This window comes from Arachis stenosperma, chromosome 5, assembly GCF_014773155.1.
Source record: "Arachis stenosperma cultivar V10309 chromosome 5, arast.V10309.gnm1.PFL2, whole genome shotgun sequence".
NCBI lineage: Eukaryota > Viridiplantae > Streptophyta > Magnoliopsida > Fabales > Fabaceae > Arachis > Arachis stenosperma.
Window position 1 is genome coordinate 7,426,797 of NC_080381.1, and position 72,089 is coordinate 7,498,885.

The window sequence follows — 72,089 nt, forward strand, 5'->3', positions numbered from 1 at the left end:
TTGGGGTCCTTGGTGTCGTGTTTTGATTTGAATTTTTTCGATGAAGACAAGTGAAAGAGAGATATAGAGTGGAAATATTTGGACAGCGTAAGCATAGCATAGAGATACCTTGTAGGCATTTTATATAACATCGATTCTTCACTCATACTTGAATGATAGGTCAGCGAGAATTCGGGACATTGGCTTCATCATACGATAATAGAGCCTTTTTTTTTTTTTTTTGGATTTTTCTAAAGATATTATTGCAAGTTGAGGAGCAAGTTGGCCAACCCATGGGTCTACCTAATAAAGATATAGTTCGTTTACTTCTCATATTCCATTTGATATGTTGTTGTATATATAACACTTGGCTTCCCGGTTGCCAGGCCAGTAATAATACTTCTGTTTTTCCAATTAATTAATTAAGTATTTAATTAATATATGTATTTTAAAAATATATGTTATTAAGATTATTAAAAATATGTCATTAATTAGTCATTTATCAATTTCCATGTTGATGTTACTTATTGCAACTTTTCTTGAGTGGCAACGTATCTAAATCCACTCGTTTTTTTGTTGGTTTAATTATTATTTTAATTTTTATAATTTTATCAAATTTATAATTAGGTCTTAATATACATTCAATAGAGTAATTAATTTTTTTTTTCAAATTGCAATATCAGATTATATAGGTGTGTTTTTTTTCACTAATTAATTTGAATATGGAAGCAAAGAAGGTGTTAGACTCGTGTATAGGAATGAGGGGTGCTTCACCTCGTTGTGGGATTAGAGGAAGCAGAACTCGGACCTTACGAGTTGTGAATTACTCAGAACAAGAAAAACGGAGGGTCCGATTTTCACGTTTCAGATTTCAAATTCCATCAGCTGCAAATCGGACCATGCGATTTGTGAAGCAAAATTTCATGACCAAAGAACTCGCATGGTCCGAGTTGTGTACTCTGAGTTTTTTTAATTTTTTTAACACAAATCGGATCCTCCGATTTGTGTACTCTGAATTTGTTTCAACTTTTAAACACAAATCGGAGGGTCCGACTTGTGTACTCCCACAATTTTAAAAAACACCAACAATTACCATGTTAAAGTATATCACTTATTTTGCTTCCATATTAAAATTTTTTAGCCATTTTTTTTGTTGTGTTTATTAGTCCGACAGATTAAGAATTAATTTGTTACAAATTTAAATTTCATTTAAAAATTTGTCATTTATTAATGCATAAAATAAAATTTGAACACTTACTTAAATAGACGAATGAGTACGGTGCACAACTCAAATTAGTGAAGTTGGTTTGTATGGGGGATGTTTTTCCTATTGTTATTAGTTTTCTGGCCTCTCCCATTGTTCCACAAACAAAAGTGGCCCTTCAAATGATTTTAAGGTTACCTCCTTCCAATCAAAGTTCCGAATCCAGCTGTTGGGTCAAAGTCACCATCCTAACTAGTTCCAATTTCCATTACCGTTGGGTTCTCTCAATCTCGCAACAAAAATACGAATTTCCATAGTTCTTTCTTGTACATCAAGTAGTAGTAATATCGTTATATATCTTTCCACTGTTAGATAAGAAGTGTGATTATTTATTTCATGTCAGTTACATATTCAATCTAATAATAAATAGTAAAAAAATATAGAATAATATTATATGGCTAACAAAATTTAGTATTATACGCTAACACTTGGCCAATAAACATATTTTTATACTAATATTTAAAAAATATGATATTGACTAAATTTTAAATTTTAAATTTTAAATACTAAATTTTAAATTTTAATGATATAAAAATAAGATATTAGTCTAAAATATTGACTAATATTAATAAAAAAAATATTAGTCCTTTAATATTTCTCTAAAATAGTAAAATATATGTATGGTACAAAAATAAGTATAAATAATATATTTTTTAAGGCTATAATAGATGATAAGACTGAAAAATAAATTTTACATATGCACATCGCTCAAAAATATACTTGTAAAATGAACAAATTATGAACCCCCAAAGACGTAGGTTCATAATTGATACATGCTGAAGTTTTTTTATTATTTTAATTTAATTTATTTTAAATTTATAGTTAGAAATTCAAGTAGAATTATTTTTTAAGGCCGTTAGTGATATCGTGTTAATATTTTATTTAACTTAATATTCATAATTTTATGGATATAATATTTATAATTATATATTTATTTTGTTTAATATTATTTAATTATTCTAATAGTAATTAAGAAATACAAAATAAAGTAAGTAATAATTAAGAAATATAAAATAAAAAAATTAAATTATTTGAAAAATTATGGTTTTTTAAATATTTTTGTAGTATCAATCGTTTACTTGTTCCTAGAATATAATGATGTGGCACGTTTAGGTTTTGAAGAGGCTTCAAATATCTGAATTGAAGATCTCCTTGTGGACATGCATTCAGCATTCATTCATTTGGACCTTGTTCTTCAATAAATAAGGGGTAATCATGTAGAAAAATAATCCTGCAATGCATGTAATATTGAGTCGTTACTTATATTATTAACTTCATTATGTCATAGAAAAATCCTAACTCATATTCCTAACACTAACAGTATAGCATAATAACTGTTAGAAATAAGAGACTAAACTAAAAAGAATTTGTGTATTATCGAGTGTATTTAAGTTGTGTATTCAAGTTGTCTAGAATGATACAATATAAAGGGTATTTATAGGTACTAAGAGAATCGTAATAATAAAGACGTAATCTCCTATAATAAATATTCTGATATACTAAAAAATACTAATTGATCCTAATTATATTCTAACATCCCCCCTCAAACTCAAATGACAACTTGAGTTTGAAACTTATTTAAAACAACGAAATAAAAAGAAAAAAACTGCATAAACTGATAAAACGGGTGCATACGAAACTGCCGGAAGGAAGCGCAGACGGAACTGCCGCTTGTTTGAAGGAAGCGCAGACGGAACTGCCACGAGTCTGAAAGAAGCGCAGACGGAACTGCCGCTTGTCTGAAGGAAGCGCAGATAGAACTGCCGCTTGTCTGAAGGAAGCGCAGATGGAACTGCCTCAATCGAAAGAAATTGCAGACGGAACTGCCAGAAAAAAAACGCAGACGGAACTGCCGCAAACAAAACTATCACGAGAAAACGCAGACAGAACTGCCACGAGAGAACATAAACGAAACTGCTGCAAGTGAACGCACACGAAACTGTTGCGAGAGAACGCACACGGAACTGCCACGAGAGAACGCAGACGGAACTGCCACGAGAGAACGCAGACGGAACTGCCGGAAAGAGAGCAAAAACTATATGATTTCTTCATGAGAATAGAAAAACAGCGGATGGCATTGGTGTTTGATCATTCGACTCGAAAAGACACAAGACGGGGAGAATAGGCTAGTTAGAGAGGTGAGAAAGTATCAAAGGAGTGACAAAAGGAAAAGAAGAATGACATAGAAAAAAAAATACAAAAACTACGATGATTTCATCGCAAGGAAAACAAACTATTCTCTTCAAGGAGGATACCATGGCTCTGATACCATGTTAGAAATAAGAGACTAAACTAAAAAAAGAATTTGTGTATTATCGAGTGTATTCAAGTTGTGTATTCAAGTTGTCTAGAATGATACAATATAAAGGGTATTTATAGGTACTAAGAGAATCGTAATAATAAAGACGTAATCTCCTATAATAAATATTCTGATATACTAAAAAATACTAATTGATCCTAATTATATTCTAACAATAACATTGTTAGATCTTTTTGGTGTGTTTGGATATCTTATGTTGGTATGCTGTAGACTTATTTAGAAACGGTCAAGGAGCATTATCAGAGTTGGACAGAGATATCATATAGAAAGGAGAAGTGCAAGAGATGGATGGTGTGCTTTTGTGCCATTGTGTAAAACATATAGTTGGAGCGAAACAAGAGAATTTTTCAGAATAAAGAAAAGGGAGTAGAAGAGATTATCAACATGTCCTTTCAGAACTACATTGAGTGACTAAATGCAAATTCCTTTTGTTATTAACGACAATGCCAGAAATGACAGAGAGGTATTATGACTTTACAGATGCTTCAGTTTTTTTTTATTTTGTATCTGTTTGTCTTTTTGTTGTTATTCCTCTTGCTCCACTGCTTGTGTTGAGCTCCTCTTTCAAAAAAAAAGTGATATTAGATCGATTGTTATGTTTGTAGATGATAATTGTAATTCTTTTTGGAGAAATTCTTATTTATTCTATAGAGTAAATGGCTTTTCTTTTTCACATAATTTATCCATTCTTAATTCTTATCTCTTTTTTTTCCCTTACTTTTTCACAATAAAAGTCACATGCAAATGGAAAGAATATATAGAAATCATGAAATACCATATTGGACTCGGGTAGCATTCTTGATATGTTTTGGGCCTCTTGGTCCGCTTTATATTGGGATTATCTTTTGCCCAAGGTATTGAGCATCTTCTACTCAGTTGTATACAAGTTGGTTCGCTTCATATATATATATATATATATATATATATATATATATATATATATATATATATATATATATATGATGCTGTCTATGAGGGTAAAAAGGTCAGATAACTATGGTGACTAGGAATAAATGTCCAATTAAATTGAGAAATGTGTTAAGATTTGATTTGTTTTACTAAATTTGACCTACGATTAACAGTAGGGGTGAAAATTATCGAACCGGACCGAAAATTACCTCAGAACCGAACCGAATTTTACAACAATTGATCAAAAAATCGAAAAAATCGGTTTTTTTGGTTTTTTCGAAGTAAACCGATCGGTTCGGTTCGGTTTTCGGTTGACTCGGAAGAAACCGAACCGAACCGGATCGAACCGAAAAATGAGGGTTCAATGGTGTGTTTTTACTAAGTTGCCCTTTAACCTAGGTATAAAAGGGCAACTTCACACACAACCCTAGCCTTCTTCCTCTCTTTTACGCGAAATTACAATCCGGAGTCCTAGCTTTCTTCCTCTGTTGCTGTTCTTCTCTTCCACGGTTCCACACTTCCACCTTCGATTCCACCATGCTCGAGAGAAGGAGACCCTGAAGGAGAACCCTAGCTTCTCTTCTCTCTCTCTTCTCTCTCAGTCATCGCCGTCGCAGGGTCGCCGTCGCTCGGTCGCCGTCACTGCCTCGCTGGGTCGCCGTCGCCGAGGAGCAATCCATTCACCGAGAAGCAGTCCTGTCACCGAGCAGCAGTCCAGTCGCCAAAAAAGACTCCAGTGGCCGTCGCAGTCCAACTCGAGCGCCGAGCAGCACTCCTGTCACCAAGCCATCTCCTGCAGAAAGCAACTCCACAATGTCTTCTTCGGAGGTTAGAAATTCTGAACAATTATTTTTAGAGATTCTGTTTAGTGATATTGTGCTTGATTTAACCTGAACAATTGTTTTTAAATTCTGTTTGTGGTTATGATTTTTAGAAATTCTGTTTGTGCCTTTGTGGTTATGTTTTTTTAGAAATTCTGAATTTTGCTTCCTCTTTTTTGCTTCTTAGCTTTTAGCTGATAATGAATTTGTTGTTGCTTCTGCTATAAGTGAATCTTTGCAGTGCATTATTGAATTGTAGCTGCTATAAGTGTTGTTGTTGCTTCTAATTTAGCTATTTATTGTTGTTGCTGCTGCTGATAATTTTATTTATACCAATTCCTATGAATCTGAACTTGTTCTAAAGGTTAAACTATGTATGCTTGTTAAAGAAAATTGGATTATGCATTGATAATAGAGCCAAGAAGTAGTATATTTGGAACATTAGGCAAGAAAAGAAACAAAAAATCATTGGATTATTTTGCACTAGCTAGTGTCAGCATAAGTTTTTGTATTGTATGATTATCGTTGAAGCACGTTTTCTGGTGTAAAGCCAAAAAGTTGTACAAAATTTTGATTCATTCTATAGATGGTGTTATGGCAATTGAGTATGATCAAGTTTTGCTGTTAGATTGCTTAATTAGAACTAATACTACATACCAGAATATCTTTAACTTGCAGTGTGCAATTTGATATTTATTTCTTCTTGCCATGTTTGATGTCTAGTGTCTAGTCCAGTTTTTGGAAGCTTGGTTTCCTAACCAGCTACTCTTAATACCTGGTGATTTGTGTGTGTCTCTCTCTGCCACAGTTTTTGTTGTTGGAACAAAACAGAGTTTTGTTGTTTGTGTTGCTCAATATTAATCTTCAATATTACCTACCTATCTAGTTATTTTGAAAACTGACGAATCATTTAGCTTGAAAAACATATTTTCTATTTTAAAAACAGAGAAATAAAAATATAATGCTATTGACCCTAAAAAAGAAATTTGTAGTTCCTTTCATGGTTTATGTTTATAATCTATAATCTATATTATATTTATAATCTATATTGATTTTCTTGTTTTATTTTTGTAGAAATTGCACCAATCGGAGAAGATGAGGATGAGTCTGGTGTGGATTCAGATTAAGCATGCTGGTTGATTGGCTGTTTGGTTTTTATTTGTTTTAAAGTGACTGTTGTGGTTTAAAGTGTGTTTATTTTTGTTGTTTTACTGGACATTTTTAATTGCCTTTGTTTTATATTTAATTAAGTTGAATTTGTACTGGATTTGGATGTGATATACTCTTGTTATTCTGGTTTATTGAAGGTTTTAAATTTTATTTTATGATATTTTAAATTCTGTTTATTAGGTATAAAAAAACCGAAAAAACCGACTGAACCAAACCGCTGTTGGTTCGGTTCGGTTGTCCAGAGAATAACCAACCAAATGGTTGATATCAGCATTCAACCGATCAGGTTGGTTCGGTTTGTTTTCGGTCCAAAACCGAACCAAACTGAACCGATTACACCCCTAATTAACAGTACGTAAAATGTTTAAAAAGCAAAACTTTGGTTAAGTAATTAGACATGTAAAATAAAATAACATCACCAAATAAAAAAAGGCCCAACCACACAGCACAAAAAAGTCGACAAAAGTTTTGCCTAAAATCTGAACACTTTCTAAAATACAAAAAACAAAAAAGTAAAACCCTGGCCCATGAAAACCCACAAACACTCATCTTCTCAAAAGGGAAGAGGAGCTGGGTCGAGTCCTTCAAGTTTTTGGCGCGAAGAAGGTTCATGGCAACGTAAATAAAACACCATTGCTGACTGGGAATTCAATCAGATCAATACGTCTTCTACATCCAACAAGAAGACATGAACATAATCAACCGCACAACCTCAAAGAGCTTCCACCACCATGTCGGGAAACAAAATATCGTCTTCAGGCCAACTCCACTGAACCAGGGCCGCTGGAAAACTACCTGATCACATCGCCTGCCGCCGACAAATCACTCTCCACACTTGACCGCGACGTTTTGCACCTCCACTATTTAATTAATTTTACGAAAATATTTTGTAATAAAAAAAATTAACTAAAAATAATTAAAATTTATTTTATTTAACGTTTATTAATTATGATTAGAATTAATAAATGCTAAATAAATTAACTTTTGTCTCTTAGCATTACTGTTAATTTTATATTCTTTGGTTTAGAAATTGCCAATACAACCTTGGGTTAAAAACTCATAAATTATGGCTTTGCATTCAAAATATGGTTTACTTTAATAGTAGTATTAGAGAACTAATATATTTTGTGATTTATAGTTATTAATTAATTATTATTAATATTTTTAATAATATAAAATTATATTTAATAATATTTTTTTTATTATTAAATACCGACTAAATTTTAATAAAAATATTTAGTGTAAAACTTTTTCATCCTTTAAATGGAAGACTTAATTAAACCATTGTCCTTATCATTTGTCACATTTATTCAAAGTGTTTTGGTCAATACATAATCTCGTAGTCACTAGCCACCACTTTTATAGACAATATATATATGTGTGTGTATATAAACACATTGAAATTGATGATTAAATAAGTTTTTGATTCATTCAAAATTATTGATCCAGGGCTTTGGTTCCAAATTTTTCAGCAGTGAGTGAAATTGGTTTCTACTTCCATCCTAATATATATCGATTTGGAAATAAATACTTGTACTTTGAATCATGCTAAATCAATTTCTACTACCATTCCACACTATTAGTCTTAGCTTTTTAACTTTTATTATTTCTGTTTAGAGGTCAATGATAATACAACAACAACAAAAAATTGTCCCACTAAATTTAGAGGTCAACCACAATATTTATAAATATTAAAGAAACACTATCAAATATTTTTTTTAACATAAAACAATTTCTAATCTTTTTTAGGTTAATTAATTATTATCTAGAGAATAGAAGTCCATATGCTTGAACATTATTTAAATAAAAAATAATTGTCTTCGTGTTAAAATATATAATAACTAAAAATTATAAATAATTTTACATATTTAACTAAGGAGAGTGTTAGATAAATAATGACTATCTTAAATAACATGAACAACTACCAATTAAATAAAAATATATTACATCATAATTTAATGCTACTAATTTAAATTTATTCTTTTAATCCTATTAATTCATATTATTCACACATTATTCAAAAATGTTGTTGGTCTACTTTTCCTTTAACTAAACTATTCGATATAATGCGTGTTATATCTTAGCTACTACCTTTACATTATGATATTTTCATACACCTAAACAAATATTTTGCTCAAATAATAAGAGCAAGGGAGCTTATTCAACCATAATTAATTGAAATGATTCTGCATATTAATTTAAGACATTAGTAAGAAAAAAGAATAAAGTGGTCTCTAATGATTGGTGCGACATTTTTAGATTAATTGAATCACATGCAGTGCTCGATCTAGTTAGCCCAAATATCGAAGCTGATGATGTCGTTATACCTTTGGCTTGGTTATGTCTGAGGGAAGTTCGTTTCCTAAAAATTAACAAATTTCTGACGCAGCGTGCACATTAACCTTATTATATTTATTATTATTATCTATAATAACTATTAATAGCAAATCAAAAATGAAAGAACAATTGCTATCAACGTGGGATATCCAAAAGCACATGGGTTATTCTTTATCAGTTTGGTGCTTGAATTTTCTGTTTTTAGCGTTGTTTTTAATTTGATCAAGGAACAAGGAAGAAACATTTAACTCTCTGGATGCATGCCGAGAGAATTCTCATCTGACAACATTTCAAGCCAACTTGCTTTTATCCTCTTCTACCTACACTTTAGGAATACTCAAAATTCCCATGCACAATTAATTATAATTATTTAATTAAGCATCCTTAACATTTTCTGATTCTCCTTATGTGCTTTTCATAGATTCTAGCTAGTCTCATTCCATATATACGTTCAACTAATTAATAAACAATTAAGGCAGAAAGTTAGTCAGCTTTTTGGTATAAGATTCCGTTAGTTATATTATTCTCTGCAGTGCATGCCTGACATAACATAGCAAAATGAATTAGCAAACAAAAGCAATGGTAAAAACTGTAAAAGAAACCAACGTGTCTATACTCTCTATACGATGATTATTCGGGAAAGCAACTTTTGAATCTACTCCCATGGACCAAAATCATCTACGCTAAGCTCATGGACGTATATGTATGTATGTATGTGACCTGCGGGGTCCATTCACAATTTTGAGATCATCACAAGAGCACTGCTTCAGTTTCAGGATCTTTGAAGCTGCAATTGATAAGATTTGGAGAATTTGTGAATGATGTTATACCTATACATATACATTATTATACCATTGAAGACACCCCAAATTTAAAGTGAACATTTTTCTTTCCATTAAAATTAAGGTAGAGTCCATGTGTTATAATAGCTATATCACTTTAGCAATAATTAAGAAGAGGGTTTATCTATCTTGTACCCTAAGGGTACATATTAAAAATTATAAATTAAGAAAGTTTTTATTAAAAAAATAAAAAATTTAAATTTTTAAGATATTTATTTTGTATATATTAAATGAAAAAAATTTAAAATCTTCTACTGATGGTAAATTTATCATGTGTCTTTAAGGCACATGTTAGCTAAACCCTTAATAGTAAAAAAAATCAGTCTTTTGCCATACTTTTAAAATGTGCCAAAAAATGCAAAAAAGTATAACGATGACTTTTCGTCACGTTTTTTAAACTATCGACACATTTTTGAAAAGATCACATCTGCAAGCGTGCCAGTTGCTCTATTACTGCGCTTTTGTCAATCTATATTTTTTGCCACACTTTCATCATTGGCATGTTTAAAAGCGTGAGTGTTTGTATAACCTATAGCTACACTTTTAAAGCATGCAAAAAAGTAGACAAATAGCCACACTTTTAAAAACGTGTTCATTGGATTGGTTTTGGCTATGCTTCAAAAAGCGTGCCGATGAAAAAAGATATAACTACATTTTTTAAGCGTGATAATAGAAAAAGATATAACTACGCTTAATAAATATGGTCGTTAATGACTACAAGATGATATGGCTATGATTGAAAAACGTGCCAATAAAGTACAATGAATTCTATACAAATTATGTTGTATTATTGACTTACACAATATTTATATATTATATTTTTAAAATATTTGAGCTAAAAAACCTTATAATAATATTTAAGTAATAATCTAATAATAATTTCTTAAAATTAAACTCAATATCTTGACACCTCAGCACTATCTTTGTTCTTTACAAAAGTTAATTATGTATTTTTAGTGTAGGGGATTAAATTGACTTTTTTGGAGTAAAAAGATATTCGCTCTTCAGTATGGGCACAAATGAACAAAGAAAACATGTTAACTTTAATTAAAAAATGAGATTACATCACTAAATGCCTAATTGATGAGCCTGGGCTAGCTCATAAATTACTTAGTCTCAATGAGATAAAATTCAGCAAATAGCTACCTTTCAAACTTAGTAAGCTGAAATTATTCATACAGGAATATAACAACAATAATACAAATAATAAGCATAATAAGATAAGAGTAATAAAATGTGCATTAGTCGTTCCTATGATGGACAAGTAATTTTGCAGTCAACATTGGCTATGAGACGTCTAACAAGTTCACCGGTATATTCAATCACAGGACAGCTTTATTACTATCAAATAGAATGATTCGGAGGATTAAAGGGATGGGAGGCCTAACAAGTTTACTAGTGTACTTAATCACAGGACAGCTTTATAGTTATCGAATAGAATGCTTCAGATGATTAAAGGGGGTGTATCAAATAGAATGATTCACCAGTGATTGAGGTAAACTTCCTCACTGCAGGCCAGATGAACTTCTCATCACGAAAAGATGAAGAATCTTCAACTACTTTTCCTGAAAAAGGATGAATTTTAAATTACAGTGAGTACAATGCTCTTTGATAACTTGCATCTCATATATGTAGCGCTCTCTATTGACATATAATTACATAATATGCATGCAGTATATCTACACAGAGGTATCGTTTAATTAACCATTATATTTATTTTTAGGGAAAAAAATCGAGTTCTGTTGAAAATGCCATAGACTTGAGCTATATTGATTTATGTATTCAAAGCTATTAAAGAATTTATCTTTAATCCTTATAAAATTTGATGCAATTAGATATCAATAGGCAAGGAAGTGCATATTATAACCTTTGTTCCTTGTAAAAATAAAAGATATTAATGGTTAATTGATCATGCTTGTAAAAATATTCTAAAAAATAACCAAAATTACAGTTATTAAAATCAAATCGAATCGGTCAGTTTATCGAATTTTTGGTCGAATTAATAGTCTAACTAATTTCGTTGAAAATCGACCATTCACACTTAGAATCGTTGTTGACGGATGCATTGTAGATCCGCATGCCCCTGAACTACCAGAGGAACTCCACATGCCCACTTCAAGAGTAGGAGATGCAACAGGCATGCAACGCCCCTCCCTTGCCAATATGTCAACATGTTTCTTATTATTACATACGACAAAAAAAATAATTATCCAGACTCAATTTTATTTTTATTTTTATTTTTTTAAATATGCATTCACATGGATATTAAAATTTGATATATTGACTGTGTTATGCTTTTTTTCTCTTGTTCATTTAAATTGAAAAAATATTTTGTACTATTGATAAATTTATTATCTCTTTTACATCATAAATTATATCTAAAATTTAATACTTGATTGTTATTAATATATTTATAAAATATGTATTTTAAATTTTAACTTTTAGTTTTAATTTTTTATAATTTTATATTTTTATTTAATTATGACCGAGTCGTATGACCGAATTAATTACCGATTCAATTGTAATAACTATGACCAAAATGATTATTTATCAAGTTTAATACAATTACTTGTGGGAGCTACATAAAAAAAATATAACTGCTGATATTGACAACTTACCAAGGCTTATAATTTGTAGGTAAGGGAAATGTAATGTTTTCATGCTTTTGAAGGTTTTTTGTTACTCAAAGACTCTTCTCCTAAACATGTACTCTTCTCATCCTCTCCGATTATATTTTTACCGTCATCAGCTACATATGCATCCTTTCTGCAACTCTAGCATCTTTGAGAAAAGTTTTTATTCATTTAAATACATGTTAAGTCAAATTAAAAACCATAAGTTTGAGCTACCATATGAACATTATTCAGTTTTAAATACCAAAGCAGAGTACGCAAGGAACTAAGAACCAAAGATAACTGTGGAATTAAAAACTGCGGAAAAAATGCTAAGTGGTCATAACTTTGACCAAAGATAAATAGCATCTATTCCCACTTTTTGATATTATAATCGCCAAAAGTGAAACCTGATGAACATAAAAGGGAAAAAATGGTTACATTATTTTTTTGCGGATCAGTATCATTCTCATAGTACTACATATTAAATTTATAAATAGACTAAAAAAAAAGTTGAAAATCGTAATGTTGGAATAATTAAAAATAAAATAAAAAATTAAAATCATAACAATAAATTATGATAAAACAAACAGAATTTAAAAATATAATTAAAAAAAATAAGAAGCTCTAAGGGTTAAAAATTTAATAACAGAACGACGGAGCATCACGATGTTGATAATGGTGGAAAAATAATTGAGAACGATGGAGAATAACGTTACTGGGAAGGACGAGGCTGTTGAAATGGAAGACGTGGAGAATAACGACACTGAGAGGCGAACTGCTGGACGACATAAAAATATTATTAAAATAAGATCAATTTTTTTGATATTTTTTAATTTTTTTTACTTATATTTTTAAATTAAAAAAATTAACTATTAAAAATATTATTTTAATTTTATTAATATTTTAAAATCTCATCTAAAGCGTATAACTATTATAATTACTATAATAATAGTCACCATAAAGTGTAGTTAAAAATAATTAATTTAATAAAATATTATTCAATTATAATAGTTGTTTATTTGAATAGTTGAAAGAGCTAACATTGTTGTAATTTTATTAGTAATTCTTCCGATCATGAGATAGAAGACATAGATATACAGATGTACGAGCTGACATACACTTGTAATAGCAGTTTGTCATTGCATGTAAGATGCTATTCTTTGTAGCATTCAAAATTGCTCAGCTGGTCCTACTGGATAAGACCACACAGTATAATGACAGAAACAATACTATTTAAATATTTCTATTTGTCTGCTTGTGAGTGACTAAGTGAAAAGGAGAATGATTGAAGAATGTTTAAAGAATAATTGTAGTATTCCCCAGAGAGAATAGTAAATTAGGAATACATATATGTGCTACATAAAACTGTAAGGACTAGACGTTCTCATCTGGATTTTCATGTTAATAAAAGTAACTGGGACCAATCACAAGTGGAAAACGACGATTTATATATACCAAACAACATCGACCACAGATTCTCATATATTCGTCTTAGTATAATTCTTTTAACATAGTCTTTAGTACTTATTAGACAACCAAATCAACATATACAGAGATAACTTTATACAATGGAATGAAACTTTTAGTATAATAGTTAATATCGATTTTAATGTCTAAAACAGATCCATGTGTGTATTTGCTCTTCTTTCGGTTTATAAATTATTATTAAAAGAGGCAACAAGTTAAGGATCATTTTGTTGTTCTTATGTACAAAAGTTTCTCCGAGTCTTATTGCAATATTGATGGTCCAGTATTTGAGGAGATATGATGTTTGACCATTTATGGTGTATATCAGTATCATGTGGTGATGATTGATGCACAACCGCACGGAAAAGAGATGCATATATGGTTACAATTTTTCGTTGGACAGCTTATTACAATATTCCTTTTGATAAGTGTTGTGAAACTTCGAGATGTGTTCAAATGTGTGAATTTTTTTTATTTTTTTATTAAGACAGTTAAATATAGCAAATACAAAAACTCAAGAAAATATTCGTAATGTTGTTATATAGTTCCTAATTTTTTTAATATATATATATATATATATATATATATATATATATATATATATATCAGATTTTTTATCAAGACAGTTAAACAAAACAATTACAAAAACAAGAAAATATTCGTACTTCGTAGTGTTGTTATACAGTTCCTAATTTTTTTAACACTATATATATAAACCTAACCCTAATTTAGAATCAAATTTGTGTTAAGACTTAAATTATAAAAAAAAAAAACATGATATGCTATTTTGTTTTCACCTTTGTGGGTTGAATTTTAATTACTTTATGTTCTAGATAAGTTTTACTTGAATATCTTACGAGTGATTTTTAAATTTTTTTCACAAAAGTTTCATCATTAAAAATTTCCGTATAAATGCGGAAAACAGAAATCTCGTGAGAAGTTTGAAAAGGTAGAAAATATAGGTGAAATACAATATTATCTACTAATAAAAAAATACAATATTATCCATGACAAGAATGGAAGTAAGACAAAGAGGAATTTTTAATTTGAGAACGGATGTAAGGAGGCACCCCACTTCATTTTGCCCTGTTGATATCCTAAACTTAATGTTTGTTATTTTGGAATTTTACAGAGTCTAATTTCTCTATTTTTTTGGATGTTTTTAAAAAGAAATTATGAGTAACTAATATTTTTTACTTTACTTTCTAACCAACATTAATAATTTTTTTATCTTTTACCGTAAAAGTATTAACCCTCTAACAATCCTTTTTATAAAAGAAAATTTTTAAGTGACAAATACCTTTTCTTTTTTATTTTTGTTTTACTTTTAAGTATTATATTAGTTTTTTGTGTAAATGAATAAAAGTATTAATGGATAATTTAGATATATATATAAATATCATATCAATAATATTTTTATAATTAAATACAATACTCTTTGAGTACTTTCGTATATATTATTAAAATAAAAATTATGTATTTTAATTTATATATTGTTGATATGATATTTTTATATATATTTAAATTATTCATTAACAAGAAGCCACCAAACTAATTGCTCTAGCTTTATATTTATATATAACATACAAATTAAACTCATCATTTCCTCCCAAACATTCTTAATTCAATTTATCATTCCCGATTCATACTGCTGATATATGTGCATGTCATTAGTGGTTAATATATAGACATGCCTATGTAACTTCATGTCCTATTATGCTATATATTTTATATTATCAGATAGACTATAGACATTGTTGAAGAAACGGAATCTTATTTTATTGTGTAAATTGTTAATAAAAAATATATATAATTAAAAAATAAAAAATCAATAAATATCAAATCAGACTTTGGATTCATTATTAATTAAAAAAGTTGGTTTAGTAAAACAACAAATGTACTTTTAAAAATAATTAATTTCCCGAGAGATTCATTATGTTGATCTCAAATTGACATTTATAAAGATATATAAAGGAACAAATAAAAAAATGTTTGGATCATTCCTGTTCTCATAGATTAGTTTTTAGCCGCCATTAACAATCACAATTAATAGCTACTAGGTTGATACTTGATACAATAATGAATAATTATAACTCTTCCGAGGGTTTTCTTATCCATTTTAAGAGCATAAAATTAAGGTTTTTAATAGAAAAATATTGATATATATTCCAATATATTAATAATAACTTAGAAAACCGTCTCAGTTAGAAGTTTAGAAATGTTTAGCAGTTAATACTACTCTTTCCTTGCATTTGGGTTATATTTGAACCAATGTTGATCAAATTTTTATATTTTTTTATTAAACATATTGGACTTCAGATAATCTTTTATGTTTTTCTTAAAATATGTTAAGTAGTGCTTAGCTTTTAAGAGATATTATTAAGCAACCAAATTCATTTTAATATAACTATTATTCGTATTCATTCTAGGAATTCATCGGATACATGCATATAATAATACAAAAGAAAAAAAATGATGCATGTTAAAAGAAAAAAAAGAAATAAAATAAGACATTGCATATAAAAGAAAAAAATTATTCGTATTCATATAAAAGCGTGTTCATATAAATTGTTACGAAATCATAAATTGATGCATGTTAAAAGAAAAAAAAATCAAATAAATCATTGCATGTTTTGTTTCTCTTCCCCTTACTTTATGATTAGTCTATGTAGCTATGCTGGTCGTATCTTTTAATGTTGACATTAAAATATATATATATATATATATATATATATATATATATATATATTATTTAATTTATTTTTAATGTATATTTTATATTTTAATATATATGTTATATCAATGGTTAATTTTAATAGATAATTTTAATATATACCTAACATAATTATAAAAAATATAATCATTCATATTGTCTTTTTTTATGAGTTTAAATTTTAAAAAAAATATTTTATAACATAATTTTAAATCTTTGTGTCTAAAATATAAGAGTTCAATTTTAACGAATCCTAAAAATAAAAGAATAGTATAAAACAAAAAAAAAATAAAAAATATACAAAAATAAAACAAATTCAAAAAAATTCTTACCAAAAAACTATATTAAAAATATAAACATTGATGTGTCTTCCCCAATAAACTTAAACTTTTAGTATTTTCATGACTCTCCAACTATGAGGCCTCAATTTGGAAAATGAAGAAAATTTTGATCGGTTATATGATAAAAAGGGTTGTTGAAGTAACAAATGAATGAAGAATGAAGGACCGGAGCAGCTTGCTAATGAAAATTGTATGATTGGCACCATATCTGGTAGGCCATGGGGGAGAGAGAGAGAGAGAGATGAAAGCATTAGCCCGTGATTGAGTGAGTGAGGCAACAAGTTAACTTGCTTGAAATTAAATCCCCCACACTTGGGTGTCCTTCACTACATGACAATTTCCAACTCCCACATACAGACAACACCCTGGCCGGCTGCTTCACATGCCTTCCTCTATTCCTCAACCACGGCGACTCTCTTTTCTAGCCACCCATGAATACCTTCTGCTTCTGCTTCTGCTTCTTGTCCTCACCAAAATTAAACACAGCCTTCTCTTTCTCCCACACACTTTGACTTTAGGCCTACACTTGTTTTCTTGGGAGTAGAGTCGTCTATGCCACCACGATCATCATCACCAGTGACCAGTCTCTTTTTCGGATGAACAAGGGATAACATAACATCCTCACCAAAAATTAAACCTCCATGACATGTCTAATTCAAACCCACAAGATATTGGTTCGTTTCCCAACACACACTACTACAGTACTACTAGTCAGGTCACTTTCCCCCTTTTCCCCTGCTACTACCCTCTGATTTCCCCCTTAATTATTCCACGCTTCAATTCCTTTTGTTTTCTTTCACTCTACAATGCAATATACACTCACTACCTTCTCTAACTCTTCAATGACGCAATTCACCACAAAAATACCACCACCTTTGCATCCCTACAACTTTTCATTTTCAAACCCTAATAATAATAATATTATGAACAAGAACCAACAAATTCCTAGGACTAGGCCCTGGCCTGCTTTCCCTACACCTAAGTCACTACCTACTTCCACCACCTTCGGTGACGCCACTTGCATGGAACAGTTACTTGTTCACTGCGCCAACGCTATTGAAACCAACGACGTAACCCTCGCTCAGCAGATTCTCTGGGTTCTAAACAACATAGCTCCACCTGACGGCGATTCCAATCAGCGACTCGCCGGAAGCTTCCTCAGAGCCCTAACCGCACGCGCCGCCAATACTGGAAGCTGCAAGATGCTCGCCGCTGTAGCTGACGCCGCTGCTAACCGTAGTAGCCTCGCCATCGAAACGCACAGATTCTCTGTCATCGAGCTGGCAAACTTCGTTGACCTCACTCCATGGCACAGGTTCGGGTTCACCGCTGCCAACGCCGCCATTTTAGAAGCCACGGAAGGGTTCTCGGTGATCCACATCGTGGATTTGAGCTTGACGCACTGCATGCAGATCCCGACGCTGATCGACGCCATCGCTGGCCGCCACGAGGTGCCTCCTGTAATCAAGCTCACGGTTCCCGGTGCCGCCTTCAGAGAAGGTAACATCAATATCCCTCCATTACTCGATCTTTCTTACGAGGAATTAGGCGCGAAGTTGGTCAACTTCGCTAGGTCGAAGAACGTGGTCATGGAATTCAGCGTTGTTTCTTCGAGTTATGCCGATGGATTCGCCTCTTTGATCGAACACCTGAGAGTGCAACATATAGTTTCCGTTGCAGAAGGTCATCGTCCAAACGAAGCTTTGGTTATTAACTGTCACATGATGCTTCATTACATTCCCGATGAAACTGCACTAGTTCATCATCATCATGAAACAGATTCGAATTTAAACCCTTTTATTGTTCATGATTACTCTTTTTCTTCGTCATCTCCTTCATCTTCATCGTCGTCATTGCGGTCAATGTTTCTTAAGGCGGTTCGGAGTTTGGAACCTACAATTATGGTTTTGGTAGATGAGGACGTGGATTTGATATCAAATAACTTGGTGTGTAGGCTAAGGTCTGCGTTCAATTATCTGTGGATACCGTACGACACGGTGGACACGTTCCTTCCTCGAGGCAGCAAGCAAAGGCAGTGGTATGAAGCTGACATATGTTGGAAGATTGAGAACGTGATAGCGCATGAAGGGGCTGAGAGGGTGGAGAGGGTTGAGCCCAAGAGCAAGTGGGAGCAAAGGATGAGGAATGCGAGCTTCCATGGGATTGGATTCAGTGAGGAATCGATTTCTGAGGTGAAGGGGATGCTGGATGAACATGCTGCTGGTTGGGGTGTTAAGAAGGAAGATGACAATCTTCTTCTCACTTGGAAAGGCCATAATGTTATCTTTGCTTCAGCTTGGTTACCTGCTTAGTATCTGTAATCTTATCAGTAATAAAGCTTCAATCTTCAATCATGAATGTTTCTTAATCATGTACTACTAGTTTTTTTTTTCTATAGATTCTTCTTCCTTCTACATTGTATTTCTCGGAGTAGGTGAGATTTTTTATTTTCTTTTAAATTTTAGATTATAGATAGTATACATTTAGTTTATCTTATAGTAGTAATTCACTAGGTAGCAAGAAATTGTGTCTTCTTGTACCATTCACTCTTTATATTTATCATCATATCAGTTAGGTTGTCATTGATAACGCTGTGTTTTAATTTCAAGTTACAAAAACTTGATATGATGAATGCTAAATGTTACTACTCTTCTCTAGTTAAGAACATATAATTAATAACTCTTTGAACATCTCTATTAGTTCTCCAATTTCAACCTAATAAGGGTACGGTGCTTCCATCACTTAAGGTAGTTCCTCATATAATTTCAATTTTAAGTTACTATATAACTGTGCTGCTATAATAGATTTGTTATTTGTCGAGCTTCGCTTTTCTGCTTAGATGCTATCTCGATTTCCTAAACTATATATCAGATAGATAATTATATATTAGCTACCAAAAAAAGTTAGCTATCAATATAAAATACATATTAAACTATATTTATATATTAAAAATAAATAAATAATATATATTTATACACAAATATATTGATGACTGATTTAGTTATTAATTTTAGTGTATAAATAATATTTTTTAATATTAAATTATATACAATAAAAATAAATAAACAATACATATATTTATACACAAATATATTGATAACTAATTTAGTGACTAATTTTAATGTACAAATAACATTTTTTAATAATAAATTCTGATGTAGACGGTTGATAATGGCACCACTTTATTTTTGATCGATGTTGAAAATGGCTCCTGAGTCTTGAATCTTCTTGATTACCAATCAAATAATCTTCATTGCGGAGCTAGAAGCAATTCTACTGTGTTGAGTGTAACTGAATGTATAAACAACATTTTACAACGGATTTTTTTCACCACCGTTTTGGTGCAATTGCAAACATATACGTGATATAAGGCATTGCTTTTTGTTGCAACTACCAACTAGGGTTATAACACAAAAACGTTATTTATATAACTTCTATCACATCTTGAATTTAAACTTTCATTTCTGGAATCTTAAATTATATATAAGGAAAAAAACAATAAATTTATCTTTTAAAAGAATAATTTAATTTTAATATATTTTTAGTGTAAAATCATGTCATACATGCATTCAATCATATAATATTACATTAACAGAAATAATTATTTTTTATATTGATAGCATAAATAATTATTTAAAAAAAATAATTATAATCATACAACTGTATAAAAACATTTTACATTGTTAATTTATAAAAATTAAACTCTTAAAGAATACAAAAGGATGACTGTTACGGCCCGGCCCAGAACCAGCTTTGGGCCGACCCGATCCAAGCAGTACCCGACTCGGACACGTGCCCTCCAACCGACCCGGACACGCGTCCTGTACGGTTCACACACGGCTGCAGGACAGCGTCCTTGGAAATATGGGCCTGTCCCGTAAGGGGCCCACTACTGACATGTATATAAGGGGAAGATTGGCTCTTCCCCCGAGGTACGTCACATCTTTTCAACCCTTCATTCTGCTCGCCTGCACATTGCTGACTTAAGCGTCGGAGTGTCCTTGCAGGTGGCACCCCCCCTCGTCTATTCACCAGCACAAGTGCTCGACAGCTCGGCACATCCACAATCAACGCGACCAAGGTTTGGACATCCTCACCTATCCACCTCTTCACTTGCACACCCGACTTGTCCGGAATCCGACAACCGAACATTGGCGCCGTCTGTGGGGACCGCCTAAATGGAAGTCGCGTTAGGTCTCGGCGACCGAGCTCGAGCAGAAGGGGCGGCCTCCGTCGCCTCGCAAGGGGGAGGTCGGAGATCCCCCCAAAACCGCACGAGAACACGACCATTCGGAGGAACGGGCGGCGATAGCGCCATCATAATGCAGGAGCTACGCCACAGAGTCCAGAACCTGGAACGACAACTGGCCGACCAGGAGCGGGACGGACGGTTTACCGATCCCAGCTACACTCCGTCTCCTGAGGAGGAAGACTCCCACCAAAGCCGCTCGCGGCGTGTATCTGCATCCCGGACGGAAGCAGAGAGCACGCGGGAGGAATCACCCGTGAGAAGAAGACGAAATGACACAATCATCTACTCCCGCGGCAGAACGACCCGCCGAGCGGCAAGAGGTCGCGAAGACGGGGAAGGGACAAGAACAAGACAACCTGTCATAATGGGCGTCACCCCGTTCCACCGATCTATCCTCGAGGTCCGGCTGCCGAAACACTTCGACAAGCCAACGGACATGAGGTACGACGGAACTCAAGACCCCCTGGAACACCTCACGGCCTTTGAGGCCAGGATGAATCTAGAGGGAGTGGGGGACGAAGTGAGATGCCGCGCCTTCCCGGTGACACTAGCAGGACCAGCGATCAGATGGTTTAACAGCCTCCCGCAAGGTTCCATCTACAGTTTTTCAGACATCAGTCGTGCATTCCTGGCCCAATTTACAACGCGGATCGCGAAGGCTAAGCACCCGATCAACCTTCTGGGGATAACCCAGAGACACGGAGAACCGACAAGGAAGTACTTGGATCGGTTCAACGACGAATGCTTGGAAATTGACGGCTTAACCGACTCGGTGGCCAGCCTTTGCCTAACGAACGGCCTCCTCAACGAGAACTTCCGAAAACACCTTACCACGAAGCCGGTTTGGACGATGCATGAAATCCAAACGGTGGCTAAGGAGTACATAAACGACGAGGAAGTCAGCCGAGTCGTGGCTGCCAATAAGCGGCAGTCCGGTTACGGCCAGGCCCGGCAGACCGGTGAGGGTGAGAGAGCAAAAGAAAAAACTAGGGAGGAGGCATCAAACAAAGCACCTAGGCCGTTCCCTCGAGTTGGGAAATTTACTAACTACACTCCACTCACCCTCCCCATCATGGAAGTCTACCAACAAATTGCGGAGAAAGGAATTCTCCCGAAGCCCCGACCACTCAAGGACCGCACAGGCGGAAACAAGAACCTTTATTGTGATTACCACAAGGGATATGGCCACCAAACGCAGGACTGTTTCGACCTGAAGGATGCATTAGAACAAGCGATAAGGGAAGGAAAGCTGGCAGCGTTCTCCCATCTCATCAGGGAGCCGAGAAGGCGTTATCGCGATCAGGACGAGGAAGGCAAGACACGCCCGGTCAAACGGCGACAGGAGCCCGAAGACAGAGACCACGGCCTCACGGTGATAAACGTGGTAACGGCAAAAAACACTGCACCAAAATCCCGGTCGGCACACAAGAAAGACGCCAAGGTCCTGGCGATCTCATCACCACCAGTGCAGAGCACCAAAAAACCTCCGTCCATTTCCTTCGGTCCGGAAGACCAATGGTTCAGCGACGCCCCGGAAAACCCTCCCATGGTCATAACGGCCAGAGTGGGAACCGGCCTCGTCAAACGGATCCTTGTCGACACCAGAGCCGATTCAAACATCATGTTCCGCAACGTGTTCGACGCACTAGGGCTAAAGGATACCGACCTGACGACTCACCAGCACGGGGTTATCGGGTTAGGCGATCACTTCATCAAACCGGACGGAGTCATTTCCCTACCAATGTCGGTGGGACAGATGCAAGGCCGAAGATCGGCGATGGCTGAGTTCGTGGTCCTCAGAGACTCTACAGCCTACAACATCATCTTGGGAAGAAAAACAATCAATGACTTTGAAGCCATAATCAACACCAAACTGCTAGTTATGAAGTTTGTCACTGATGACGGATCCATAGGGACCATAAGGGGAGACCTCGAGACGGCGGTCGCTTGTGACAACGCCAGCCTTTCCCTCAGAAAGAAGTCCAAGGAAGCATCTGGCATATTCCTAGCCGACCTCGATGCCAGAGTAGAGGACAACCCGAGGCCGGAACCAGAAGGGGACCTGGAGAAATTTAGCATCGGTGACGTAGGGGAAAGATTCACATTCGTTAACAAGAACCTCCCGCATGAGTTGAAGGAGCCTTTGATTGAAATGATAAGGGCCAACAAGGACCTGTTCGCATGGACGCCAGCCGACATGCCGGGCATTGATCCACAAATCATTTCACACCACCTAGCCGTCAAGCCGGAAGCACGCCCAGTGGCTCAACGAAGGAGAAAGATGTCGGCGGAAAGAGCAGAGGAGGTAGCCAAGCAAACGGCCGGCCTCCTAGAAGCAGGCTTCATACGAGAAGTGGACTACTCGACTTGGCTCTCAAATGTGGTATTGGTAAAAAAACACAATGGCCGATGGAGAATGTGCGTGGACTACTCTGACCTTAACAAAGCATGCCCCAAAGATTGCTTCCCCCTCCCCAACATAGATGCACTCGTCGACGCCGCGGCGGGGTACCGGTATCTGAGTTTCATGGACGCCTACTCCGGTTACAATCAGATACCGATGCACCGACCAGACGAAGACAAAACGGCGTTCATAACGCCAAGAGGAACTTTCTGCTACAAGGTAATGCCGTTTGGCTTGAAAAATGCAGGGGCGACATATCAAAGGCTGATGAACAGGATATTCCACGACCTCATAGGGAAAACGGTCGAAGTTTACGTGGACGACATCCTGGCAAAAACAACACGACCCGACGACCTCCTAAACGACCTGGCAAGTGTGTTTGCGTCCCTCCGCCAACATGGTATGAGGCTGAACCCCCTCAAGTGCGCCTTCGCCATGGAAGCCGGCAAGTTCCTGGGATTTATGATAACTCAGAGAGGGGTAGAAGCCAACCCGGAGAAATGCCAGGCAATACTTCAGATGAAGAGCCCGGGCTGTGTCAAGGATGTCCAGAGGTTGGCAGGGCGATTGACATCACTTTCCCGGTTTCTCGGGGCCTCGGCGACAAAGGCCCTGCCATTCTTCAACCTCATGAAGAAAGGGATGGCGTTTGAATGGACACCCGCGTGCGAAGAAGCCTTTCAACACTTCAAGGAAATCCTAGCGGCACCTCCCGTTCTCGGGAAGCCAAGGGAAGGGGAACCACTGTACCTGTACCTCGCTATAACAAGCGAGGCCCTGGCCGCAGTACTAGTACGGGAGGACGGGAGGACCCAACAACCAGTTTACTTCATAAGCAGGGCCCTACAAGGAGCAGAGTTAAGATATAGCAAGTTGGAAAAGCTAGCCTTAGCACTCTTAACTTCCTCGAGAAGGTTAAAACAGTACTTCCAGAGTCACCAAGTGGTCGTCAGAACGGACCAAGGGATCCGGCAAGTTCTCCAAAAACCCGACCTGGCGGGAAGAATGATGACTTGGTCCATCGAACTCTCTCAATATGACATACGGTACGAGCCCCGGCAAGCCATCAAGGCGCAGGCCATGGCGGATTTTTTGGTCGAAGTAGCAGGAGACCCAGGCGAAGACACGGGTACACGGTGGAAGCTCCATGTGGACGGAGCCTCCAACCAGACCTTCGGAGGAGCCGGGATCATCCTAGAAAGTCCAAACGGGGTCGTATACGAACAGTCGGTCAGATTCGAGTTTCCCATCTCGAACAACCAAGCAGAATACGAAGCCCTCATAGGAGGCTTGACCCTAGCAACAGAGGTCGGCGCAAAAAGGCTGGAAGTATGCAGCGATTCCCAAGTCGTCACTTCCCAAGTAAACGGCAGCTACCAAGCCAAGGACCCCTTGTTGCAGAAGTACTTGGAAAGGGTCAAAAGCTTGAGCCAAAAGTTCGACGAGGTCACGGTCCAGCATGTACCCAGAGAAAGGAACACACGAGCAGACCTCCTATCAAAGTTAGCCAGCACGAAGCCAGGGAGGGAAACCGGTCTCTCATCCAAGGCATGACAAGAGAACCTGCAATTGCACTACACATAACAACCCTAAGTTCTTCGTGGCTAGACCCCATCACCAACTACCTAGAACACGGCCAAGTCCCTGGTGATGAAAAGGATGCGGTGAAATTAAGGAGGGAAGCGGCCAAATACGCCGTCATCCAAGGACAGCTGTTCAGAAAAGGGCTCAGCCAACCCCTACTGAAGTGCCTACACCCCGACCAAACGGACTACGTCCTCAGGGAAGTCCACGAGGGCTGCTGTGGGCACCACATAGGAGGAAAAGCCCTAGCAAGGAAGTTGATCCGAGCTGGGTACTACTGGCCGTCGATGATGGCAGATTCCAAAGAATTTGTCAAAAAGTGCGTAAAATGCCAACAGAACGCCAACTTCGCCAAGGCACCAGCAAACGAGTTGAGCTTGCTGACGACTTCCCGGCCGTTCGCTCAGTGGGGAATCGACCTCTTAGGGCCCTTCCCTGTCGGCCCTGGGCAGGTCAAATATCTCATAGTGGCAATTGATTACTATACCAAATGGATAGAAGCCGAACCATTGGCTAGCATATCCTCAGCCAATTGCAGAAAATTCATGTGGAGGCAGGTGATAACACGGTTCGGGATACCAGAAGTCGTCATCTCGGACAACGGCACACAATTTGCTGACAAAAAGTTCACGGAATTTCTCAGCGGCCTAGGCGTAAGGCAAAAGTTCTCGTCGGTAGAACACCCTCAGACGAATAGACAAGTGGAGTCCGCCAACAAGGTTATCCTTTCAGGACTGAAGAAGAGGCTGGACAATAAAAAGGGTGCTTGGGCCGATGAACTAGCAGCGGTCCTCTGGTCCTACCGAACGACCGAGCAGTCATCCACTAAAGAAACTCCTTTCCGACTGACGTACGGTGTGGACGCGGTAATACCCGTAGAGATCGGGGAACCAAGCCCGCGGTTGCTCCTAAAGGGGGTGGAGGAAGCCGTAGACAAGGACCTGATAGATGAAGCCAGAGAGATGGCCCATTTGACAGAAACGGCGCTAAAGCAAAGGGTGGCTCTGCGCTACAACACCAAAGTACTCAAGAGGGAATTCAAGCCAAACGATCTCGTCCTGAGACGAAATGATATCGGCCTGCCGACCCCTGGAGAAGGAAAGCTAGCGGCTAACTGGGAAGGCCCGTATAGAATCAAGAAAGCAATGGGAAAAGGGGCATTCAAGCTAGAAAGACTTGACGGCAAAGAAGTCCCGAGAACATGGAATGCGGACAACCTAAGAAGATTCTACTCCTAGGGGAAGAACCGACAAACCGATCTTGCTAGCTAAGTGGTTAATTCGCACACTCAACTTTTGAACTTCTCATAGCGACTTACAAGTCCTTTATAGAACTACCGAATACATTTTACTTGTGCAAATTTTTTCTCCTATTTTGTCACTTAATTTTCCAGATAGACCACCGCGTCCAACGACGGCGTACGTTCCCGGGACTGATCACCCCGGGAACCCGTCAATCACAGTCATAACGACAACGCAAAAGGCCATGAGCCGTTGATATAAGCGAAGACAATAAACCAAAAAACGGTTAAAAGAAACGGCAATACGAGCAAATGATAAAACGGTCGTTGATAAAAAGCCAAGTTAAAACGGCTAAACGCCAAAAATGTTAAATTGCTCGCAAGCCAAAAAAAAAACGGCTAAGACTAAAATAGTTTACAAGTCATAACAAAGCGACTGCACAAAAAGCTGTAAACTAAGAATTCACTTCTTGGGAACGTCGACAACCTTGCCATCTAAAATAATCTTGCGGACACCAATCGCCGACGTGTCGAACTCAGGAGCAACAATTTTAATTTGAGCTTTGAGGGCTTCCTCAGTGCCCAAAATCGCAGCTTTGCCCTGTTTAACGACGTCCTTGTACTTCGCCTTCCATGTCGCCAGTTCGGCCTCCACAACCCGCTTCTCTTCCTCAACTTCGGCCACACGCTTTTGCGCCGCGCCGACCTGACCTTCCAGAGCCATCTCACGCTCCACCAAACGTTCAATCGTCGCGTCCGACTCCTTCTGTTTCTTCTCGGCAGCTGTTAACTTTTGTTCGGCGGCAGTAGCTTTCTGATCAGCAGCGGTGGCCTTCTTCTCGGCGGCATCCAACTTCTCCGAAGATTGAGTCAACTGCTCCTGGAGAGTTTCAACTTCACTCTTTAACTCATTATTGGCCTTCCCACTAGCTTCCAGCTTCCTACGGAGGAACTCCATCCCGGACAACTCAAACTCGGCCTTCCGGGCTATCACGGCACCCCGCAGAAGTGTCCGGTACATCCACCTCGCTTGCCCGGCAAGAGAGGACTCGTGGAAGAACTCCTCAGTACCAGGGACCAGTTGGGTATCTATGAAGTTGCTTGCATCAAAATTCCTCTCCATGACAGTGAGGACTCCCTCGGGGCTAGATGACGCCGTGGAAGCTTTTTTTCTTTTTCTTGGGTTGGGGACCTCTTCCACCTCCACATCCGGGCCAAGAACGGAACCATCAGTTCCTACCACCTCGTGGACGGGGGAGGCATGGACTACCTTACCACTCTCGACCGTGGCACCTTGAGTCGAAGTACCAATCCCATCGGTTGCGGCCTTTTGCTCGGGAACGTCTTTGTCCTCCGGAGCATCAGGTCCCTTGGAGGCGGGTTGCTCGTCACTCTCCTCATCGTCGCCACCACCGAGGAAAGTTTGAAACAAGTCGGGAAGACCCGTCACGGACGCAGACATGTCCACTGCGGGAAAACAAGGAAGGTCGGTTAGTCGTCACATAATATCGACAAGAAGGAAAAAGACAAAGGGAAAAGTAAAAAGCTTCTCACAAATATAGTTACGGTCGGACTCCCGGTCACCCATAAGGAGATGGGGATTTACTGGGTTCTTCCCAAAAACTGCGTTTAGCACCTCGGCAATCTGCTGATCTACTGCCGACATGTTTTTATAAACTACCTTAATAAAACTATTGGCTCCTGCCCCGAAGCTCCAATAAGTCGGGATGAGCCGTACCCCCTCCAGAGACAACCAAAAGGGGTGACGACCTTTGGCCGGGCGGACCTTAAAGTACTTGTCCTTAAACCCATGGTAAGAATCTTCGAACAAGCCGAAGATCTTCCGACCCTGAGCAGCCCGGAAGGACATGAACCCTTTCCTATGTTTCCCCTCCTTGGTAGGGTTCGTGAGGGTGAAGAAAAAGAGGAAGACATCTACAGACACCGGCAGGTCGAGATATTCACAAACCATCTCGAAACAGCGGATCGAAGCCCAACTGTTCGGATGCAACTGCGACGGTGATACAGAAATTCGGTTTAAGAGCGCCATTTGAAAGGCGAAAAACGGAATGCGAACTCCGACTTGAGTGAACATGGCCTTGTAGAACCAAATCCAGTCGGCGACCTGGCGGGGTTGGAAGTTGATTTCATACAACCACTCGTGAGCAGCCGGGACGAAAGCGTCATAATTGGCCTCCTCGTCAGTCCCGCCACACAAATACCCGGCTTGTCGGAACTCGGTGAGCTCCTCTTCGGCCATTTGGTTGGGTGAATCCCTTACATCAGAGACGACCCAAGAATATTGGTCGTACGCCGCAGGGTTAACGGATGCCCGGGAGACCGTGCGAGCCATACCTACATGGGGGTACCATCCAGTTAGTCTAAGAGATCGGTTGCTCAGACCGAAAACAAACACCACCCCCCACGACTTCCCGACTAAAGCCAAACAGGACTAAAAGGCTAAAAGAACGAGAAAAAGCCTACCCTAGAATGGTACTTTCCCCCCTAACACGTCTACTCGCGACTAAAAGGCTACGCAGTAACATCAAAAGAACAAAGCAACAAGCATACCAAAAATAATGCATAAAAAAGGGGATGATTCAAAAGTTACCTGAATTGATGAAAGGAAGATGAAGCTGAATCTGGGAAAATGCAAGAAACACGAACGGAGGCACCACAGCAAAGCCTTGTAGCAAGGAGGAAGAAGGGAGAATAGGGAGTGCGAAAAAAGTGCATAAAGTGCAGAAATATCAAAACCACTCGTTTAAAAACTGCCTCCAGAGCGCGAAACGCCTGGGGGCAAAATGGTCTTTTCAAGCGGGGTTTTTTACCCCATTATGAGCATTCAATGCCCGCCGCAGGAAACGAAGCGATGAAACGGTTGTTTGAGCAACCAAGAGACGCGCGTTGGGGGCACGTCCTCCCCACGAGCGACCGACCAGACGAGATGCGAGACGACACGCCATTGGTAGCTCCCACGATTACCATTGGCGCGTGGGGGCACTGTTACGGCCCGGCCCAGAACCAGCTTTGGGCCGACCCGATCCAAGCAGTACCCGACCCGGACACGTGCCCTCCAACCGACCCGGACACGCGTCCTGTACGGTTCACACACGGCTGCAGGACAGCGTCCTTGGAAATATGGGCCTGTCCCGTAAGGGGCCCACTACTGACATGTATATAAGGGGAAGATTGACTCTTCCCCCGAGGTACGTCACATCTTTTCAACCCTTCATTCTGCTCGCCTGCACATTGCTGACTTAAGCGTCGGAGTGTCCTTGCAGGTGGCACCCCCCCTCGTCTATTCACCAGCACAAGTGCTCGACAGCTCGGCACATCCACAATCAACGCGACCAAGGTTTGGACATCCTCACCTATCCACCTCTTCACTTGCACACCCGACTTGTCCGGAATCCGACAACCGAACAATGACCAACCCTTCTAGTAAAAGAAATAGACTTAATTGATATTAATCTAAATGTAAGACAAAAACAAAAAATATTAATTATAGGATATTTCTCTTTTTTTTTTTAAATACTGAATAAAATGTTCATTTTAAACACGCAAAAGGAGAGATAAAATTAACATTTCTCATTATATAGTATTTATATGGAATGTTATATTTGTAAGAGTTTTGACATCTTGAAAGTGTGGCATAAATATGAAATAAGTATATACTAGATAGTGACGAGCTTACCCTTGCAAAGTTTTCGGTTTATTCTCTTAGATGCGAGAACAAAAATATACAATCTTGAAAAGGGTAATTAAAAATAGGAGAGTGTTAAGTAAACAATGACTAACTTGAATAACATAAATAACTATCAATTAAATAAAAATACACTACACCTTAATTTAATGTTACTAATTAAATTTAAAATTAATTTATTCTTTTAACTCTATTAATTCACACTATTCACACATTATTCAAAAATGTTGTTGGTTACCTATACTTTTTCTTAAAAATAACCCATTAGATGTAAGTCTAATTAGGATGCCGTAAACAGAAAAAGAACAACAATGTGGATTCAATATTCTCCAATGGAATTGAATGACTTTTGTCATCATATGATCCCTAATGTTGACCAAAAAATTCTTCACTAAAGTTGAGATCCCCAAAAGAAAAATGTCTTGACAAAAACTCCAAAGAAAAAACGTCACGGAAAAAATGTAGCGATTCAAACAGAAAAAGTGAAAAACTAGCAAGTTAAAAAAAATGAAAATAACTGTTTTTTTTTTTTCATACACATTCACACTCACAGTCTCATACTAACCCACTCACACACACTAAAAAGCTCTTCTTTTCGACTACAACCCAGCAATTACGGAGAATCGAATTGGTGTAGCTATCTAAGAGGCAAATCGATTTGCCACTAGTATACAAGTCTCAGTCATGAAAAAAAAAACCCTCTATATAATCAATTCAAAATATTATGTGCATATTAAATATTAATTGTCAAATCAATTATTATATATATATATATAGTTTAATTTATTTTTAAAATATATTTTATATTTTAATAAATATTCTATACTGATCTTGCCTGGTAAATAGGTCGGCTCCAACTCCTTGAAATTAGCCGAGCTATGTGCTACCGGGTTGAACGTCTGTCCTTCAAGGTCCGATCTTCCTGTGTTCGTTGTAAATATGAAAGTGCGAGCAATACAGAGGAGGCGGAGTGTACCTGCAAAGGCACTCCAATGCTTAAGTCAGTAATGATATCCAGTTCAGAATAATCCAAAAAGATACTTTACCTTCTCTTTTATAGATATTTACTCGTCCGTTACGTCTTTGATGATTATTCGTCCGTTTCTGATGATCGGTTTCGTAACCGACTTTATCCCTGCCGTTTGAGGCGTTGGTTATAATAGTATTGATTTTGCCGAGTTATAGCTCATAAGGGCCGAATAATAACGGCAAATGACGAGTTATGATTCGTATTAATGGTGACCATATCACAGCCCCCAAGCTTAGCCTGAGGAGGATTTTAATGAAGCAGGTTGAGCTTTATTTTTTATTTTTTGATGAGTTATAACTCGGTTTGCGTGAGTTAATGGATGAGCCCCCAGATCAACTTACTTCATTAAAAGATGGTTCAGTGTTTTAAATTTTTTGGGTACGTGGGGAGTCGTGTCCGTTATTCTCTGATGAAAGAGAAAGAATGATGGTTGCATTTAAGTTTGTTGATTCCCAATGTTAGGTTTACTGCTTGATGTGGCTTTGAGAGTGGGGGTTATTTTCTGTCCCTTTAGTTGCTTGGATTCCTTCAGATTTTTCGTGGGGTTTTGTTGGCTGTTTGATATATGCTTGCTTCTTTGAAGAATGAGCAAGAGAGGTATGAGTCTCCTTTTCTGTTTCTGATCCATTTCTGTGCTTTCTTCTTTCTTTCTTCTTCTTCCTTCTGTTATTCTGATACTGTCTTTCGAACTAATGGGTTTTGAGAAAGAGAAAAAGGATAAGGTGGATTGGTCTTATGATTGGGTAGGTGAAGATGTTAAATCACGGGTGTCACTCTTCTCTGATGAAGCGGCGGTGAGGGAGGTTGATGTGAATAGAATAGTGAGGGCGGGTTCCGGGGTGAAGGTGGAATTGTTACCATGTAGCGTGGATGATAGGATTTATCACCGAGAGTTGGGGTTTGGCTTCTTTTACATGCATAGTTGTGTGCTTGAAGAGTTGCGGGTTAGGCTTCCGTTTACGGAGTTTGAGTGTCAGATTCTTAAGCAGCTCAACTGTGCTCCCTCACAGCTTCATCCCAATGGGTGGGCTTTCCTGAGATCCTTTGAAATTTTGATGGAATTTCTAGAGGAAGTGCCGTCTGTTGCTTTATTCTTTTCTTTATTTCAAGCTAAAGGAGTGTGGAAGGGGGGTGGGTGAACTTCAATAGTACTCCGGGCTTTGGAATTTTCAAACTTTACAAGTCTTCTTTTAAAGACTTCAAAGAGATGTATTTTAAGGTCAGGAGTTCGGAGGAGCAATTCCCGTTTTATATTGATGAAAATCTTGCTGAGAAGTTTCTTCTCTTTTGGTGCTCGGAGCCGCAAAATATACTCGGCCCAGAGGTGATATCGCCGAGGAATGAGTGTCTGATAGAGTATTTGGTGGAGAATGTTGATCGGAAAAATTTGATATCAATGTATGAGTTGCTGAAGTGGGAGGATGATAAAGGTGCTGTTGTAGAGTATTTAGGTGAGTTTTTAGGGTTTACATTAATGTCCATCTTTTTTTCTGAGAAGTTTAACACAAATTGTTTTTTGTAGGTGGAAAGTATCCAAGCGTTTCTGCTGCATCGCTAAGGACGCGGTTCAAGAGTAAGAATCTGGAGAAGGAGGTATCTTCGTCAAATGTTGAGAAGGTTGTTGGGACGGGCGAAGTTTCGCAGCCTCGTCAAGGGCGGAGGAAGGTGATTGTGAAGAAGAGAAAAAAGTCTGACCTTGTGGAGCTATCAGATGATTCTGATGAAAAAGAGTTAGCAGTCCCTCTGGAAGAGATACATGCTTTTATGGGGAATCAAAAAAGGCTTCACGAAATTTCTGAAGAGAGTGAGGCTTTTTCAGTGTGGGGAAAGGAGTATCCTTTCATGGCTGTTGTGGACGAGTATTGCCAATCGTCGGCTGATGTAACTCTTGCAAAGGAGGTCGGGGATATGGCTATTGGTCAATATATGCAGGTAATAAGTTATTGATTTTTCCTTATTTTTCCTTTGGTAGTCTTATGAGTTTATTTTGTTCTATAGGTTGTTGGGTTGCGGCTTGCAAGTCTTGGGCGAAGTCAGGAGCTGAAATATAAGGGAGTTGCTGCGGAAAAGGGGGAGGTGTCTGTTTTGAAGGAGGAGTTGGTTAAATATAAGAAACTTGCTGCTGAGCTTCAAGGTCGTTTGACTGAGACCGAGAAGTTGCTGAAAGAGACTAAGGAAAATTATTCTAAGGATGTTGAGGACTTGAAGAAAAAGGAAAGCGATCTGGTGAACGTGCAAAGTCGTCTGATTGAGGTGACTGCTCAGTTTAAGGATATGGAGAAGAAGAAGGGGGATGAGATTTTGGATTCATTTGTTGAAGGTTTCGAAAGGGCAAGGTTGCAGGTTAAGTTTTTGGTTCCGGATGCCGATCTCTCTGGCATGGATCCTGGGAAGATTGTCCGAGATGGTCAGCTTATTGAAGATGATGGGGATGCAGAAGACGAGGCTGATAATGTTTAGGGTGTTAGGAAAAAAGTTCTTTTGAACTTGTTTTACATATGTTTAGTTTGAATATTTATTGTACGTTGATAACAGTATGGCTCTTGTTTTTTTGAACTTGTGTTGAAGTGACTTGTTTGAATGTTTGTTTTGTTGCTTTTTATAAAAGCTGTTTTGTGATTGTTCGGATGTTTTTCCGAGTTTATTGGTTTTGTATGTTATTTGATTTGTAGCTTAGACGAGTAGTGGCATTTGTCCGAGCTGTATTGATAGATTGATAAGATCGATTTGATAGAGTAGCAAAGATAAGACATTGTTCGTCTCATTTATATTCGGAGTTGTTTTGAACCTTTTACATACAAAGGTGCAGGTAGGCTGGCCTCGTTAAAACCTCTCCAAGCAAAACCCTTTGGGATAAAATCTTGGTAGTAGGAAAAAGAGTACCAGCCTGTCCCTGTCTTTTAACTATAAAAGTTCTTTAAGGAAGACACGTTCCATGTATTAGGCAAGAGTTTACCATCTAGTGATTCTAGCTTGTATGCTCCTTGTCCGAGTGCTTCGGATACTCGGTATGGGCCGTCCCAATTAGCGGCTAGCTTTCCATGTGTTGGTGGCTTTCGAGCAGTTTCTGTTTTGGGGAGGACTAAGTCTCCTTTAGCGAATGATCTGTTTCTGACCGACTTGTTGTATTGTCGAGCTATGGCTTGTTGCGCTGCGCGTTGCTTCAAGGCGGCGATGTCTCTAACTTCTTCGATGATGTCGAGCTCGGATCTCCGAGCTTCGTCTTGATTATGGATATAAGTTCGGATGGATTGCTGGGAGATTTCCAGAGGGATCATGGCTTCCGATCCATATACCAGTCTGAATGGCGTTTCCTTTGTTGATGTTTGTGGGGTGGTGTTGTATCCCCAGAGTACCTCGGGAATTAATTCGGCCCACAGTCCTTTGGCGTCATCTAGCTTTTTCTTTAGTGCATGCAGGATGACCTTGTTTGTGGCCTCAGCTAGTCTGTTTGCCTGAGGATGCTCAACAGAGGCAAAGTATTGTTTTATTTTGAGATTCTGCAAAAAAGAATGAAATTTCTAATCGGCAAACTGGCGGCCGTTGTCAGTTGTGATATGTTGAGGTATGCCGAAACGGCAAATAATGTTTTTCCATATGAATGAAATTATTTGTTGTGATGTTATTTTGGCTAAGGGTTGGGCTTCAACCCATTTGGAGAAATAGTCAATTCCGATAATAAGAAACTTTACCTGGCCCGGTGCCGTAGGGAACGGTCCGAGTATATCCAAACCCCACTGGTTAAATGGCCAGCTGATATCTGAATGATGCATTTGCTCGGCAGGGATGTGTATCAGTGGTGCGTGTCTTTGGCATTTGTTGCAAGATCTTATTTTCTGTTGGCTGTCTTGTTTCAAAGTTGGCCAGAAAAATCCGGCTCGGAGGATTTTTGATGCTAGGCTTCGAGCCCCTGTATGCGTGCCACAGATTCCTTCATGTGCTTCTACTAATGCTATGTCTGCCTCTGACTTGTTGAGGCATTTGAGTAGAGGGCGAGTATATCCTCGTCGATACAACGTTCCATTGAGTATTGTGAAGGAAGATGCTTGCCGTCGGAACTTTTTATCGCTCTCGACCCCTTCTGGTATATTACCTGTTTGTAAATAGTATATAAAGTCGTTCCTCCAATCTGTTTCCTGTGAAACACTTAACACGGTTGTTAGAGTAACAGTGGGTGATGTTATTGTGAACTGTTGTAGTGTGGATAGATCGGATTGTGTACTGCCGAGCTTAGATAAGATATCCGCTCTTTGATTTTGTTCGCGTGGTATATGCTCTATTTCAAATTTGAAAAATTTTTTTGTTAACTTTTTTACTAATAACAAGTATTTAGAGAGTAGGGGATCTTTTACCTGAAAAAGGTCATTTACCTGCTGTACGACTAACAATGAATCACAGTATACCTTGATCGTCGAGATCTGAAGATCTAAACAGAGTCGTAGTCCGGCGAGTAGTGCTTCATACTCAGATTGGTTGTTGCTCGCTTTGAAAGCGAGGTGTATTGAGTGTTCCAATATGAATCCATCGTCGGCTTCCAGACGAATTCCTGCCCCACAGCCTTCGTTATTTGAAGAGCCGTCCACATACAAGATCCACTGTTTTGCATGGTCCTCTTCTGATGGTATTGTAAGTTCGGCGATGAAATCCGCGAGGAATTGTGACTTGATCGGTCCTCGAGATTGGTATCTGATGTCGAATTCAGATAGTTCGACTGCCCATTTTATGAGTCGACCTGCAATTTCAGGTTTGTGTAACACTTGTCTTAGTGGGTGATCGGTTCTGACGTGGATAACGTGGCTCTGGAAGTAAGGTCGGAGACGTCGTGCCGAGAATATCAGTGCAAGTGCGAGCTTCTCAATCCTTGGATAGTTGAGTTCGGCGTGCTGGAGGGTCTTACTGACGAAGTATACTGGATGCTGAACTTTGTTTCTCTCTGTAACAAGGGCCGAGCTTATCGCCCAATCAGTAACTGACAGATATAGAAATAAATCCTCCCCTTGTAGGGGTTTCTGTAAAATCGGCGGTTGTGAGAGGGTTGTTTTTAATTTTGAAAATGCCTTTTCACAATCGTCGTTCCATTCGAATTTATTTTTCTTTTTAATTGTTTGGAAAAAAGGAATAGAAGTTGAGGCGAGGCAAGGAACAAATCTGGAAAGGGCAGCGAGTCGTCTTGTGAGGCACTGAACTTCTTTTACTGTTTTAGGGCTGGCCATGTCCAGCACTGCTCGGCATTTGTCTGGATTTGCCTCTATTCCCCTGCATGTTAGTAAAAAACCCAAAAACTTACCCCCTTGAACTGCGAATGCACATTTCTCGGGATTGAGACGCATGTTGTACTGGCGGACTTGGCCGAATATTTCGGTAAGGTCGCTGATGTGGTTATCTCCGACTTTTGTTTTGGCGACCATATCATCGACATAAACTTCGATATTCCTGCCGATTTGTTTGGCGAACACCTTGTCCGTAAGGCGTTGGTAAGTTGCACCTGCGTTCTTTAATCCAAATGGCATAACTTTATAACAATAGTTACCGAAATCGGTGATAAAAGCTGTTTTATTTTGATCAGAGGGATGCATCATTATTTGGTTATACCCTGAATATGCATCCATAAAACTTAGGGTAGCGTAGCCTGATGCATTGTCTACTAAAGAGTCTATGGATGGCAGAGGATAAGAATCTTTTGGGCATGCTTTGTTTAAATCAGTGAAATCGACGCACATGCGCCACTTACCGTTTTGTTTTCTTACCATTACCACATTGGCTAACCAGGTGGTGAATCTGATCTCTTTGATAAATTCGGCGTTGATGAGCTTTTGTGTTTCTTCCAGTGACGCTCTCTTTTTTTCTTCGCCGAGTTTGTGTTTCTTCTGTTGTACTGGTCGGATTGCCGAGTTTATTGCTAGTCTATGACTGATGATCTGTGGGTCGATTCCGGGCATGTCTGATGGTGTCCATGCGAAAAGGTCGGCATGTTGTTGTAGGAAGGTTGTTATAGCCTGCAACTCAGATGCATTGAGTGAGGTACCTACATATTTGAATTTATTAGAGTCATTGTTGAAATACACTTTTTGTAGGTCATCAGAGGGTTTTGGGCGATCGAGGAAATCAGCTCTTGGGTCAAGTTCGGCTAGCGTGTCCTCCTTTTGGTTTAGGCCGACGTTGTTGACCTGTTGCGTTGAGTGATTTTGGAATTTCATGTTGATGTTGTAGCATTGTCTTGCCTCTTTATGGTCTCCATGGATTGTAACAACCTGGTGGTCCTGCAGTGGGAACTTTACACAGAGATGAACTGTAGATACAATGGCGCCGAACTTATTTAAAAAAGGTCGGCCAAGGATAAGGTTATATGGACTGAAACAGTCAACTACTAAATATTGAATATCATTAGTTTTTGAAAGAGGTTGCTCACCCAGTGTGGTTTGTAACCACACTGACCCGAGGACTGGAACCCGTTCTCCTGAGAATCCGACCAAGTCTCCTCCTGTGGATTGTAGCGTGTTGTCGCTGAGCTTCATCTTTTGAAATGTGGAGTAAAACAGAACGTCGGCACTGCTCCAGGGATCTAAGAGTACTTTCTTCACTAATAGATCTCCTAGCTGAAGGGTGATTACCACAGGGTCGTCCAAATTTTGTATGTTGGAGTTGAAGTCGGCATGTGTGAAAGTGACTTCTGGTTGTGTATTAGAGATTGTTACATTTTGTTTCGGTCCGTCTGCTGAGTATATTGCTCTAAACGATCTTTTCCTTGCCGAGTTTGAGTATCCTCCACTTGCGTATCCTCCTGAAATGCAATTAATTATACCTCGTGGTCTTTCACATTGGCTTGAAGATGCCTTTTCTTTTCTTCGGTGTTGTTCAGAGAGGTCGGTTGTTGTGGAATTAGGGCCGCGCTTTTGGATGTGACCACCAATGTATTTGTCAATGTGCCCTTGTCGTGCCAGTCGTTCTAAAAGATCTTTGGCGACCACACAATCATCGGTATTGTGGCCGTGTTTCTGGTAGAAAGTGCAGTACTTTGATTTGTCCACGTTCTTTGCATCTTGGTATGTGCCGGCTTTTCTCGGTGGCTTGATTAGTTTGGAGTTCAAGATTTCCTTGATTATGTCTTCCCTCTTGGTGTTAAACTGCGTATAAGAATCGAATCGAGGTGTTAGTTTAAAACTTTTCTTAAGGGATGAGCTCTTATCTTCTTCACGGAAATGTGACTTGTCGGACTTCCGAGCTTGTCTGAGCTTCTCGATGTCAATTTGCCCTTTTGCTTTCTCTCGAAATTCTGCCAGAGTTTTCGGTTTTGCCACTGCGATCGTCTCCTGGAACTTCCCGGGTCGGAGGCCGCTTTTAATTGCGTGCAGATGGACCTCGGGGTGGAGGTCTGGTATGCTGATTGCGACCTTGGTGAAGCGAGTCATATAGTCCTTTAAGCTTTCGTTTGGCCCTTGCTTGATAGTGTTCAGGTAATCGGAGTCGTGCAAATATATTGCGGATCCGGCGAAATGTTCTTCAAATAACTTCGCCAACTGATGAAAGCGCGAAATGGAACCTGCAGGCAAAGCACACAACCAATCAAGTGCAGGACCGTCTAAATAATTCGGAAAACAACGACATAAGACTGTATCTGATGCACCATTGACGATCATTATTGATCGGAATTTCTTTATGAACTTCTTCGGGTCACCGAGTCCATCATAAGGCGTGAGGGTCAACGGCAGGGTGAACCTCTTTGGTAATTCGAAGTTCATTACTTCTTCTGTAAAAGGGCCTACAGAGTCCTCGGACTCTTCTTTCTCGTCTTCTGGCTGCTGCTCTTCGTGTCGAGCGGTTTCTGAAACATGAGTCGGTTGGGATTGATGCTCCTCGTCTTCCGCCTGACGAGCATCGTTGTGTTCTATCCGATCATGATTTAGTTCGGCAATTTGAGCAGCCATTATTTGGTTCTCGTCAGCCATCCGTTGATTAGCTTGTTGCAGCTCAGCTACCATTCGCATGAGTTCGGACAGTGAAGGAGGCGGTACGTCAGCCATGGATGCAGATGGAAGCGATGGGACCAAAAGAAAAAATATGATTTCCTCGGCCCCACGGTGGGCGCCAATTGATCTTGCCTGGTAAATAGGTCGGCTCCAACTCCTTGAAATTAGCCGAGCTATGTGCTACCGGGTTGAACGTCTGTCCTTCAAGGTCCGATCTTCCTGTGTTCGTTGTAAATATGAAAGTACGAGCAATACAGAGGAGGCGGAGTGTACCTGCAAAGGCACTCCAATGCTTAAGTCAGTAATGATATCCAGTTCAAAATAATCCAAAAAGATACTTTACCTTCTCTTTTATAGATATTTACTCGTCCGTTACGTCTTTGATGATTATTCGTCCGTTTCTGATGATCGGTTTCGTAACCGACTTTATCCCTGCCGTTTGAGGCGTTGGTTATAATAGTATTAATTTTGCCGAGTTATAGCTCATAAGGGCCAAATAATAACGGCAAATGACGAGTTATGATTCGTATTAATGGTGACCATATTATATACTAATAACTAATTTTAGTATATATCTAACAAATAAAGGCACTCTATTGGAACGCAGGAGAAGATGATGCCAATAAAGACATTAACAAATTTAAACAGTTTCGATTAAGCACAACATAAAATAAATTTACAAGCAACTTAATGAACTTATTCGGTTCATTATTAATAATCTCCCCCATAGCATGTACTCGGATTAACCAACCCCTTAAAGATTCTATCTTGTGCTTTTGTTCCTTGAAAATCATATGATGGAGCAATCTGAACGAATGTTCCCATTTTGCTCATTCTTGATTCCAACTCGGCCCAACTTAGTAATGGCAGCGACGAAGTTGGCGTGGAAGGTTTTGCTGTTACTAGCAAAGGCCTCCACAGCGGGCTTGGACCTTGGGTCCATGAACAGAACTTGGTCTGAGGTGAACAGGCCCATACCCTTCTGAAGATTCTTGAAATAAGCGTTATCGAAAGCCCGTGGTGTTGTTGGGTCCATGTCGATTGCAATCCTTGGATCCACATTTCTCGGGCACATAGATTTTAGCTGCGAGGCGTAAAGGTCGTTGAGTGTGGGGTCCACTTTAGTGTGGCTCTTGAAATTGTAGATTCTGTTATTGAACTTGTTGCAATGAGAGAACCCCACGGTGTGAGCCCCTGCCAAGTGAATCAACCAACATAGCAACACGTCAACACTCTTCATCTTAATTTCGCCCAGCCTTATTGCATGTAAATTAAGAAATTTTTTCCCTGATGTTTTTATCTTTTTTATTCAAGTGATTTCTAATATTCGTCGTTTTGGAGCTTAACTCCAAAATATTACCATCTTTTTAAATAAATAAAATAAATATTTTATTTACAGATCGGATATAAATTATTTAGCATATTATTATCGATTTGTGTATATATCATTTATACTCTAAACGAGATAAGATATGTCAGCGAGTACACATATCAGAATACGGATATATGAAAAAGAGATACTTTTACGTATTTCGTATATTGTATAAACGAGATATACACATACTTAATTCGTTTACACAGTAAATGAGATATACACTAAGTTAAAACATTGTCACTGTAAACAAGTTATAGTACGACAAATTTCAATCAGTTATAAAAGGATCTACAAACTATTAGTATTCTCCATAAACATATCAATCTTTCTTTTCATCAGTTTATTTAATAAATTTAGTAGAAATGTCTAATGATAGTGATTTTTTGTTATAATATTGTATCCTAACTACCACATGCAAAACAGTGACATTAGAGTTATATTTGAGTGTGAGAATCATATTTTGAAGTGCACTCGAAGAGCAGATTCTTTGTTTGAGTTGAAGAGTCTGATATTGACGCAACTCAGTGATAATAAGAGAAAAGAGGTTGGAAGAGTTAGGTAAAGGATGCTAGCACCGATGAAAAACGGTGTATTTCTATTTTTTCTGTTCTGACTTAATGAGAATGAGCATGTGCGCCTCGTGTTGGATGTCCAAGGGAGAATCATGACTCAATAAGTGATGGAGTTTTTTGCGAAGGTTCGTGATGTTGGTGGTGGTGATTTTGGCAGCTCAAATTTCATCTAAGATGATGACCCACCTCTTGCACCACTACCCTGCAATGTGCTAGACCAGCGGAAGACGTGGACGTGAAAGGTGAGAAGTCCGATAAAGAGTATGTTGCCAATAACAACGAAAGTAGTTCATCTGAGGATGATGACGATGATGAGTTCGTACCAGAGACTCTGGTTGGTGGATTAGTTCGATACTTTTTGCCTGCTCCACAACCAATTCCAGAGTTATCAGTTATACCCAGGGGTGGTAAGTGGGGAAGCCCGCCCGGCCAAAAGCCCGTCCTTTGACGGGCTAGTGGGCCAAGCCCACCAAATCTCATTTTTTTACTATTAACTATTAAGTAATATAAATTACCCAAAAAAAGTATTAAAAAATATATATAATTTCACAACTATTTTAATAAATTTATAATTTCTAAATATATAAAAAATTATAATTTCTAAATTAACAAACATTAAAGTCTTTATAATTATAAATAAGTAATAAACATAATCATAAACAAAATTTTTTAAAATAAAATAATAAAATCAACATTGTCCAAAATATATAATTAAAAATCTACAAGTTAAAAAAATAATCAATCAAACGTAAAACACAATCTAAAACACTAAATCAGAACATCTTTTAAAAAAATCTAAGCCCAACGGAGAAGCCCGCCCCGCCAAAGCACACGGTTTAAGCGGTGCGGAATAGGCGGGCTTTTGATGTGCGGCGGCCTCAATTTTTCAACCCGACCCGCTTTGTTTGGCGGGTTACATAGGTCGGCCTGGCAGGTTTAGGCTCGTTTGCCATCCCTAGTTATACCCAGTTACTATCATATATTGGATTTGGACGCGATGCACGAGGTAACTCCATTTTTCAATATGGGTGCGGACGATTACAACATATACGACGATGTGGAATTTAGGATTAGTCACAGATTTAGAAGCAGAGAAACAGTCATGCAAGGCATGAATAATTACAACATTCAAAAAACTGCTAAGTACCAAGTTGTGGAGTCAGATCGGTTAAAGTACCATGTACGTTGTAGGCAATTTACTAATGGTTGTCGTTGAAATTTTCGTGTCTTTTTTCCGATAGAATCTCGGATATTAATAAGCGTTACTTTGCATTTGAATATCAACAAAATGTGCAACAAAGAAAGAAATGGGACATAGATAATGACATTTTAGGCGCTGTAAACGAGTTACTTGTATAGACGTGCTTAAGTTTTATCTCGTTTATATGTAAACCAGATAAGTATGTGCATATTTTGTTTACACGGTAAAGAAGATAAATTACGAGTCAAATTACGTGTATTTATTGACGTGTTTTATTTTCTTTACCATATAATTGAGATACATATATCTCATTTACACTGTAAATAAAATAAAACATATTGCACAAATCGATAAAATATTCTAAATAATTTATATTCATAAATAAATATTTATTTTATTTATTTAAAAAATCTAAAATATTAAAAGTTTAATATTGGTTAATGTTTGTTCAAATGTCGCGCAGAAATAAGAAAAAAGTGTTACCTAATATTTCTATATTCTATATGACAATAAAATATGACATGACGCAAACTTTTCACATCTATGCTTTGGAAGATCGTTATAAGTATACAAAATTAAAGAATATTTAAAGGGTTAATAACCAAAAAATACTTTTAAATTATTCAAACGCTGATAAAAATATATTGAATTTTATTATTAATAAAAATATTTTTAAATAATTTAAAAACGCAATAAAAATATCAAACAATAAATATATATTTTTAAAAAATATCTTAAAGATTAAATTTTAATTTGATTTTTTGCAAAAATAATTATAAAAATGAGATATTATTATTCTTAAAATTTTTAGTAATTTTTTGTTAAATATATATTTATTTGTAATTTTTTTATTAACAACTACTTTTAAAATATCACAAAAAATATATACTTAGCAAAATATTACTAAATTTTGAGAATAATAATATATCATTTTTTTAATCATACTTGCAAAATTTTTTATCAAAATTCAACTTCTAATGTATTTTTTGAGAAATATATATTTAATGTTAGATTTTTTGCAAAATTATCTAACATTAAATATATATTTCTCAAAAAATACATTAGAGATTGAGTTTTGATGTAATTTTTTGTAACTATGTTTAGAAAAATGAGATATTATTATTCTTAAAATTTGGTAACTTTTCGTTAAGTATATATTTTTGTTAATAACCAATAATATTTTTAAAAAATTATAAAAAAATATATACTTAACAAAAAAGTCACCAAATTTTAAAAATAATAATATTTTATTTTTTTAATCATGTTTGTGAAAAATCACATTAAAGTTTAATCTCTAAAACTTTTTTAAAAAATACATATTTACTGTTAAATATTTTTATCATATTTTTAAATTATTTAAATACATTTTTATCGATAGTAAAATTTGGGTATAATTTTATTCGCATTTAAATAATTTAGAAGCATTTTTTTTTGTGTTAACCCATGTTTAAATTTGATTACTAAAGATGCTTGCCACGCACGTTGAGTTATACATATCAACGATCAATGTATTAAAAATCACTCGTCTCAATGTAACATCTAACCCGAATTACTAGAATAGTAGTATTTATATTAAAATTAATTTATAAATAAATTATTTTATATTTAATTTTTTAATTTTAAAATATTTATTTAAAAAATTATTATAAAAAGGTCATTTTTTATTTTTTTATAATTATTTAAATAATTTTTTAAAAAATTATAATTTAATTTTAAACATTATAGCAAATATTAATGTTATAATATTTTATAAGTTAAAAATTTAAAAAAAATTATTTATAAACTTATTAATTTTTTTTTGTGACTGAAATAAATTAAATAAAAGAAAAACAAAACAAACAGTTCCTTGTTTTGTTTGTTTTGATTTATAAACTTATTTAAATTGACCCTTGTTCTTTTATTTATTATATTTTCAAAAAATTTCAAACTTAAACGTTATTAAGGGAAAGGGAAATTATTGTGTCACATGCGTGGCGGTGTTGACAATTATTTGATTAGAAATGTTAGAAAATAAATAGAATTTGTTATTTTTGCTCAGCTTTTTAGTTATTAATTTAATTTTTGTAATATAATAATTTAATAATATATTTTTAGTTCATATTTAAAATAAAAAAAATAAATTTTTAATTTTTTAATTCGTAAATATTTAAATTTTAAAAATTAAAAATATTTTTATATTTTTTATTTTTTTTAAATTTGGACATATCAATTTCGAAATCTAAGTCGTTCCATTTTAAACATTCTTTTCGATATAACGGAAGTCACGTTTGATTTTTACTGTTGGGTCTGACAAATTTAAGTGAATGTGAGAAATTAATATGTTCAAATTTTGAAAAAATTTATAAATTTAAATATATTTTTAAATTTTTTATAATTTAAATGTCTACTTATTAAAAGATTAAAGATTTATTTATTTTTTTCTCTATTTTTAAATATTGATAGTTAACTGCTGACCAAAAATAATAAATTCTGTTTGTAGTTAGGGGAGTGTAATGCACGCGCATTACCTGAAAGAGCAATCATATCTGTCTGGGTAAGGCCGTTCGCGGCGAAGAGTGAATTGAGCTGGTTCAAGTTGAACCCTGGCTGCGGCAGCTTCCCATTCACATCTGAAGCCCTTGACTTCAACCCATCATATCTCCCTAACTCAACCTCATAGTACGGTCCACCAGCCTGAAATTAAACACGACCAACAATGCAATTAACTATTCAATTTCCAAAATATTAATTAAAATTATATGATGAAGCCAAGGAACCAACGAACCAGTGAAATAACATCACGGGTTGCCATGGTAAGAATATCTGCGCATGAGACTTTATTTCTGCAGAGAGGGACAGCATCCACGGCTGCTTTTGCTCTGATCACCGTGTCAAAGCCGTCTCCGGCCAGTGAGAGATTGTCAGGATGATCCTTCTCTGCTTTGTTGTTTGGAGTCGAAGCTACCAAAACTGAAGCATCACAACCCTGTCACATATATCACACACATTTACTTCTTTACTTTTAACATTTTACTACAAATTGCATGCAGTAATTAATTGTTCATTTACCTACTTACCCTCACAAAACAATCATGGAAGAAGAGGCGAATGGTAGCAGGGACAGTGACAAATGTTTCATGGAACTTCTTCTTAACTGCATCTCTGACTATGTTCTCAACATTGGGGCAGATTTTTGTATAATGGTGTCGACTTAGCTGAGCTGAAGTACCATGTGCAACACTTAATAAGAGAAACCACACAAGTAGAACATTATTAAGCTGAGACATTTTTCTCTGTGGGAGGTAGAAGTATAAGAAAAATGCAGAGATATTTTGCAGAGTGGGAGAGTGAAATTATAGCTAAAGTGGAAAAGTTTAGGGGAAAGGGAGCATATATTATACTGCCTATAAAATTGTCGGGGTCACGAGCCAGTTGTAATAAAATATTATTATTCTATTAAACTTTTTGGTTTTACAGCAATAAAGTGCGTTTAGAAATTAGAATGAATAATAATAGAAGAATGATAGGTACATACTCTACTTTGAAAAGGACACAAATAACTACCAGCCAAACCTAGAAAAAAACAGAGGGGTAAAAGAACTCGTGAAACTAAGGGAAGAGAGCATGTCATAAAATCAGTGATTTCAAAAGCTTAAAAGATAAAATGTTTAAATCCGTAACACTTTTCTTCAAGCAAGAGTCTCTTTTGGGTTTGTTTGATTTTTGTATAGGTCTTCTTTTCTTTTTTTATTTGCCTTGTGCAATTTTTTTATTTTTGAAATTCACCAAATATCGAATTCTAAACCTTTCGGACATAGAACTCTAATGTCATGTCGGCACTAGTAAAACTAATTAAGGAAAGAAATTCCACAGCTCTTTGAAAAGAAGCCGTGCTAAGCTTGAGCAGATTGCAAAATTCAAAATAGAGGAGAAAGCTTGTAATGAAAGTAATTGAGCATCTTTTGTTTCAAATGTAACTTACATTTACACTAGGCTAAATCTACCTTTTATACACAAAGCTAGCTACTGTTAAGGCTCAAGATTAACCAAGAATGACATTAGTAACCAACTCAACTAACTACTTACATCACACTAGCTAGCTGCCTGATTACTAACAGAACTATAACAGAAATATAATACAGTAATGCAGTTTTACCAACTGCTATTGTAACAGTTTTTGCCCTTCACCCTTAATAAGAGGGAACATATACAACTGAGATTGGTTTGTTTTCATTTATATAACTGCAACAAAATATTGGTCCAAAACAAAATTCTTTGCTTATTTCGGAGGAGGGGCCTGGTTTCAGTGAAAATCCTAATTTTCCAAGAATTTGTGGACCAACTTGGTTAAACATGAATAAAGACACATCAGGAAGAGGGAGAAAAAGGGGATGCTAACATTATTAGCACAATAAGAATTCGATTGAGTGGCATGCACGTTACTTTGCATTCATCCCCCTCGGACCTGGTCCTTGCATTGCTGCTACCAGAAAAAACAGATTGTACTTTCAAGTTTCGTTGGAGCCTGGCGGTCCTGTCCTAGCTATTATTATAAATTATTGAAATATACATGTAATGTAATATAATGGGGAACTAGAAAATCTTATCTGAGGTGGTTAAAGGAGGAAGACATTTTGATTCAGGGCAAAATCCTAGTAGTTTCAAGGATATAAAAAATAAGTAGAATGTGAAGTAGATGTAATTTTATCCACTCACGTCTTGTCATGTTTCAGTTTGGTGTGTTTCTTACACCATTTTCACTAGAAAATTCATCCCAATTTCTATTTGAGAAAAGTTCTGCATACAAGTCATTAGAGCTTGTATACTTTACAAGTTAATTAACGAATAAACCTTAAAAACGCGATACAAGGTCTACATTCTTCTTCTTATTCCTCTTCCTCTTCTTCTTCTTCTTCTTATTTTCTTTCGTTTCTTGCCTTCTCTTTCTCCTTCTTCTTCTTCTTGCTGCACGTTCTTCTTCCTCTTCCTCTTCTTCTTCTTCTTCTTTTCTTTCATTTCTTGCTTTCTCTTTCTCGTTCTTCTTCTTCTTGCACGTTCTTCTTCCTCTTCCTCTTCTTCTTCTTTTCTTTCGTTTCTTGCCTTCTCTTTCTCCTTCTTCTTCTTCTTGCTGCACATTCTTCTTCATCTTTCTGTTCTTTTTCTTCATTTACGTACTTTTCTCTCTGTTTTCTTTCTTCGTTATTTTCGATTTCCATTTTTTTTTACATCAAGCTCTGAAATCGTTTTTGAAGAAGAAGAAGCAGCAGAAGATGAGGAGGAGAAAGAGAAAGAGTTCTGAAATATGCATAAGGTGCACTTCAACGAATTTTAGGTGTATTTCTTAAATCTTTTGGTGTATTTTTGTAATCTTTTGGGTGTATTTCTGTAACCCTTTGGGTGTATTTCTATAATCGTTTGGGTGAATTTCTGTAATTATTTGAGTGTATTTCTGTAACCGTTGGGGTGTATTTCTGTAATCGTTTGGTGTATTTCTAAAGTTCCATTATCTTCAAATTTGGCAAGAAAGAAGAAGAAGAAGAGTCGTTCATAATGCATGGTGAGTAGCGCGCTTTGGAAACAGGAAGTTATTGAATAACGTGCGTTTTATTTACTCTTGAATGTGGAAGTGTGTAATGCGTGTGTTTTTATTGGACTTGTAAGACTTGTAAGCCAAAAAGACTTGTATGTGTAGCATGCCTCTTTCTATTTATACCCACCTATCATAAAAAGTAATTTCACCTCAACTTTTGCGTCATAAACAGTAAATAGGAACCCAAAGCATCTCTCTCTTCTCCATTAGGAAGAACTAACTTCAGTCCCTGTTGTGGTCCCACTTAATTAATTAATTAAAATACTTAAAATTAATATAATTAATTTTTTTCAATAATATAATTTAAATTTATAAATTTAAAAATAATTTACTATTAAAAGATATTAATATTAAATAAATTCATATATAACAATAATACACAATAGAGTAAAGTATCGTTTTTGTTCCTAACATTTGGGATAAGTTTTATTTGTGTCCATAACGTTTAAATCGTCTTATTTGTATCCCTAACGTTTATAAAAGTGATTCAATGTTATCCTACTATTAATTATACTAACAAATCAGATTATATTTTTCAATTATTCTCACTTGGATGTATTCATTCTCAATTAGGTCTCACTTTGATGTGTTCGATTTTAATATTATACCCACTATTTGTGTTTAGATTTAATTATGTCCATAGAAAAGTAAATTATGTAAATGTTGTAGGAATTAGTTTCAACTTTTGATGACCTATTTTTCGGAATGGATTATCGATTCTATCACAGACATTTGTATTCTAACTTTAAGAAGATATTTTTAAAACTCAAACTAAAGCGTTCATGATGTGTAATTGACGGCAGGATAAATTGAATTACTTTTACAAACGTTAGGGATACAAATAGGATTTACCCCAAATGTTGGGAACAAAAACGATAATTTACTCTACACAATATATAATTTGGGATTACACTAATTTGTAAAATTACTTAGTACAAAGAAAAACATAATTAAGCTCTATAGTTGATGACAAGCATTGTAAAATTGCCATGTGTTCAATCAAGTCCTCTTTCAATTGTCTATGCTGCTGCCTATTTCGAAGTTGGGCATTTCTTTGGAAAAATTGATGGTATGGTGCAAAATCTTCTTCTCCCAACTGAGGTTGTGATAAACCATTTTCGACATCATTATACTCTAAGTCTTGAGCAAAATTTCCTGCATAAGTGTCTCTTTCATTCTCAACAATCATATTATGCAATATAATACAAGCTCTCATTATGTTGGCAAGCTTCTTCTTTTCTCAAAAGCGAGCTGGACCACGTATAATTGCAAAGCGTGCTTGCAACACTCCGAATGCTCGCTCCACATCTTTTCTTTGCCCTTCTTGGTATTATGCAAATAACTTGCGTTTCTCTCCTTGTGGCTTTGAGATTGATTTGACAAATGTGACCCATTCAGGATAAATATCATCTGCTAAATAGTATCCCATAGTATAGCTATTACTATTAATAGTATAATTTACTTCTGGAGCATGGTCATTTAGTTGGAAACGACAAAGAAGTTGGAGTAACATTTTCGATGGAGGGGTTAAATATGGATGAAAATAGTGTTAGGATTTGGTTGAATTAGTCTCACATTGCTTAGGATAGCAAATGGAGTGGGTGGCCTAGGCTATAAATATGAGGCTAAGTTCTCCATTTGTTTTTGCACCAGTCAGAAACACTTTAAGCTTGTATCTGATTTTTTTTTTCTCTGTACTCTTTGATTAGAGAGTGTTGTGAGGTGTAGTTAGATATTTGTTTTGAGAGAGTGTGGGTGTACTGGGGTGCCAGTGTTAGAGAGAAAGAAGTCTATGTGTTGTAACAATTTTTACATAGTGATATTCTCTGGTTGTCATTTGACAACGGCCGTGGTTTTTTCTCCGGTAATTGGAGTTTCCACGTTAAATTCTTGTGTTGTGATTGTATCTATTTTATTTCTCTGTCAAAGGTATTTTCTCAAGGGGGAATGGTGTCTTATTTCCAACAAGTGGTATCAGAGCTTCGGTTCGGTGGGATTTATTCTTAGTATGCTCTGTGGTTGCAGCCTAGTCTGACCTTCCACATCAGAAAAGAATTTTGTCCTGTAGCTTGAGATTGATCTTTGGTTGCTGTTGTTGTTGCTGGAAGGTAGTGTGACACTGTGAGATTGCAGTTTGGAAAGGTTCTGACTAAGGAAAGACTTGGTATTTAAGTGTGTCCATTGTGACCCACCTCTCTTTCCTGGGGACTCTTCCTAGTACACGGTCTACAGTTGAGTTTTACTATTCCATTATACGGTTGTAACAATGTCAGGATATTCAAGTGCTGTGAAGCTTGAAATAGAGAAATTTGATGGAAGAATCAATTTTGGCTTGTGGCAAATACAAGTCAAGGATGTGTTGATACAATCAGGTTTGCACAAGGCGTTGAAGGAGAAGATCTCTGGTTGCTCTCTCTATGAGAGAAGATGATGTTCTCTATAAGACAAGAAGTATCCTCATGGTATTACCGCACTACCATGGATAAGGATAAGTTGTGGCAATCGGGTCCACAATTGCACACGGACATTGGTTGGCATTGAGATGCAAGGTGTGTGGTGGAGTTAGGTCGATGGCTGAAGAACTTCCAGGAAAAGCCAATTTGGAAGTTGCACCATGAATTTTCAGCAAGGTTTCGATCTGTACCAAGGCGAAATGCTTGGAGTAGTCTAATTTCAAGTGAGTATACTTTCATGGTGGAGTATGATAGTTCTCTGAACTATGATTGTCGGTATAGACAATGGCAGCAAAGAATTGTCGGTGTTGACAATGGAAGCTGAAGATGTGTGACTATTTCAATCAAGGTGGAGATTGTTAGGATTTGGTTGAATTAGTCCCACATTGCTTAGGATAGCAAATGGAGTGGGTGACCTAGGCTATAAATATGAGGCTAAGTTCTCCATTTGTTTTTGTACCAGTCAGAAACACTTTAAGCTTGTATCTGATTTTTCTTTTCCTCTGTACTCTTTGATTAGAGAGTGTTGTGAGGTGTAGTTAGATATTTGCTTTGAGAGAGTATGGGTGTACTGCGGTGCCGGTGTTAGAGAGAAAAAAGTCTATGTGTTGTAACAATTTTCACATAGTGATATTCTTTGGTTGTCATTTGACAACGGTTGTGATTTTTTCTCCGGTAATTGGAGTTTTCACGTTAAATTCTTGTGTTGTGATTGTGTCTATTTTATTTTTCTGTCAAAGGTGTTTTCTCAAGGGGGAATGATGTCTTATTCCCAACAAGAAATAGAAAATGTGGTGTTTGTGAATTTTGATTTTGCGGTTGGAATATAGGAAATTGATTATTATAAGGAGCTTGAAAATTGAAATTAAAAATATTTTGTAGATTTGGATTTTGAAATGTACTCGGTAGTGTGAAGTTTTGATTTGGGACTTGAGAGTTTGAGGTTTGAGATTGTTGGGTATTTGGAATTTGAGAAAAGTTTTGTAAGTAATTGAAGAAAGAGTTGAGTTGGTTTGGATCCATTTTTCCGAACAAAAAATAATATTAGCAGAACTTTGATTTCTAAACTTGGAAGAAGATGAAGAAGAGTAGTAGAAAGTGTGGGAATAGAAGTGTATCTAAGTGGTATATATATATTATAGAGTAACAAAATATTAATTTATTAATAATAACGGTAACATAGTAATAACTAGTTTTCATCGGCTAATTGTACAACGGCTAATTTTGCAACGGCTAACTAAATATAATAATATAAATCATTAATTAAATAAAAATTTAATTAATTAATTAATTAATTATTATAATTATTAGTAAATTAAATATGATTTAATTATTTAATATAATTATTTATATATAATTATATAAAATAATTAAATCATATTTAATTTATTAATAATTATAATAATTAATTATATATGTAAAGTATAATATATCTAACTGTCAACTCACATATGTATTATGTATATAAAGTATTAATTTTATTAATAAAATATAATTTCTTTGAAAGAAATGGAATAGGACTTCTATTGCTTTGAAGCTCGTGAAAAAACTCATTTTGTGTTTACTTCAATGATAGGTCCTCATCTTTTCCTGACACAAAGTAAATGAGGCTCTAAATTCTTCTACCATTGGAGTTGCTCTTACATTTTTCGTGAATAAATATGGAGAGAACTAATTTTAAGCGAGAAACTCTTGGTGCCAGTCATTAAATTTTGAAAAATATGAGTGTAAATTGTGTTGATTCATGTGTGCAAAATTCTAATAAATATAGATATACATTATATATTTATTGTATGTAAAACGTATGTAAATATAGATGCAAATTATTGTTGACTAAGTGTTTAATTAAAAATGATAATATTTACTGGTTATATAATATTGTTCAGTTTTAATTACTAATAACACAAATTATTTTTTATATTAGATGAGGATGGTATTTTTTATGATAATAAGATGTAAAGGTATTAATATCAAATATCATTCTGTTTAATTTAAAATGTAAAAATTGAATCTTTCGATTTTGAAAAAACAAAAATTAGGCCTTTTGATTTCTTTCTTAAAGACAAAAATGAGATCATTCCATTTGTAAATTTCAAAATAAAAAATTACAACAAACAAAATAGACCTCTCATTTAATATTAAAGTTTTTTTAAATTTTTTTTTATAAAGTAGTCGAACTGAATTACATGGTCCCATACTAAAAAAATAACGCAGTTTCCAGCCTATTAATAAATATTGATTAAATTTTTATTATAAAATTATTTTTTTAATCTTCACTCCAAATTTATAAATAATATTAATTGAAAAATAGATGATTTCTTAGGTAAACTCATTTTTCATCACCAAAAAATAATCAAAATAAGTTACCCCAAGGCCACTTTGACTGTAGAGACACGGGTTCATACTCCACATACTGCCAACTTTGTTTTACTGTTACCGATTATTTTTAGGTTATGTTTAGTTGAAAAGAAAGAAATAGAAAAAAAAAATTAAATAAATTTTTATTTTTCTTAGATATGTTTAGATAAAAAAAATTTATAAAAAAATAATTTTATTTTTATATTATAAAATATATTAAAAAAGATGAAAAAATAATATTGGAAGTTATGAGAAAAAATAAATGTTTTCTTTCTTTTTCTGTCTAATATTAAAGAGAAAAAAATTAGTAGGTCCCACCAATTTTTTTCTATCCTTTTTTTTTCTAATTTTTTTCATAATCAAACAATGAAAAATAATTTTTTTTTCTTTTTTTTTTTATTTTCTCTTCAAATAAACATAGTGTTAGTGTTGTGAAAAAAGATCAGTTTAATACTATTTTTTTGTGGTGACTAGTTTAACACTAATTAAACTTTCACTAGATAGTAAATAGGTAGTACTTCAAGTTACTATTACTGATCTGATAAGGTAGTTTACATACGAGCGCTTTTACACCATCTTTTTTAATTGCCTCGTTTGGTTTTGTTGTCCAATATTACTAAAAACAGATATTCAGTTTTGAAATATTTACATTGAATGTGATGTATGTGCAAAATAATAATGTTAAGAAGATAAAAAAAAATTCATTCAAATAGTCTAAATTTATTTTATTTAATATTTATTTATTAAGAATATATTAAATAAAATAAAAAATAATAAGTTTTAATAGTTTTTAGTTAATATTTTGTTATAAAAAATTTATGTGTAAATAACAGTACAGTGTGCTGTAATTGGTTTTTATTAAGAAAAATGTCTGGTTTAATTAATTCATTAGTGCAGGTATGAGTGTATAACCCCATCACACCTAGCTCTAGTAGTGTCGGTGAAAATGAAAACCATTTAGATAGATGACTTTGATTCTTGATTTGTCGCATGACGCGGCCATTATTGGGTTTATGACTTGTCAATAACAAACTCAAAATACCGCACATGGCATCCACACACCATGAATAAGAGGGAAAATAAACTTTATATTTGGGTGAAATGATAATATTACTCCTATTTTGATAATGTTATTTTTTTTATAAATTTATATAATATTAGTATTTTTATTCGTAACAACATTAAAAAATATCAATTTTTTAAAATTATATCGATTTTATCATAATATTATAAATTATAGTACAAAATATTTATAAAATCAAATTATTTAAAAAAAATTATAAAAGACAAAAGTTTCTGTCAGCTAAAAATACTAGAATCTCTGTAGATAAAAAAAAAATTAAATAATAGAATTTTTTTAGTTATTATTTTTCATGTGAAAGAGTTTAATTTTTAAATAATAATTAATTTTAATATTTATTATTATATAAAATTTAAAAGAATTTAATGTGTATATTCTTACATTTGATTAGGCGTTAAGTCTGTTGTACAAATAAAAATAATTAATTTTTATACTTGTTACTTAAAAATAATATTTTTTTCTCTCTATATATGTAAAAATATAATTAGATATTAGCATAAAAAATTATATTGATAGTTATAAATTAACTCAAAAAATTTTTTTAAACAATTGAATCTTGATTCTAATGTTTAATTACAACATTAGTATTTTTTTAAATTATATATAATAAATATTTAAAGAAAGAGAAGTAAAAATATAGATTAAAAAGATGAGCAATAAAATTTAAAACTAAATAAAAAATATGCATATAATAATATTACTTTTAATTTAAATTATATGATTTTGTTAATTTTATTATTTGTAAAACAGAAAGATAGAGAAAAATAAGAAAAATGAGAGAGAGAATTTGTTAATTTTAGAAAGAAAAAAATTATTTTAATTATAATAAAAAAATTATCTAGTGACACATTTTGGTTTGTCAAATTACTAATACAAAATATAAAATATAAATTATATATAGAGTGGATAGGATAGAGAGAATAGAAAAATAGAGAGAGGTAAATAGAGAATGTAGGAAGAGAATTTATTAATTTTGGAGAAAATATTTCTTTTCAATTTTAATAAGAAAGTGTCACGTGACACATTTTGGTTATTAAATTAGCAATATATAATATATAATATATAATATAGTTATATTTTAATTTTTAATTTTATATAAATATTTTTAGAGAATGTCATGTTATCTATTTTGATGGTTAAATTTATAATTTGTAATTAGTCATTGATAATTATATAAAAAAGATATAGTGGATGCGAGAATGAGAGAGATAAAAAAATGGAGACAGAGGAGAGGAGAATTCTTTAATTTTGGAGAGAACAAAATTGATTTCAATTACAATAAAAAAGTGGCATGTGATATATTTTGGTTATAAAATTAATAATATATAATAAATATAATGTAACAAATTATGTGAAAAATCTATTCTATTATATAAAAATTGGGTTTTTACACTTAATGATAAAGTTGACGTCATGATTCTGAGAGTGTTTCCTGACTTATTTTTTTAACTCATTAAATATAATTCATTACGATGGATTAATTATATCAACTAATTGATTTGATTAGATATTTAAGTATCACATAATTTAATATTATGTATATCAATTAATTGAATATAATTGTTAGAGTATAATTAGGATCAATTAGCATTATTCAACATATCTGAATATTTATTATAGGATATTACGTCTTTATTATTTCGATTCTCTTATTACCTATAAATACTCTTTTATATTGTATCATTCTACACAACTTGAATACTCAAAAACCTTTTTTCATATTGTTCCCTCTCTCATTTCTAACATAATATCAGAGTCATGATATCCTCCTTGAGGAGGATAAGTTTATTTTCTTTTGGTAAAATCACCATACTTTTTATATTTTTCTTCTGTGCCATTTTTTTTCTTTTTTTTTGTCAATGCTTTGATACTTTTCTAACATCGTCGATTAGCTCATCCACTACTTATTTATTTTCATGGAGGAATCATATATTTTTCGTCACCTTCCGATAGTTTGTCATCTCTTCACACTTTGTCACTTTTCAGCAGTTTTCTGACAGTTCACCATCTTTTTAGCAGTTTTTCGACAGTTAGCCACTCTCGCAGCAGTTCCATCTGCTTCTCTTCCGGCAGTTTCGTTTGCATTTTTTTCGGCATTTTTGTTTGCGCTTTCTTCTGGTAGTTCCGTTTGCACTTTTTTCCAGCAGTTCCGTCGCGCTTCCTTCCGACAGTTCTATCTGCTCTTTCTTCAAGCAGTTCCGGTATCCGTTCTATCAGTTTATGCATTTTTTTATTTAGTTGTTTCAAGTAAGTTTCAAACTCAAGTTGTCACTTGAGTTTGAGGGGGGATGTTAGAACATAATTAACATCAATTAGATCAATTAGCATTATTTAACATATATGAATATTTATTATAGGATATTACGTCTTTATTATTTTGATTTTCTTAACATCTATAAATATCCTTCTATATTGTATCATTTTAAACAACTTGAATATACACAAACTTTTTCTCTATTACTCTCTCTTACCCTTTATAATAATAATAAATACAATTTAATTTAGTTAGAAGTTCATTGTTTTATAATCTTATATATATAATAAATACAATTTAATTTAGTTAGAAGTTCATTGTTTTATAATCTTATATATATATATATATGACAGAATAAAATTGTAAAAATAATTTCTTTATCACTTTGGATATTTTAACTCTTTTTTTCTCTTTATATGTAATTTTGTTTTGCGTTAACTTTGTTTATTTAATGATGAAATATACTCATGTTAATTCTATCATATAATAGTTTGTTTTTCTTCTATATATTTTGATTTGTGTAGTTACTATTGATTTCGCTGTTTTCGTTTTCTTAATTGATTAAGATTATAATAATTCATCATAAATTTATGTTTTGTAGAAAAAATTTATCAATCATAAAATACAGAAGACTTAACCAAAAAATTTAAAAAATATTGATTAATCACAAAATAAAAAATTATAAACTATTTTTTAATTATGTTGTAAAATATAAATTGAGACTATATTTAAAGTTAGTTTTTTACCATTAATATTAACTTAAATTATAATAAGGTAAAAAATAAAAGTTGTATATAAAAATTTAATTTAATTATTTATACTATCAAAAGTATTCTTTATTATATTCTATTTATTTTTATTCATTGATGATCTTTAATTGTCTATTAAAAAATAAAAATTTAAGTTGATTACATTGATATATTTTTTTAATTAAATTTCAGTTATTTTAATTCTTGCAATTTTTTATTCTAATAATGTATTTTAATTAATTCATTAATATAATTTTAGTATTTATATGTCATTAATAATAATAATAATCTCATTTTAAAGTGACATTTTATCCCCAATATATATATATATATATATATATATATATATATATATATATATATATATATATGTATATGTCTAATTATAGAAAATCTACTATTTCTTTATACAAGTAGATTAGACATATTTATATTCAATTTATTTGATTACTTAATTAAAATTAGTTATATTAAAAGATTAGATTAAGATTATGATAGATTAATTATATTGTTATTAATTAACTATGTTAAAAGATTAAGATTACCATGGATTATCATTGTTTTTATTTTATATATTAATTCAAATATTTAGTTTCTTTTTATTATTATTTTTTATTCTCTTATTCTATGTGTTTATTCCTATAAATCTTGCTAAATTAAATAAGGTACTGTATATCTTCTTTTTATTCTTTTTTTATATACACATAAACTTTATTAAATTATTTCTCTTTTATCTGATAATTTTATTTTTCTTCTATTTATATTTCTTTCCTTCAATATTTTATTGGTTCTTATGTTTCTAAATTTTATTTTAATTTATATATTTGTTCTTATTACACCTAACATTTTTTATTTATGTGTAATATACATTCTTATATATGTTATAGAAATATAATTTGATTCCATTAACTTGTCCTTTTTTTTTTTTGAAAAATCTAAAGCTAAAGCACAAAAATATATTTATAGATATTTTATTTCTTTAACTAAAAAATATAATATTTTTTGTCATATTTATTGAAATTCTAAGTTAAATATGAATATTAATTTTTTAAATAGAATAAATATATTTTAAATTTTATGCATCTAAAAAGAATATTCTATCAATGTTAGAATTATTTAGATGGATAAGTAAAAGTGAATATAGAATTATTTAGAATGGATAGAAATAAGTACATCTTTTTATTGAAAATACAAATTTAAAAATATTATATTGAATTTGGAATAGTCAACCACTCATTAAACCATTGTATGTTCAAAATATTTTTGAAGAAATGAAATAATTTTAGGTATATAATTTTTTGTAAAAATTTAATTAATTCAAGATATTTATTGTCGTTTTAAAAAAGTAAAGTGAAATGATAATTTAATATTTCTATACTCTTAAAATATTATTTACTTATTTTTCTAGCATTCTTTATCATCCAATGATTATATTAATATAATTTAATTCAATAAAATTATTTATCATTATTTGATTGAATAAAAATTTTATTTTATTTGAAAATTTTAGAATTTCTCAATTTCAAGATCATCCATGTTAAATAATTAAGAAATATAACTGAGAGCACGGAAGTGTCCCTTCATTTAAGAGCATGATTGAGATTAGAAAGATTGGCTCTTATGGTTCTTTGATTTTCGTCAACCAAAACCTTTTGTATCCCTAATAGGGTTGAATCACAACACGGAGGCGAGTTTTGATGTGTTAGAGACCAAAATCCTGAAGTTATTATTTATATTTGAGTGTGACATTCATTAAACCCTAAAACTCAAATAAAATAGTATCTATTATTTTAATCTCATTTATCCAAATCAAAAGTAATAATGACTTATTGAAGATTGTGGTAGGCTTAGAGAAGGGGGTTGAATCTATGCCTTCCTTTTAAGTTGCTGTTATGACCCTTTTAAAACAAACTTTCAAATCTGATTCTGTTTGTACTCAGCAGCGAAAATTTATGAGACAATTTATTTTTGTCTCATGAATATTAAAAAACAGAACACAGTAGAGAAGAGAAAAGCTAACACCAACATGTATCCTGGTTCAATTGCCTTGTGCTATGCAACCTACGTCTAATCTCCTCCACAACAATGGAAGAATTTTCACTATAGTTAAAAGTATTATATACACCAATTCCACAAAATTGACCCAATCCTTTCACACTCAAGTTCTAACCTAACTTGACATTGGCTATGCTAATACCTGACTCTTCAATTTTAGTGCTAACCCAACTAAGAAAAGGATACCTAACAGGTACAAGATACAAGACACTTAATCAACCTAAAGAAATCTGAAATAATTCTAGGCTTTTTTCTCAAGTGTATCACTCAGCCTTTTTCCACTCATGGCTTTTACTTGAGCTCTCTCAATATGCCTTTTCTCTCAAGAAATTACAGAAAGATAAACATAAAAAAGTACATTACAATCTGTAAAATATGAAGGAGATTAATGTTTCAACAGCCTCTTTGCTATGTGATAAACCAGATTTGCTAGCCTCTGATTCAGTTCTTCATTCCGGCGAAATGCTCTTTTTACTAGGAAACACTGTCCAGTTAGATGAACTTCTTCAGAGAGCTCTTCACAGAACAAAACCTCAATAACACTGGTTATCTCTCCTTGGCTTCTGAATGAATAGCAAATCTCTTTTATCTCTTTACATGTTATTAGATTCTTCTTCCTAGGTCAACTCTTTGAGCACTGTGCTTCACCAACCCACAAACTCACTTTTTCTCATTAAACCTCAGAGTAGAAACTTTGCTTCTGACTTCTCTATCTTGACCGAAAGCCATAAAACAACAACCAAAAAATTTTTCGATGGTAAACTGAATCTGAGCCATTGAGAAACTACTTGGTCCCCAAGAATCACTTGTGACCGTAGATACACAGCAGTGAAGAACACAAATCAACTTTCTTTTGTATCTCTTTTCGGACTGAGCGGAGAGTTGGGAAGAGGAGAAGAAGATATGTTGCATGTATAAAAAAATGGGTTACCTTTTAGTTTCTGATCTTTTCTTGATGTGGTTTGAAATGGTTGATTAGACTTTACCCTTCTTTGCTTAACCTTCTCTTACCTTCTTCTTCCGTGACAAGCTTAGGAACTAAACTCTCTTTCTTACTTTTTTTGAGTTCTGTGATTTGACTGAGACAGAGAAAAGAAACGTTGCTTTGGAGGCAAGATGGAGGCGTTTGTTGAAATCAAATTGAGCTTGGATCAGATATCCATTAGGTAACCCGTTTGATTTTTTTGGCTTTGTTTCCTTTTGTGCTTCACTTGATTAACCAGCCCACCAGCCTTATATTTTATTTTCATTCCAATTTAATTTGGGCTATAAGATTGAATTTTGGCTTGCAACATTTAATAAATAATTAGCAATATGCAATTATCAATAGTCAACATTAATTATTTATTTTGCCCAAAAATAATGTTTATCATCACTAATTAATTTAGTTAATTTCTTAACTCAACACTTATTTAATTTAATATTTATGACAACGATCACCGTTATATATATCATTTAATGTGAAATTATTTAAATTTGTGATTATAATTAATATATGTATTGTCCATAAATATATTAAGAAATAATAATTTCCTAACAATCTTCGACTTGGGTTGTACATATATATTTTTCTGAGATAATCACATCTTATAAATTTTATGCGTACATCTGAATGTTATTTCCCTGATTACTTTAATAATCTGCTCTGTTTCATATATTAGTTATGAAATTACCGCAAATTTTATCACATTTGTGTCGCAATGAAACCACGATGATCGCTATACTAAAATACTCAACCACATAGATCAAAATTGGATGAGAAAATTCACAAATACATGCAAAAATTGTCTCATGCGTGCCTATTTTTAACTGGTCCAACTTGAATAAAAACTTATTTTATTCGGTGACAGACTCAGATGAAATTGCAACAACAATGCCCGGGCTCATAGCAACGGCGACTAAGTGATAAGTTTGTGGAAGAAAAAGAGACAAACTTAACAAACTCATATAGAGAGAGAGAGAGAGAGAGAGAGAGAGAGAGAGAGAGAGAGAGAGAGAGAGAGAGAGAGAGAGAGAGAGAGAGAGAGAGAGAGAGAGAGAGAGAGAATTTACCTAGAGAAAATAGACTCGGTAGGAGAAAGGTGGCGACGGCCTCAACAGCGACGGTAAGTCGGTAACGGGATAAATAGCAATGGCGATATGAGCTATGAAAGAATATGGGAGCGGTGAAGGGGATAGGCGCGATGGGTTCAACAACGACGATGACGGGAGATATGAGGTTTTTTGTGAAGAAGTCGAGAAGAAGAAGATTCTGGGTGAGGATGACTAGGTTTCTCTTGCATGGCTATAGAGTATAGACTGAAGCTGTGAATCACTGAATCTGTGATGTGAGGCAAATTCTAATACCTAAAAAGTGTTTATATGTATATATCCGTAGCAGGTACACCCTAAACCCGACCATGCCATATCTTGAGCAAAATCTGTCCCGACTCGGGTCAAGTTATTACCCTCTTCAACCGGGTATAGTCGGGTCGGATACCCACATATTCGGGTACTTCTGATAAGTCTAACTATGTATTAATGCTCCATTTATTAAGGTTTATTACTAGCCAATGAATTACTATACATAGAAGGTGAGATTCTAATTCTCAATAATTGTTTAAGCAGACGAGTGAGATGATCACTTAACAAATTCAAATTGATTAAAACAAATATTAATTATTTTTAGTATTTAATATTAAAAATTCTAAAAAATTATAATTTTATAAAATATTTATAATAATAATAATTATATATTTTTTATTTAATTTTTTAAAAAAAATTTAGATAATTTTATGTATTATTCCGTATAGAGTACAAAAACATAAGCTAATAACATTATAAAAAAGAGAATGATATTGTTATTTTGGTATATTTGAATCCATTAAATTTCTGGCGTAGACAAAAAAAAAGAGTGAAGTACCAACTCGACTTCTGTCCATTTTTAAGAATGACAATGCGACCCCTCAAAATAAAATCAATCCACTTCGGTCCCTATCCCCTGACTCCATCACACAACGCGGTCCTTGTGGGTATTTTTTCGTCAACTTTGAACGAAAAATGCTGACGTGTCAGGTTCAGAAATGGACAGAGGTCTAATTATCTCTAAATTTAAATTGGTTACGAGTTTATTTGTCCTTATAATTTTTTAAACAATATTTTTTTAGATTATTTTTTATTTATTATATTAATATTCTTTTTTCAATAAATTATTAAATATATGGTATAATAAATACAAACTAATTAATAAACTATTCAAATTTAAAAATATCATTTATTATGAAACTAACTAAATCATTCTCAAATATAATTTTTAAATACATAAATAATAAACATTAAAATTCAGTTAATACATTAATAATAATAACCATATGATATATTATTAGTATCTAGATAATTTTTCACAATAAAATTAAAACTAATGAACACATCACTTGATATATAGTAAAATATTTTTGAGTAATAACAAATTTAATTTTTTATCTCTTTAAACTAAATTAATAATTCTATTTGATATCTTTATACTAAAATACACTATGAGTAAACTACTAATACTAAATGAAATAATTAAAATATAATTAATATATGATGGAGACTATTTATAAACTCAATAAATTTAAAACATCAATAATATTATTAATCTATTAATAATACATATGATCATAAGGTTATAGATTGATAAAGATTTATCAATATAAGAAAAATATAGATTAATTAAAAATTTAAGTATATTAAAATTCAATTAAAGAGATAAAAAATAGAATTATTTCAATTAGTATTTAATTATTTCATTAAAGGTTATATATTTTAATTATTTCATTTAGTATTAGTAGCTTGCTCATAGTGTATTTTAGTACAAAGATATCAAATAGAATTATTAATTTAGTTTAAAGAGATAAAAAATTAAATTTGTTATTACTCAAAAATATTTTACTATATATCAAGAAATGTGTTCATTAGTTTTCACTTTATTGTGAAAAATTATCTAGATCATAATACTAATAGTATATCATAGGGCTATTATTATTAATGTATTAACTGAATTTTAATGTTTATTATTTATGTATTTAAAAATTATATTTGAGAATGATTTATTTAGTTTCATAATAAATGATATTTTTAAATTTGAATAGTTTATTAATTAGTTTGTACTTATTATACCATATATTTAATAATTTATTAGAAAAAATATTAATATAATAAATAAAAAAATAATCTAAAAAAAATATTGTTTAAAAAATTATAAAGACAAACAAACTCCTAACCAATTTAAATTTAGAAACAATTAGACCCCTGTCCATTTTTTAACTTGACACGTCAGCATTTTTCGTTCAGAGTTGACGAAAAAATACCCACAGAGACCGCATTGTGTGACAGAATCAAGGGATAAAGACCGAAGTGGATCGATTTTATTTTGAGGGGTCGCGTTGTCATTCTTAAAAATAAACAGAACCGAATTGGTACTTCACTCGACAAAAAAAAAAGAGTATAGTATTACCGTGTTCCAATCCTTTTATTTTGTGGGCAAGCTGTGTACATAGCATATATAGTTGGGAATGAAAAATGGAATGACAAGTAAAGTAAAGGATGGTGCCATTGTGGTGGTACCATGCATCCCATTGATCAGAAGGTGAGGAATTAAAGTATAAAGTATTGTGTGCATTGGGAATATTCCATTAATTGATTTCCGAAATTGCCTCGTTGATTTAGGGTAGAGCACTTACATTCTTCAAATACCATGGGCTCACGGATATACTTATATAGTGATGGGGGCACCTATTAACTAGCTAAATAATTATTGGGGTGTTCATGCACGTAATGTTATTGTGAACTTTGTCCATGATCATTGATTTTTTCCACCTTGTTTTTCTCTGATATGATTATGACAGCTGGAGTGGATCCCGTCGTTTGGTGGTAATATGTTTTCTCTTTTTCATCCAGTGATGTGGGGGCGTGGGGGCGTGGGGGCAAATTGTTGACTCTATGATATGATATGAAGATCTAACATCTGATCTTTGCTTCCTTTTAACTTTTTCCACTTGCTTTTATCCCTTTTTCCTTCTCTTGGCAACAAATCATTAATATGTGTGACAAAAAATAATGGCCAGCTGAATTTCAGCGAGTTAATTAAGAGTGAAATTTTAAGAGCTCATACATAACAACAACATTCCTAATTCAAAATAAACAGGTCTGGACTCGAGGTACTTACAAGGACATTCTTAAATCCCGAAATCCCTGAATTCCTAAAGCTTAGCAATGTGAGGGAGAAACTAATAACAAAATTAATGTGGAATACATTGTGGGGAGAAAAATGATGTTTAAATTAAAAAAAAAAGTCATTAAATTAGACATCATTTATTTGTATATAGATATATTTTATTTCATATATTTTTAATATATTTTATATAAATAATTAAGTTTAATAATTAATTTTGATAGTTAATTTTTTATCTGCTTGTAGTTTGGTTATATTGAATGGCAACTACTCAAATAAAAATAGAAAAAACATCTTTTTATGAAACGGGACTGCTACACATATAAGCAAAAAGGCCCTACAAGTCATACAAGCTCCCAGCCCACACTCCTTGCACACGCGCACTGAATTACTTTGAATGGAGCGTAACATTCACGCGCTCCACTCAACACTCGCGCTTTGCGAAAACCGCTCCTCAATGGCGCACTCTTCCACTTCTCCAAGCCATTCGAAGAAAATACAACCGTTCCATTTTCGAGCAACATTGCAAACGGCAGAAATAGCAATCGTCGCGAAGATTCGAACTCTCCATCAACACAACATAGAACTTCCGATGAAGAATCTCCAGAAAAAAAAGTTACAATACTCAAGGTACGTTAGGTTACTGTTTTACTCATATTCTATATTTTCCATATTTCGAAAACGAAGAACTAGATTTTACTGTTCTTCTACATTCGTCTAGGTTTACTGTTCTTCTACGTTCTTCTAGATTTTACAATTTTTAATGTTCTACTTGTTCTAGTTTTAGTGTTATTCTTGGTTCTAGGTTATACTGTTCTTCTTAGTTGTTCTATAGGTGTTACTGTTCTTGTTGTTCTAGTTCTTCTGGTAACTGATTTTTGGAAGTATATTGCTTGATTTGGTGGGTGTATATGAAATATTTTGTTGGGTGTATATTTCTGAACTGATATACTGTAATATAGTGATCAGTTGCAACTGTTCTAATATTTACTTGTTCATGGGTGTATATTGCTTGACCTTGTAATGTTGCTTGACCTTGTATGTTAATGCATGTTTGAGTAATATCTGACTGATATTTATGGGTGTACCTGACTCATATGTATGGGTGTATCTGAGTCATATCTATGGGTGTATCTGAATCATATGTATGAGTGTATCTTACTGATATCTGTGGGTGTATTTTTCATTTCAGAAACAATGGCAGGCATAAACCAAGCTGGAAAAAATGTAAGAACAAATATATGTCTTAGTCGAAATCAGTTTTATATAATAGAAATATATCTGACTATAATTTTTCTTTGTTTACAGCAAACCGAGGACCTTAAGTGTGCAACACATTTGTTAAGTGAGAAATTCAGAAACATGAGTGAGGAGAAGAAAATAATAGTTACGGATTTGGGATTTGGCGGCCTGATGCACATCCCGCCGCTGAGGGTGCATCACCAAATATTAAGGGAGTTGGCTAACTCCTTCAAATTAGGAAAAAACAAACTGAAAACCAACTACGATTCATTTAAAATAAGACCAAAAATAATAGGGGTTGCGCTTGGCATCAACGCGTCAGGTAACTCGCTAAAAATTATAGGTGTATATGAGCCATATTCAGTTGTATTTCAATTGATGCTTGGGTGTATTTGAACTAATTTTCATACCATGTTGTTTTTCTTTTTGTAGGAGATCTATTTCCTCAGAAAGTCAATTATAAGGATCTTTCTAAAGATGACAAACAAATTTTTAAAAGATTCCAGGGTAAGACCCTAAAAAATCTAACAGATGAGATGATGGCTATTGCCGTTGATAATGAATAGGATCGCCTCATGTTCAAGAGGATTTTCATCCTCTATATACAGATGGCGTTCCTATTACCAACGACAATAAACAAAATCTCACATGTGCACCTGGCCCGAAGTTTCAAGATGGACACAATAACAGAGCGAAACTGGGGAGGACATGTTTTGAGTTTTATCATTAAGGGCATAATGGATTACAAGGTAAAAAAGAAAAAGGTAATTGATGGCTGTCTCTTTGCCCTGATGATAATTTACTTTCATCTTTCAAAAAATAAAGACAAGAAGAGGAAAGAAAGACCTCCAGAACCCTGGGTTGCCAACTGGACTAAGGAACAGTTGGTCGAAAGAATGAGGGGAGAAATGGAGGACCATATGGTAAGTGAACAAAATATCTTGGGTATATTTTATTTACCTGAATGCTGCTAACTACAATTTATACTGTTTCAGGGGGTTGTAAAGATGGGTGAGGCAAAGGAAAAAATGAAAGAAATAAAGAAAAAAGAAAAAAAAAGAAGAAAGCAAAAAAAAAAAAACAAAAAAAAGAAAGGCAAGTTCAACATCATCATCTGAGACTGAAAAAAATGAAAGTGACCATTCTACCTCTGAGTTTGAGACTGAAGAAGACTCAAAGGATTCAACAAGAAAACAACCGACCCGAAAATCCAAAAAGTAAGTAACATGCTTGGCTGTATTTTGTTTCTATATTTGGGTGTATTTTGTCTATCCATTTGGGTGTATTTTAATTCTCCATTTGCGTGTATTTTGTTTATCAAGTTGGGTGTATTTTGTGCATTCCTTTGGGTGTATCTTGTGCGTTCATTTGGGTATATTTTATCCCTTTTAGAATGTTTTTAAATAATGATTGTTTACCTTTCATAATGGAGTCCAAAAAAAGAAAGAATATTGAGGAAGATTCTGATTCAGAATCTGAATCAACTGAATCTGAATCAACTGATGAGTAATGTTCTGAAATTATTACTCCTTTCCTTTAGGTTTATTATCAAGATTTCATGTATTAACAGAGTGTCCCTTATTAACTTACAGAAGCAAAAAATCATCACCAGTGGATAAACAAAAAACAAAGAAAAAACTCAGAGATCACCAAAAAAGTAAGCACTTCTTTGGGTACTATTTTGTGATCAAATTAATTTTTTATTTCTGATTCATAATTGTTTTTTCTCCCAGGACACAATTCAAAAAGAAAAAGGTCGTTGTTGAGGATTCATCTCCTGAACAAGCTCAATCATATCATGGGCACAGTACTTTGTAAGCTATATTACCATATATCATCAAAATTATATTCGTTAACATATTCTTTTATGCATGTACTGTCAGATATGAAATTGGAAGTGAAGATTTAGATGAATTGTTAAGAGGATTTAGGAAAAAGCAAAACAATGAAAAATCTGCTGCAGAGGGGTATGTCTTGTTGGGGTTTATATTTCAGATTTTAGGGGTGTTTTCTTTATTAATAATTGTTTCTTGTTTCGCAGTGAGAAGCAAACTGACCTGCGATCGATGGAAGGTCACTATATCTTATCTGAAACGTAAGAAGCTTTATTTGATAAAATCTTGTTATCATGATTTAACAGTATGGTATTTTTTGTGAATAACATGTACTCTATTATGTTTAGAATACCGGACATAAACTTGGGAAGTGATAATCCTTCCTCTCAAGGACACACAGAACAAAGTAGCGTAAACAAACCGGCAGAGAGCGTGTAATTTCTCTTTTAAATAACTGTTGCTTTTATTCTTTTATTAACTTCTACTTCTAATTCTGTATGTATTTTTTTAGAAAAAAAAGCCCTTTATTGTTTTATTCGAGAAAAAAAAGGCAGGAAAAAAAAAGCAAAAACTACAAGTATGTAAGTTCTCAAAAAACAAAGCATGTCTTTCTTTTGAATTGTTCGGGTGTATTTTTGACTTTGTTAGAGTGTATTTTAGGTTTAGTCTGGTTGAAGAGTCAGCCAGTGAGGCGATTGAAGAGAATATGATGGTTATGAGGGAAGAGACACCGTCAGAAGTGCTTGCGATGTGAGTTTTTCAAAAATATTTCAACCTTATAACCTTTTTATTTTCAAAGGCATTGTTAACCTTTTGTTTTTCTTCTTGTTTAGAGTTTCGATTCAAGTTTGTCTACCACTGTCCTAAACAACCCCTACACCTGAGACAGAAAATGAACCAACCCCTCTGCTACAAATTGAAGGAACTACAAAAAGGTAAGAAATAGTATTGGGTGTATATTTGGTTACAGTTTGGGTGTATATTGCCACTGTTGGGGTCTATATCTTCACGATTGATCCATGACTAGTTTTTTTTAAATCATGATTAATTTTATGTGCCGTGCAGCACACCTGAACCCCCCCAACAACTTGAAGAAAGCACACCCACACTTCCGCCAGCTCCATCTAAAATGTAAGTTGATCAGAGTAAAACCAATGTTTGGTTATCATCCGTATATTCTTATTCTTATAATACGTTATACATGATCACGCAGTAATCCAGCCGTAGAAGATGCTAATGCGCTGATGATGATGGCACGGACAGCGTCATATGTTCCTAGAACAGATCTGATGCCATCATTCAGCCTTGGCTTGACTGATTCAAGCCAAGAAGAAATAGCAACGCAGGAGGGAACGTCAACGCAACATGGAGGCAGGGCAAAGACACCAGAAACACCAAAATTGCTAGAACAATTAGGGGATCTGGTACAAAAAATTGCAAGTGGTGGGGTGTCAACAAAAGAAAAAAGTCCGCAGATTCCAAAGGAGAGTGGGGCAGAAAGTTTCGAGAAGTTTGAAACTCCTGCAAGGACGAATGAAAATAGTGCTGACATGAAAGAGAAATGCAACCTCTGGGCTATACAAGTGAAGACCAACGCAAATGGGCGAAGTAATGAGTTTGACAATGTCTGCAGACTCCAAGCCCAAGATATATACACTTTGTCAAAAGTCCACCTTGCATCACTCGCACCTGAAACACATATAGAAGCTGAGGTAATATTACAATAACATTAATGTTTTCATCACCAAAATTAACTGCAATGCTGATTGATGTAAAATTGATTTCGGCATCTTTTTCTAGATTGTCACTACCATGTGCTTCATCCTAAACCAACAAAAGATTCAAAGGTTTCAAGAAGAAGTATACTGTCTCTCCCCTGATTTTGTGGTAAGGTTGCTTCAACAAAGTTTGGGTATATTTACTGCATTCCTTCGGGTGTATTTTCTGTGTTCAATTGGGTGTTAGTTGTTTATTCAATTGGGTGTATTTTATGTATTCATTTGGTGGTTCATAATTTTTGCAGAACATGGCGATTGTAAATCATCCAAAGGGGGTATTCTTAAACGCTAAAACTAATAGGCCATTCAGGGTGGAAGACTACCCAATGTTTATACCCTTCTTGGACCTTAAAAAATTAGCATCACATTGTTATGTAAGTTTTCATTTCAAAAACTTCTTATTACGATTTTTTACTTATGTGCCAAATAAATTAAAACAGTGTTCAATCTGAACATATTTCAGATTTTTGCACCTGTTTACCATTCAGACCATTGGTGGTTATGGTTAGCTGATACAAGAAAGCGAAAATTTTATATAGTCGACCCACATCACACGAAATCTCCGTCCGATGAGAGAACTGCTCTGAATACATTCATTGTAAGTTGGTTCTGTGTTCTGTATTTTAATAGTTGGGTGTATTTCTATTCAATATAAGGTGTAACTTTGTGTTCCTTTGGGTGTATCACTTTATTGAAATTATTCATGTATTACTGATTTGTTTTGTATTTTAAGGGATATGTAATTTCACGAATTAAAGTATATGCTGGGAGGCACCTCTGAAGACAAGGGACAAGGACAAGGAAATTAAACCACCATACCTTAACATCTCGGGCCAAAAGACAAGGTATAAATCTTTCACTCTGAAAATTAAATTTTCTTATATGTAATTTGTAATTTATTTTCTTTGTTTTCAACTATGACTATGCTATCTACATATTGAAGTGGCTTGAGATACTTAACCCAGCAAACATTAATAGGCGGAAGTATGAGTAGGAGAATTGGAGCCAGGTAAATGTCTTTAAAAGTAAATAACTCTGTATTACATTTCTCAATTAAAATGGTTGATTAAAAAAAATATTTTTTTTAACTGTAGGACGAGGTGGACCACTTTAGAGTGGAATATGCTTTGAGGATTCTATTCCATGAGATGAATATAGACAAAGCTGAAGCCATTAGGGGAAGTAATGCAATAAGAGTGTCCAAGCCATCGTCGTTTTTATTGAGTCCATATTGTCAGATAGATTCTGAGGATATTGACACTGTTTAATGTAAATGTTATATAGTCCTGTAACAAATTGAACACATGCTGTAAAAATTTTCCAATTATAGTCCAGTTTATTGTATTCAATATTTAAAATCTCTCTACTGTATTCAAAATATATGAATTACAGGTACTATAATATGAAGGAAAACACCAAACCAAATATACACCCATTACCTGCCATTTTTTACACCCAAAGAAAGTTGAATATACACCCAAAAATCTATCCCCCTGATGCTTTATCCCTAAAACCCTGAACACGAAACACTTAAAACCTAAACCCTAACCCCTACCCCATAAACTCTAAAACCCTAAACCCTAATACCTAAAACCCTTAAACTATTGTAAAAAAACAAACAGTATTTTATAACATAAAAACAAGATTCTGAAGTATATATATCTATATATAAGTAAAATCTGAAATACAAAAAAAAATTCAGAAATACACCCAAAAGAATACTGCTTTTACACCCATATTCTGTAACTATACACCCAAAGAGTTATCCGCTGCTGCTGGTACCCTGAACTGATAATTCATAACACGTCCTTGATATTGGCTGGAATTTGAATGCACCACTGATGCAGCATCAAAGAGGTTTAACTGAATATAACAAACTCACATATTAGCTAAACTATTAACGAGAAAAACAAACTCAATCACGACATATTTAAAGAACATCACTTTTACCTCATTTAAACCTTTCGTTTTCTTCTTCTTTGTGGCATTTGCAATCTGTTTCTCCAACTTTAAACCTAGCCTATTTTTTGGACGTCTTTTTGTTCGAATCCTTGGGGGCTTTGAAGCTCGTTAACAGATTCCAAGTTGGCGTCTTCGTGAGATAAAAAAGATGTGCCCTTCCTTTTCGCTTTCAATGATTCCATCTCAACCATGACGTTATCGTACGCACGGTGCAGAATTGCAGTCAACTCCTCCGATTTTGATGCAAATTCGCAAATATTTTGCGAACGAAAAACCAATTGGTCAAACCTCTTGCTTCTTGGCTCCAACAGTGGCTCGTCGTGACTGCTCTTGATGTGTGTGTGTCGCCTCTTTACCTTCTTGCTCCATCGTTTCAGTATATATCTAGGTGACATATGGCTCACTTGTTCAAAGCTTAACACGCTTAGTGCGTGACGGCACAATATCCCTCTTGACTCGAATAATAAGCATTGGCATTTTACCTCGGCTGCTACTGAGTCGTAAGTAACCACAAACTTGTTGAATATTGAGCTGGATACTTGTTCTCCAACTTCGTATACTGAATAGCCTAGAGCGGAATTCATTAATCTAGTTATGCAATTCGCCTTTCCTCTGAATTGTGCTTGGACTTTCCTAAACTTTTGATGAGTGTACACATCTTGAAACTGAGCTTCAATGGAGGATTTGATTGCACACGGTATGACCGTATGAAAATCTGCAGCATCTGATTCTCTCTCTGCTTGCTCGCTGCTTCCGAGGCAATTATCATATTGTTTGATAAATTGAATAAGCGAGCTGTTCCGGGTAATAAACTTGTCAAAAAATGAATACATGCTCTCGCTCCTTTGCGTGTTTCTCATCCCTACCCAGAAATGGTGATCCAAATAGATTGGAACCCATATATGACGGTCTTCATAGAGATCTACAGAATATACCCAAACACAGACTATAAATACACCCGAAGAAAATTAAATTTACACCTCTTCTGCAGATTTTAAACAAACATTACCTGAAAGCCACTTGTTGTCCACAAGACCAAAATTCAGCAGAAATTCATTCCAATTCCTATCAAATGAGTCTTTACTATGAGTGTTCCAAACAACTTCGCTCATTTCTTGTTCAATTTCTGTATGTCCCTTGTACCCGTTTAATTTGCTTGGAATCTTCTTCATGATGTGCCAAATACACCAACGGTGAATTATTGTTGGCATACAGGCCTCTAAAGCCCTTTTCATTGATGCACATTGATCGGTGAGAAACCCTTTCGGAGCATTTTCTCCCATGCAAAGAAGCCAACATTGAAATAACCATTTGAATTATTCAATTTCTTCGTTTTTCATCAAAGAACATCCAAGAAGTGTTGGCTGACCGTGGTGATTTACCCCGACAAAAGAACCACAAACCAAATTATACCTGAAACAAATTACGAGAGTGTATAATGGAAAATCAT

General features: G+C 34.6%; 3 protein-coding genes across 3 annotated transcripts; 2 read left to right on the forward strand and 1 right to left on the reverse strand.

Annotated features, from left to right (window-relative positions):
• The first annotated feature begins 16,935 nt into the window (after positions 1–16,935).
• On the forward strand, positions 16,936–19,207 carry LOC130982214 (scarecrow-like protein 32). Its single transcript, XM_057906112.1, has one exon. It carries the CDS (start codon positions 17,585–17,587, stop codon positions 19,088–19,090), a length of 1,506 nt encoding a protein of 501 aa, XP_057762095.1. The 5' UTR covers positions 16,936–17,584; the 3' UTR covers positions 19,091–19,207.
• A 5,307-nt stretch (positions 19,208–24,514) lies between these two features.
• Positions 24,515–26,256, forward strand: LOC130980353 (uncharacterized). The gene is made up of 3 exons (XM_057904045.1): positions 24,515–24,837; positions 24,924–25,470; positions 25,576–26,256. The coding sequence occupies exons 1-3, from the start codon at positions 24,515–24,517 to the stop codon at positions 26,254–26,256; spliced, it is 1,551 nt and encodes a 516-aa protein (XP_057760028.1).
• Positions 26,257–39,575: 13,319 nt separating this feature from the next.
• On the reverse strand, positions 39,576–45,440 carry LOC130982082 (peroxidase 51-like). The gene is made up of 4 exons (XM_057905939.1): positions 45,166–45,440; positions 44,874–45,074; positions 44,617–44,782; positions 39,576–40,155 (listed from the first exon to the last, which is right to left on the reverse strand). Exons 1-4 carry the CDS (start codon positions 45,373–45,375, stop codon positions 39,752–39,754), a joined length of 981 nt encoding a protein of 326 aa, XP_057761922.1. The 5' UTR covers positions 45,376–45,440; the 3' UTR covers positions 39,576–39,751.
• Between the last annotated feature and the right edge of the window lie 26,649 nt (positions 45,441–72,089).

Coding starts and splice junctions, on each gene's coding strand:
- LOC130982082 (XM_057905939.1), bottom strand. CDS start 45,375: ATGTCTCAGCTTAATAATGTTCTACTTGTGTGGTTTCTCTTATTAAGT. Junction 45,075..45,165: donor TCCATGATTGTTTTGTGAGG/GTAAGTAGGTAA, acceptor TATATGTGACAG/GGTTGTGATGCTTCAGTTTT. Junction 40,156..44,616: donor AGATATGATTGCTCTTTCAG/GTAATGCGCGTG, acceptor TTCACTTGGCAG/GGGCTCACACCGTGGGGTTC.
- LOC130980353 (XM_057904045.1), top strand. CDS start 24,515: ATGGCGGATTTTTTGGTCGAAGTAGCAGGAGACCCAGGCGAAGACACG. Junction 24,838..24,923: donor AAGGACCCCTTGTTGCAGAA/GTACTTGGAAAG, acceptor ACACACGAGCAG/ACCTCCTATCAAAGTTAGCC. Junction 25,471..25,575: donor TCCCTGTCGGCCCTGGGCAG/GTCAAATATCTC, acceptor ATGTGGAGGCAG/GTGATAACACGGTTCGGGAT.
- LOC130982214 (XM_057906112.1), top strand. CDS start 17,585: ATGCAATATACACTCACTACCTTCTCTAACTCTTCAATGACGCAATTC.